This window comes from Patiria miniata, unplaced genomic scaffold (genome assembly GCF_015706575.1).
Source record: "Patiria miniata isolate m_02_andy unplaced genomic scaffold, ASM1570657v1 HiC_scaffold_7, whole genome shotgun sequence".
NCBI lineage: Eukaryota > Metazoa > Echinodermata > Asteroidea > Valvatida > Asterinidae > Patiria > Patiria miniata.
The window spans coordinates 39,679,063-39,751,151 of NW_024037074.1; the positions used below are offsets into that span (position 1 = coordinate 39,679,063).

A 72,089-nucleotide genomic window follows, 5' to 3' on the forward strand; every position below is an offset into this window, starting at 1 on the left:
ATATTTTCCCGAAAGGACAGTCAGTGAATCAACGTAAAATATCAACCGAGATGTCATTAAAAAGCATTAGTTCGGAATCGAACCCCACTCAAATGTTATTCAATACGAGTATCAAAATACAGAAGGAATATACTTACAGACGTTTACAGAATCAGAAACTCGGTTGAAACTTGCTAGTTTCGTTCAGCCATCAAACGACGTGTGTACGCCGCCATTGTTTTGATAACGCTAAAGACTGGCCCCTAGTAACTTAATTTCATAAGAAAGTGACAGGGGCCACATTAAGTCCAGGTACCAGACTCTATAAGTCACTTCGTGGAAAACTGACAGCGTTGTTTACGCGTTTCACGAAGTGACCTATCTCGATGCGTCAGTTCGTGAAATGATAATTTAGCATTTTGTAGCGATAGGTCAACATTTTTAATTAGCTGAATCAGCTTAATTAGCTAATTAGGCCACTTATGAATTTGAAATTTTCAGAAAATAAAGATTTCATCATGCATAACCAGAATATGCTAAAAACCCAAATTCGTCAAAAATTAAGATAGGTCAGATCGTGGTACGATCGACGAATTGTAGATACATTTTGTGTATAATGTTTATGGCAATGTCCGTTTCAGAATTAATTTGCAACTTGTCTCACACGTTAACTCTCGTTTCTTTTACTTTCCAGTAACAATGCGATGGTCAACACGTTCCGCTCTGGCAGGCCTGGCCGCTGGCTTCGTGCTTGGACTAATCCCATCCCTGTACTTGAGCGATTTGGGGAAAGTTCGTCTTGAAAATAATCAGCTACTGGAGAAGTTGGAAAGGGCGCAGTCCAAAGATCTATCCCGGGCCGTCACTCGCGTGAGTGGGTGAGTGTTCCTCGCTTTAAGGGACATGAGACGAATCTAAAACAATTTTTGCTTTAAAGAGGCCCATGCAATGTAATTTGTTTTAATGCAATTAAATCCTTGAAACTGAACCTTTGTGTCCCATTTAACCTTTTTTTCAATTATCGTTTTGCCATTTTCAAGGGCATTTTGTGCCTTTTTGGTTTTTTTTATGAAGTGAATTTCCATATTCATAAGCAAAAGTGTGATGTCATTTCAGGCAGAAACCTCATTGTTACAGCATCACAACTTGCCAAAATATTGTACGTTTTGCTGCGGTAAATTTTATTTTCTTTGGCGATTCGTTGTTAAGTCGGTACATGGCAGTCTCACAAACTAGTCTCACAAATGTACTCAATGAGCAAAATGTTTGGGTTCACAATTTGAACAGAAAACCCCTGAACTGAATACAGTGTTCATGAAATGACATCACAGCAACAGCACCCTCAGTTGTCCGGAAAAGTATGGAAATTGTTTTTAGTGTTTTAAAAAGTGCAATTTTCAACAAAATTAACCAAAAAGGGATGTCATATAGTGTTCTGACTTTTAAGAGGAGTAGAAAGTTGCAAAAAGTGTTCCTAAGAAATATTCATGTCATGGATCCTTGAAATATTTGGTAAAGGGCATAAAAAAACTCTTGAGGGCGCTGTTACTAGTAGAAACGAGCTAAAGTCAGGAAACGTAATGACCACATAAGTTAAGTTAACATTAATTCCCTAGCTAGGCAAGACTTAAGGGTTAGTGCATAAAGATTGTTCATCATCTGGCTTTCTTAAGCAAAGAAAATGTGCAACAAAACGTAGAAAATAGACCACACAAACAATAAACCAAATATTCTTACAAATGTTTTTACTCTAACCCCGTAGCTTGTATCGAAGATAGCACCACTCTTTGGCCATGAATATGGACATTTTTTATGGGCCTTTTAAAAATCTGAAGACCTCTTAAACCACTCCAATACAAGACCGACATTATGGTAATGACGCAAAGATGAATTCCATTATTCCATAACAAATATAAGTTTGCTAATAGGTCTTTTTAAACCTATGGCAAAATTCCTCTGGGATATTGCACGAGTAAATCGACGGTGACCAGCCATCTCCGGCCACCCTCAAGTTCCGCCTGTTATATCAGTTTCATGTGATAGTGTGAGCTGTTTTCATTTCTCCAAAAAAGAGTTGCTTTGGATCTAGATGTCGATGACTTCCGGCAAAACAAACCCCAGATAAAGAGAGAACCCACAAAACAACGGAAGATCTTTCTGGACTGCGGCGCTAACGTGGCATCCACCGTTCAACTCTTCCGCGAGACCTACCCCGGAGGACGAGATTTCACCATCCACTCGTTCGAAATCGACGAGCGGCTGTCGCCGTATTTTGAGCCGTACGACAAGCACCATCTACACTGTCCCGTTGGCGTAGCTGGCAAAGACGGTTAGCAGTTTTGTTGTCCGTTATTTTTGAAAGCTGCAGCATAGGCCTGTTTGTACATATTTCATCCGATCATGCGCTACGAGAAAAAAATCCTTTCGAAATTGTTGCATGTTATCTCTTGATGGCGCTCTAGGTTTATATTTCGAATTTGGAATTTTGTGATAGGGATATAAAGTTTAGTGGGTTTTATCCTTCACCGATGTAATTTTCAAAAGCACTGTGTACTCAGTGTTGTACGAGAGCATAATTACAAGAAAAAAATATTTGAAAGCTTACGCACGGTCTGTTGTCATGGGCAGGCTGTAGCGCCCTCTAATGTTTGTTAGCTGAGTCAATAGGCCTACCTAAGAACTTTCCACGTTTTGTTTTCGTTTACAGGTAACATGACAGCATATTCTGAGATGGTATGGGGACCAAATAAGGGTCTCAATGCCGGAGCCGACATGCAGTGGGGAGGCGGCACGCTATTCGCGTTCGAATCAGAAAAGAGAAATAATAAAACAGGTACATTTTCATAACCGAAGTATTAATTCGTACATCTGCCTAATAAAAACCTAGCATGATCCAACAAAACACAACCGAACCCAGCCCAGCCCAGCCCAGCCCAGCCCAGCCCAGCCCAGCCCAGCCCAGCCCAGCCCAGCCAAGCCCAGCCCAGCCCAGCCAAGCCCAACCCAGCCTAATAAAAACCTAGCATGATCCAACCAAACACAACCGAACCCAGCCCAGCCCAGCCCAGCCCAGCCCAGCCCAGCCCAGCCCAGCCCAGCCCAGCCCAGCCCAGCCCAGCCAAGCCCAGCCCAGCCCAGCCCAGCCCAGCCCAGCCCAGCCTGCAGCCCAGCCCAGCCCCAGCCCAGCCCAGCCCAGCCCAGCCCAGCCCAGCCCAGCCTGCAGCCCAGCCCAGCCCCAGCCCAGCCCAGCCTAGCCCAGCCCAGCCCAGCCCAGCCCCAGCCCAGCCCAGCCCAGCCCAGCCCCAACCCAGCCAAACCCAGCCCAGCCCACCCCAAAAGTACAACATACAGCATAGCCAACATACCCCAATCCAATTCACTAAACCATCTTTGATTTTTTTCCCTCAAAAATTTAATAAAATATTTCCTTAGAACTTTCCATTGCATCGATCATCTGCCTTGCCTGATCTTTATTAACCCTCTAGGATTTAATGTGCAGCATACCCTGTGTGGTTATTTTTTGTGTGTCTCCGATAGGTGGCGGCCGTAAACTTTCCGTACGGAAAACTATTCCAGTCATTGACCTCTCCAAGTGGATTGCGGACACATTCTCCCCTGATGATTACATCATCTTCAAACTGGACGTAGAGGGCGCTGAATACGACATACTGCGGAATATGCTGGACAACAACGTGTTTGCAACATACGTAGACAAGTAATTCATTCAAGAAAAAAAAAAAAGAAACTGCGAAACCATCACATTTTGAAAGAACTAAATATATCCAAAAATAGCCCCAAGTCTTAATTTTTTTCCTTTAAAGTGTGCTGTATATGCAAAAAAAAAAAAGCATGGAAGCCAATCGTTGTATTTTATCGTCATTCTATAAAATATACAATTGGAGAACATCTTACAACTTTCGAAAAAAATCCAGGCAACTGTAACTGGTTTTTTTCCGTGTTTATATCACACACAAACACCTTTTGAAAACCCCATTGACATATACAGGCTAGATTAAAACTCGAATTAAAAGCTTCGGACGTTCGAATGACCACTAGTTCCAAAAAATCATTGGCAGTTGTTGGGGTACCTATAAAATTGCTCCCTTCCTGTATTACCCAACGTAAAACTTGACATTTCCTGAACTGATACCGTCCCTTTCACTTACCCACACATCATACCCAATCATATAATTCCTGCTTTTACTCCAACGTTATTTACTTTATCCTAACGCAAATCCATTCTATCCATGAGTGTCCCAAGAGGAGCACGCAAAGCCCGGCCGAAAAGAACGCCCCTTTTTATTTCTTGAGAAGCTTCTTCTTACTGATTTGCACCCCCTGGAGCGACACATCTGCTTGCACTCCACTCTCTTCATAAACCAACTCATTCAAAACTCACCAGGGCATATTTTCAGATTCCTAAATTTGTTCTACCTGAACAGGTACTACGGCGAATACCATGACTACCAACCATCCGGCTGGGCACAGAAGGACAAAGATAAGATTCGCGATGACATTGAGAAATTGGACATGCATATGATATCTTGGGAGGGAGAAAGAAGAACGTACGGCGACATCGAGGATTTGAACCCTGTCAAGGTCAGGACTCTTTCCAGAGATGTAGCACTGGACATGCATTAACATTCTGGACGTGTTAATTTAGGGTATTCAAATTTGAGCAAATTTGAAATCTAAATAAAGACCTTTGGCAACCAGTACATGCTGTTTATTCTTATAATGTTTGAATGATTTCGAATACTTTAATACAGGTCCCTTTTAACGCTCCTGGCAGGAGTGGCTTGATCTACTCAAGTTGCGCCAGCGGCTCGGTAGCCGTGGTTGTTGCCGTTGGCATGAACTACAAGCGAGCACATGCGGTGGTGTCGACCCTGGCCGCCCACAAGCCCCTGGTCCCCACTACGCTCTTCGTCTACGGGGACTTCGCTCAGCTGTACCCAGAGGCAGTCAGGTCCTGGGCCCAGCATTTCAACATCGGGATCCGGGAGGACGGGCCTCAGCCCCCAGGCCACCTGGAGCAGATGCCCTCGGAGTGGGTCCGGCTAGGGCTGATGAGCACCATCTTGCGTCTCGAGGAGATCGGCATCGTGTCGTCTTACTACCTGCCATCGACGGAGGACAAAATTAGCCCGAGAATGATCAGGCAGATTGCCAACAGGGGATTGAGGATTGTGCAACCAGCAGTACAATTCCCGGGAAAGAAAGGTACTAACTTAATGGTTGTCGCACTGTCTTGTGTTTCATGCGAGTCAATCACGAATCTATAAGACAATACAACGACTGTTCGTAATTACACTACTTCAAGACTGAATTTGGTATTCACCACGTGGTATTTTCAAAAGGGTGGGATTGATTCGGTTTTGGTTGTATTCGTGTTTACATGGCTGAACCGATCGAGCCGATTGGCGCTGAGCATCGCATAGTTTAAACCGAACCGACCCGAACACGCTGTATTTACCAAACCGAACCGAAGTCGGTTTAGGGCGTGTCGCTTTTGGTTTCAGGTCAAGTATGCCTAACTGTATTCTTGGCTAAACGGTCCGGGATTAAGATTGGCCTCTTCTATCAGCTGATGCCTAATCAGCAATGGGTGTAGCTATGGTATACGCCTACGTAAATAGACCATAATTTGTGGTGGACAATAGAGTTGTAAACATAATTTGGAAGGCTTTTTCTGATTACAAAACTCAAAACTCAACAATGAATTAGACTCAGTCTCATTATTTGAGTCAAGTCAAAGCCAGCCAGCACGGGTCTTTCCCCCCAACTAATATCTGCTTTTGTAATGTTAAGGTAACTCTGGTGGTATTGTCTATTGTATAGTCCATTGGTTTTGTGTTGTCCTGTCTGATTGTTGTCTGTTTTTGAGTATTCCAGAAAATGATTCGTGCTGATGTACTGGTTAATTTTGAAGTTTTATGCTCAATCTGTTGGGTTTGTATGTTTTAATGTTGCATATTGAAATTAAAAAAAAAGAAAAACAAAATTGGCCTATAATTTGTGGTGGGTGTGAGCACAAACAAGTGGATCACATGTTATTGGCTTAATCTCGCATGTTGTTGTTTACAATTTCAAATTGAGCTATAATTGAAGCGTTGAATTTCTGATGCCTGTACCCAAACATTTCGTCAGATATAATTATAGCGCCACCATTCACTCAAAAATATGGCTTTTGCTTGTCAATGTCATCAGCATTTGCCAATACATGCACGGCTGGCTCAGCTGTAACTGCTGAAGAAACAGACTTGCAGAAGCCCCAGGCAAAAACGGACGCAGTTTAGTCCTACTTTATTGATAAAAGTCTTTGCAATTTGACAGGGTCACCGGAGGAACTGACGTTTGATAACTACTACCGCCACCGTGACGTGGATCGCGTCCCCAAAGCACTGCGCCTCATCCACGATGCGCTCTTCAACAACAAAGGGGGCGTGCTTTGCTTGGAAACCGATCTATCGGACACCTACATGAACTCGGTGTTCCTGATGGATTATCTGGTAGAGACGTCGGGTTTCAAGCTGGTAGATTTGGAGGAGTGCATTGCAAAAACATCAATTCCTTAATGGGGTTTGCCGGATGCTAGTTGTAGCTCAGTATACAGCGTGAGTAAAAAAAACGAAACCCAAATGTTTTGACTATTGTTTTAGTGAAGTTCTGCATGGAGCACTTTTAAAATCTAGAATAATTATGATAGCCCAATTCATAAGCTTTCTTTTAGTACAAGAATCATACAAATCACTTATGAATATTTTTAGTTACAGAATGCTAAACACAACCACCGTTTTAAGGTTCTGTCCACGGATCACAAAAAAGTTCAGCGTTCTTTCAGCAAAACAAAAACAAGTCACGTAGGCCTAATAATGTGTGTGAACTGTTTTCGTTTTGCTGAAAGAACGCACACCTTTTTGGTAATCCGTGGACAGAACCTTAAAACGGTGGTTGTGTTTACAATTCCGTAACTTTAAAAATGCATAATTAATTTGAATGATTCTTGCACTAAAAGAAAGCTTATGAATTGGGCTATTATGTCCTAGCTTTTCAAAGTGCTCCATGCGGAAATTCACTAAAACAATGGTCCCAACATTTGGGTTTCGGTGGTTTTTTTTACTCACCCCGTATGGCAGGTGCACTCTAATTTTCGTCCGGGTCAGATTGACCAGAAATCCAGGTTTTATTTGGCTCAGTCCTCGTCGGGTTCAACAAGTGCAAGTGCACACTAAGCTCTGGCCGACTTGCATGAAAGTCTTACATGAAACCAACGCAGTTTTACACAGACCCATATGATCAGCGACCTCTACAGCCACATTGGCGTGTAGCTTGGGAGTTCCCTTTCATAACCGGCACCACGAAATGACACTCACGGGCAAGTCGGGGAGTCAGGTTGGCGTAGCGGTACTTTCCTCGCCTTCCACCGCTGTGACCGGGGTTCGAATCCCGCCTGGGCCAATAAGTGAATTGGGTTTTCAGTCCCTGCCTGATTCCGTGGGTTTCCCCGGAATATTCTTCTGGGCTTTTCCTCCCACCTCTGAAACTGTAAATTTTTCTCATTGTCTTCTCTCCACAGGTTTCTTCAGGCTTGCGAGCTACAGTGCTTAGGGAACTTTTGAAGAATCCTTGGTTTAATTACCAGAAATGATTATTAATAATAATAATAATAATAAGTGGGTGTCAGTTCGTGAAAACCGCGTAATCACGATCTGACACCCGGTATTGCGCGCGCACATCAGACACTGACGCAACATAGGAGATGTTCGTTTTCACGAACTGACACCCAAGCATGCTGCGGCAATACAGAACGGAGAAAAACGGTTTGAAAGGTCTTACACGAATTCAATCCATCCGTATACTCGTGTGCTTACACAAATTTTTTATTAAATACCGTTTTAATTGGAGAAATTAAGGTCAGTGTCAGTTTGTGAAACCGAAAATGTACAGGGTGCGCCAAGGGCGGATCGGGTGTGAGCTTGTCTTACATACGCAGTGTGGACTTCCGAACAAAAGACGTCCACATAATGTAGGTAGCAGCGACGAAGTGTGGACTTGCCCACGTCCACACAGTGTTTCCCCATTTCTGGAAAACAGGTTTAGAGGCATTTTTGGGTTAGGTTTATCTGTAGCAGAATGAAGAGAAACACTAAAGGGAATCATTGAAAAAAAATTGGGTTGTAAGAGTTTTCACAGTTTGAGAAAAATGAGTTTTTCCACTGGTGTTCCTTAACTACACGAAAAGAAAGGAAAGTCCACACTAGGTATGTGAAACAAGTCTGTGTGTGTGTGTGTGTGTGTGACTATGTGTGCTTGTCTTACATACGCAGTGTGGACTTCCGAACAAAAGACGTCCACATAATGTAGGTAGCAGCGACGTTGTGTGGACTTGCCCACGTCCACACAGTGTTTCCCCATTTCTGGAAAACAGGTTTAGAGGCATTTTTGGGTTAGGTTTATCTGTAGCAGAATGAAGAGAAACACTAAAGGGAATCATTGAAAAAAAAATTGGGTTGTAAGAGTTTTCACAGTTTGAGAAAAATGAGTTTTTCCACTGGTGTTCCTTAACTACACGAAAAGAAAGGAAAGTCCACACTAGGTATGTGAAACAAGTCTGGGTGTGTGTGTGTGTGGGGGGGGGGGGGGGGGGCAACAGGGGCATCCCCCCAAAAAACACGAACCCAATTTTTTTATTTTTAAACGTTTAATGGAAAAATTTACCTTAAATTTACAAGTGTGCAGTGAAAATTGCTTGAAACATGCTTGCCACTTGAGTATCAACCCAACTCCTTTTAATTTCTCTGAATTATTCGTGAATTTACTTTTTACTTTAATTTACTTTATTCCGTCTCATGGTACATGTAAAGTTAAAAAGATAAACATAAAATTCTTCTAAATAAATTCGGTATGTTATAACGATTAACGGATAAAACAATTGATTAGTATTAATAGCAAGAGATGAAGGGGACCCCTTAAAAAGCAAAGCTTGTCGGGTGCGAGTCCGGCCCCCGAACAACAAAAACAATATCACAGTTAACAAGGTACATAAATAACAAACAAAAACCACTTTGTAGAAACATAAACATTACAAGAATGTAAATTACGGGGGAATTATTATGTAAAGGTAAGTATTAACAAATTTAATTTAATTTAATTTTATATAAACTAAGGTTAGGGGCTTTATTAAATAAAGATGATATTAAAGGAAATAGCGTTAAAGAAAATGGCGTTAAAGTAAAATTGTTAAACAAAATGGTTGGCAACGTCTATAGTTTTGGACCGAAAAGAGTTTTGTTGACCGAAAAGGTATTTATGAATGGGAATAAATATGTGTTTGCTTGGTATTAAACACTGTTTCAGACCAGTTGGAGTCTGCCGTGCTGTTAATTACCCATCCGGACTCCAACCGTTCTATAAACAGAGTGTTATAATACCTCCCAAACACACATTTTTTTCCCTGATCAAGAAGTTTATACCAACAAGGGATAATGGGGCTTCAAGAACATGAATATTTGTTGAAAATAGATTGTTTGATCTTAGCTTTGAATGTAGAAATGGATGTCGATTTCTTAATAGATTCGGCAAGGGAATTCCAGAGTTTAGGGACTTCAAATTTCACACTTTTCTTTGAAAAGGAGGTCCTTACTGATGTCCAATGAAAGTCATTGGCATGTGTATTTAAATGGGTATGCAAAGTTCTTTTTCTGTGAAACATCCATGAAATGGATTCTGGGAGATTATTTTGTGTGTGAGCTGAAACATACAAAAATACCAAGTTGATTGTAATATAACTTATTGTAGAAAAAGCGGGTCTGTATAGGCAAGGTAGCTAGTATGATTAATAATTCGTAGAACTTTATTTGTAGTAGCAATAAACGGTTAATTGATTTTTAGGAAGTGTTCCCCCACGCTAACATTCCATAATTGATGTAAGACAAAATTAGAATGCTGTACAGAGAAAAGAAACATATTGAGGGACATAGAACTTGATGCTATTGAGAACGCCGATATTTCTGGAAACAGTTTTACATAGATAATCAATGTGATTGTCCCAGGATAATTTATTATCAATATATAAACCTAGAAATTTAGTGCATTTTGTCACAGTAATCTTGTGTTTATCAATAAGAATAATCTCTGGTAATGATAATAAAGACTACTAAACAACATACAGTTTATCTTTTTGGTTATATTTAACGAAAGTTTGTTGGTTACGGCGTTAATCAATTCATTAATGTTTTATTGCTGTTTTTGCTGTTCACGTTTGTTTGTTTCTATGCGCCTTGAGCATGTAATCAAGATGGATTTGGTGCATTATAAATTATTATTATTCTTCTTATTATTATTAAAGAATAAATTTGAATCATCAGCAAATAAAATACACGAAAAACACTGTGAGACATTGACAAAGTTATTCATATAATTTAGATTGGAATATTTGAATATAATTTACCGATAAATAAAGCCCAAGTTAATTTGCAGAGATTGAAGACGCTCCAAAACGTCTTTTTCAACGGCCAAATTTTGTTTATTATGTCCCCTTCTCGGCCAGCGGAACTGCCAACGCCCACAGCCGGCTGCTGCTGCGGGTGCTGGACGGAGGATCGCTGACGCGGTAACGGTTCCACGCCACCAACAGCGACTCCCCAGGACTCGGTCTGTCCCGCACGGGGGAAGTTCCATTCCCCAGATGTCAGGCCCGGATTATCTAATAGGAACAGTAGGCACTGTGCCTACGGCCTACCAAAAAATCGGGGGCCTACGGAAATACCGCATGAATTTGTATCCTTGTGGAGACATCTCTCCCTTCAGTGTGATGTGCCATAAAACACTCACACACGTTTGTTAATGGTGTAAATCGAGGATTTTCTATTGTTCGTCTTTCTCGTTCCACACGCAGAGAAAAAAGTCAAAAAAGTTTTAGTGTCTCTCTCTCTCTCAGAATTTCCCATTTTTCCAACTGTGGCTCTACAGCATTGTGGCATACACAAAATAGGTCCTACGTAATATAAGATTAACCGTATAAAGTTTGTCGCTCTGAAGCATGGTGCCAACCATGGACGTCGATCGGTGGGGGACGGGGGCACATGTCGTCCCACCCGAGTATTTTCGAATAACAAATTGTTTTAGCCTAGGCCTATTGTGATTCTATAGCTCAGAATAGCTGATTCTGTTACTCCGAACTCGAAAATGATGTTTAAATTGGTGAACTTTTGCTAAAAACATAATTGGTTAAAGTTGTAAGAAATTGCCTCAGAGCGCACCACAGAGCATACAGAATCCATTCCCCCGGGCCTTACGCGGGTCCCGAACCCAACGCCGTTAGGCTTCGCACTTGCATTACTTCTGATCAAGTACGCCTATCACCCCCACTTTTGAGAAGCGATTGATGCCCCAACAAGCTTGAGAGCTAGGACCTATACCAGTTCATCCTGGCTAGATTTTGTACAGTGCTTTATACTGTAATAGCATCAACATGAATTTGGTGCCGATGCCTAGGGCGCAGTATAGGGCCTACGGAACACTGGTGCATAGGGCCTTCGAAAAACTTTATCCAGGCCTGCCAGATGTGACAGGGCCGGACCTCTCCAAACGTTTCATATCCAAGAAATAACTTCACAACAAGACGATGTTACAACTCTACTACTAATTCTTTAATCAAAATCTTCTCTTACGCGAAAAATGCAAGGAGAAAATGATGAAAATACAGAGCGTATTTTATGAACAACCTGCTCGACCTGCCGCTATTATAATTATAGAACAGAGGAAGAGAGCGGGGCACTATGGGTAGAACACGAGAGGGCGCTATTGTGTAAACTCTTAGCGGTAATACCTGCCGCTCTAGGGAAATATGCATAAGTAGATTACTCTCATTGCTCTACAGGTTAGTATTCGTTCGTAGACCCCATGCACACTTCTCAGTGTGTGTGCGTGTGGGGTAGGCATTACATTCACTGTGTGGACTTCCGAACAAAAGAGGTCCACATAAACCAGGTAGAGGCGACGTTGTGTGGACTTGGGCAAGTCCTCACAGTGTTTCCCCATTTCTGGAAAACAGGTTTAGAGGCATTTTGGGGTTAGGTTTATCTGTGGCAAAATGAAGAGAAACACTAAAGGGGATCACCAAAAAAAAAAAAAAATAGGGTTGAAAGAGTTTTCACAGTTTGGGAAATATGATTTTTTTTCACTGGTTTTTCTTAACTACACTAAACCAAGGGAATGTCCACACTTGGTATGTAACATAAACATGCGTGACTGCGTGCGTGTGTGCGATCTGATACACCGTGCCCTCTGGAGACGTGTGTACTTGTATACGTCTCCACAGGGCAATTTCTATAGATGAATTCGTCTCCACAAGATTTTCAAGAAATAGATATATGGATTTTACTCAAAAACTAGGAATTTCCAAGGTGGGTTGATTTGTCGCAAATGGAAGAGTTTTAGAAAAGGGATATTAAGTCCAAATTTCAGCCAAGGAAATTAATTCGGGTTTAAATAAGAGCATTTTGAAACTTCACTTTCAAACTCGAAAACTTTACTACACGAGCGTGTGTGTATGAGCTGATGATCCATGAGTACATGTATAGGGTCTATTCTTGAGTGGGTGTGAGATCGGGTTTTAGTGAGAATGAGTCATAATGCGAAATTAAAAAAAGGACAAATTATTCACTTTCCCCTGTATTGATTGAAATCTCAATAAACATGGACAGAAAGTGACATCTTGTTTCTGTTACTTCATTCACATTTCAATTGAAATCAGTTTTGCTGAAATTTCCTCGTGCATGCTCAATACAAATCAGCTTCAATGAGAACCAGTCGATTGTAATTAGCAATACACGTCGCAAGACTTTTTAGACCGATGATGCACATTGTATTTCGCCGAGCAACCCTTTTTAAGTTCAGGCAGGAGCCTCTACAAGTCGCTTGGTGGTCGGTCGGTCTGTCTTTATGTGTGTCTGTCTGTCCCCGAAAATGGACCGGGAAAAAACCTCAATTTCTTGGTAAATCTTAGTTTAACGAAAGTGATCGGAAAACGGTCTCTGTCTCGAGCGATGCGCATACGCGTGTATTTTGCATATGTCCGTCCCCGGAAATTGACCAAAAAGAGCCCCAGAAGTTTCCCATAAAAAATAACTACATACCAGATTTTAATTTAAAGAAAAAACAAACAAAAGAAACGAAATACTTAACAAAATAATTGTTTGTAACGATTCGTAGAGTTGTTTATGAAAATGTTTTAAATGGCGGCAAGATAATGTGCAGTAATGTTATACAATCACGTGGTATATATTATTGTGCACTCGCACTTGTTCTACGCAGCACGGCTCTTCTCGTCCAAGGTTTTGCAGCTCTTTTAAGTGGCCCGAGTCCCAACAACAAAGTTTTCGTGTTTATAATATAAGAAATCAAACCAACAACTTAATAAAAACAAACGTGCCTTCCGTGCAGTGTTTGTTTTGATTTCAAACCGATTGCCAAGTTGAGACAATTGATCCGGGATCGACGCATCAAACCCGGATCTAAAATTATGCAAAAAGCACTGTTTCCTGTTCTTATCGTCTTGAGCAAAGAAAACACTAAGGAGTACATGCATGTTCCTTGTACAGCATACTTGAAACAAGACAATTAATATAATTTTTTATTTACTACATGACCATGATGACATTGTATATAAAGATACACAAAGCTTGATAACCATTCCTGGTTCTTAGATACACTTTTAGTTCAATAATTGTCTTCAGAAATAATGATAAATATATATGAAATACATGTACATGGAGTGGTGACTGTACATTCTGCATTGTGAAAAACACATGGAACTACACATGGTTAAAGACATGTACATGTACGCAGAAAGCTTCATTTCGTACATCACGTGTCTGCAAAGTTTACACGAATACAACGATTCAAAGGACGCTAGAAAGCAGGAGGTCGTGGGTTCGAGTCCCACCCGAGTGATTTTTTCCAATTTTCACTCGGGAGGTAACACACTGAGAATACAGTGTTTAAAAACGTCGGTGAAGGCAAAACCTAATTTGATTTATATCACCCCGACGCAAAATTCCATCAGCGGTACCCGCTGCTATGTACATCAGATTCGAACCGGCCAACCGATCCCGTTAGCTCGGTGGTCGAGTGGTAAGACATCTGCACCAGAAAGCAGGAGGTCGTGGGATCGAGTCCCACCCGAGTGATTTTTTTCCCAACTTTCACTCGGGAGGTAAGGGCAAAACCTAATTTGATTTATATCACCCCGACGCAAAATTCCATCTTATGATAGTTTATGCGGTACCCGCTGCTATGTACATCAGATTCGAACCGGCCAACCGATCCCGTGAGCTCGGTGTCGGTAAAAGCAGGAGGTCGTGGGTTCGAGTCCCACCCGAGTGATTTTTTCCAACTTTCACTCGGGAGGTAACACACTGAGTATACAGTGTTTAAAAAGTCGGTGAAGGGCAAAACCTAATTTGATTTATATCACCCCGACGCAAAATTCCATCTTATAATACGCTGTAAGATTGTCTGATATGGATCTATATAATCCTTGCTTAATACATACTCTCTTCCTCGACCTAATTTAATCGCCAAAAATGCCACTAATCCGTCTTATTTCAGGATGCATGGTTGTCACCGTGACTGAGTTCCTGACATTGGCGTATTCTCATGCAAGTGTCCGAATTTCTCATCGTCCACTCTACGCAAAATTATTTCTCATTGAGGGAAAGTCCCTCCGCACGCAATAGCGGTGTCACAGAGAAAATTCACTCACGACAAACACACCATACACAACGGCGGTGTCATATCATATCGGGACTCCCACACTAACACACCCTACTTAAGGAGCAACATTCAACTCTCCTCAGACTCCTGACGATGACTAGAGCAGGCTAGTCGAAACGTTGAGACCAAAGACAAGTTCTTTTAGAACTTAAAGCAGGACTGTTCTAATTATCAGAACTAAAAGTACTAAGCGACAGTTGATAATAGGTAGGACAAGTTCTTTTCAGAGCTAAATATCCACTGAACAGTTTTTCCACATAGTGAACCGAAACAAGACCATGAATGTTGCGCGTCGGATTTGTCCTAAGAAGCCAATGTTGTTCAGCCGATTTTGACCACATTTTGCAGATTGTAAGATTATATGCTAATGCAAATAATCACGACGTGGTTTACTTATCTGATGATGTCTTTAAGACTGAATATCAGTGTCGAAGAAAAAAATGAATGTAGTTGCTGTCTTTGATTATCAGTTATCGACACTCTTGCACGGAGCAAACGCAACATTTTGCTGCAGCTTTATTGTATGAAAATCTACAACTGTCTGCATTGAGGGTCTCTCAATCAAAATTGACCTATCATGGTAGGATCGCGTTAGAATCGCGTCAACGCAGCTTGTCAAATATTGTCCAATTAAATGACATAAAATTGGACGCGGAACGCGCAACATCTGAGACAAACAAAACTTAGCGTAGACAAATTCCATAGGGTTGTTTAAGGGGCGTGGCTTACTCACCCCTTTTTATAATGGCGATCAGTTATAACGGTGCTCAGTTATTTTCGTATACAAACCAAATTAGATCGATATCAGCAGAACTTACTCATGACAAATTCATTCAATAGCTCTTTAACTCTTTCAGTAGCAACGCGTTGAAGTAACGTTTTTTATTCCTCTTGTAGTCTTGCCAAATCTTCAGAGATGGTCTGCGTATCCTGTTAATCAGGAAATATATTTATTTCTATATCCTTCAAACAGTCATAAAACAATCACAATGCCAGCTGGGCCAACAAGGAAACTGAGGGCATTTGGATATGATTCATGTCAATTAGGCCTACTTTCACCATCAGATATAGTTACAACAACATTGTTAAGTCAACTTGGACTTTGACTTAAATTTACCGAAACGTAGCATGCACGGGTCGTGACATCGACTATACGGAATGTATATAAAAGCTGTACTTAAAATTGCTTCCTCATTTTCCATCTTGCAAAGAGCAATGTTGGTACATGTTTTCAGTGAAAAAGACACAAGGAAAATGAGTCTGTGAGATATTGGTAAATAAATAAGTACATCAGCTACTTGTCAGGGACGCCATGTTCAACATACGGTCAGGGAAATCCTTCTCTGTGACGTTTGCCATCCTCGCTTTTCTAGCCTTCAGATGCAAGTTCCGAGTGGCAGCTTTAGGTAAGCGAAATACATGTTATCATCATTTTCCAAAAGACTGAAGATAGTAGTTCATTATTTTCTGCAAGAAGAAAGAATTAAAACTAATCAAATTCATGTTGTTTTACAAGACTCTGGTGCATTTACTCTGCAGTTGTACGGCACGTTTTGGCGAACGAAAGTGATGCATATTGCCGGGATCTTGGTACCAAAAGTGGATCGTTATTGTGCTTATCACTGTAGTCGTATCTCATATCGCATCGACATTTTGTTTCCAGTCTAAAAATGTAAGGTTTTTGTAAACACTTTCCGGCTTAGTACACTTGATGTTACTCTCCCATCACCACCACGTTTTTAAAAGTACGCAGCCGCTACTTCAAAGCAACACTTAATACTGCGGGTTTGTGGTTGAATTACTTTCACGTCCACTTTGAAAGTGCTTTCTAAAATCAGTTTGTGTCCTTTTTAACGAGTTCTTATATTTACTTAACAAAGAAGCAATAAGTTAAAATTTTAAAATGTTGATAAGGGTGCAGCCATGATTATTGCGAAATGAACAAAGAAACAAACGGACAAACAGATATCAGACATGCGGAATGTCCAACAGACGGACAAAGAATTAAAGACTTCTATCCGAGTTCAATATACACTGATTACAAATTATGTCTGTTTCAGTACCAGTGCGCCTTATAGACGGTAGTGTACCGTATGAGGGACAAGTGGAGGTGTTCTACCAAGGCCAGTGGGGTTCGATATGTTTCGACAATTGGGACCAAAATGACGCCAACGTGATTTGTCGCCAGCTTGGCTTCATGATTCCTTCACCTATATGGCATCTGCACTTTGGTGTAACACCAACTCCGATGATTCTAAACAATGTAGCTTGTACTGGTAGCGAAGCAAGTATTGATCAATGTGGTCACAGTGGATGGGGGAATGTTCGGTGTATTCATTGGAACAGCCCAATAGGTATAACGTGTCTCGAAGGTAGGAATACACATGTAAAAAATATAACCACTAAAAAACCCACTCCCATGCATATTGGGAACGCCAACCCAATCTGAACGTGATTTGGCCAGAAAAAAAAACGTGCCACCAATTAAGGCAGAGCAAGAGTTAAACGTCATGATCGTTTTCAAGTAACATTTTCGAAAGCAGAACGACAACCCTGGGGACTATTAAATGAGCCTATTTATATTGTTTATTAAAATTGGCTTAAAATCTTTTTATGTACCAGCTGCGTAGCCAGGGATGTACACGGGGGAGGGGGAGTGGAGAGGGAGGAATGGGGGGCGGGGGTTGGATGGTGGTGGCCAATTTCTGTTTGGACTATAGGAATAGGGGGCGATAATATCAGGGGAGGGGGCATGCGCCGCCAGCCCCCCCCCCGGCTTTGCCGCAAGGATATGGGCTTATAGGCCTACATACAAAACGTAAAAGTCTTATTTTAGAGGCGTGACCTAAGCTGAAATAATAATAATAATAATAATAATAATAATAACGGAAATTTATACCGCGCCATTATCCGCCATAAATGACGCTCATGGCGAAAACAAAAATTATATCAAATCAGAAATAACAAAACAATTAAATTTAACTAAACAAGAATATTCTGAGTGGTCTGAAACAAATAGGTTTTTACGGCAACTTTAAATTCAGAAAGCGATGAGATGTTGCGAATGGCGAGGGGTAGTTTGTTCCAAATAAAATAAGACAAATGCCTAACATATTAATTGGGAATTGTCGTAATGTTTCTGTACAGACACGGAGATCCCTGTCATCACCTGCCCGGCCGATCGGACCATCGAGACAGATACAAACCGGAACTTCGCTACACTCAGCTTACCCGATGCAGCCTCCGCGTCTGACAACAGCGGGAAGTTCGAAATCACCATTGACGTGGATGGATCTACGCGCCGTGTAAATGATATACTCAGTTTCAGTCTTGCGCAGTCTGTGCACACATTGCAGTACACTGCCGAAGATGCTAGCAACAACGATGCAACGTGCCGCACGCAAATCACTGTCATAGGTAAGCAGTTATTTTCAGTTTTTACACCCGCAAACTTTAAACATCGAAAACATTGGGTTTTTTCAGGTTGTTTTTCGAAACCATACTCCAAAAATTGAGTAGCCATTGCGATTTATCGTCACATTATGATATCAAAGTTGACTTCCATGAGAACCTTAGAAATGAAAAGAGAAGCCCTCACGTTAACTATTTTTATGTACCGGCATTATCCAAAAGGGTAGAGTCTTTTTTTATTAAAGAGACGTGTTAGACCTCTTCAAATAAGTGATTATATTCATACACTAGTCCTTCTTCTCTTTTTCTGTTACCTACCAGATGTTCTGAGATAACCGAGTTTGGGTAAAATCTGAACAGTGGTACCAGTCCTGGTTTTGACGATCTTCGCTCATCGGTTGTTAAAATCTGCCATTTCTCTCATCTCTGCTTCTCTAGCTCATATTTTCAATTTATCTCTTTCTTGCGGTATCGTTCCCTTGAGTCTGAAAGTTGTAAAGGTCACTCCTGTCTTTAAACGTGGCGACCCTCATGATATCTGCAATTACTGTCCTATGTCTGTTCTGCCTATATTCTCTAAAATACTTGAAAGGATTGTGTATAATAGACTATTTAAAAAAAGTCCAACTTTATTATTCTCTCTAACCAACAATTAGGTTTCCGTCCAGGCTGTTCCACATACATGGCTCTCATTCACCTTACCGACTGCATATCTAGTTCTCTGCCCGATAAACTGTGTACTCCCGGTGTTTTCATTGACTTATCAAGGCTTTTAATAAGGGAATAACAGTGCGAGGAAAATTCGTCTCGGTCCATTAACAGCGGTCACTCCCAAACCCGGTCATTATCACGCAGTGAAGACTGGATCCTCACAGTCACACTGTTATTCCCATTAATAAATACCTTTTTAACGAAATAAACAGTCAAAATGCTCCAATTTTGTGACTTTCTTTCGGTTATATTTCCAGATTTATTGGTGTTCATGTTCATGGGCCATATTTTAACTTATGCGTGGTACCCTGTCTCTTCGATAAGCGTTGTTATATACACCACAGTCGGGCCCAGGCTGTGCTGGACATTGCTGGACAACGTCTTCATTGCGTACGCGTACGACGTCCAGGGCTTGGACTTCTGCTGCCGTAGGCGTAGCGAAACAAATTACAACAATGTTTTCATATTTTTACCTGATGGAGGAAGCTGAAATTTCGTTTACACACTCCTTGTGTCCAGAATTACAAAGATGCTTGTTTTAGGAAAGGTAAATATGTCGTTGGGCGAAGTGTTTAAAGAAAATAAATCGTAGATCTACGCTTTCGTCGTAAACATCCTCAGTATACTGCACTGCTGTATGTACGATGTCCAGTCGTTTTAAAACTTCCTTACGCGCGCGCGCTCCCTTAGCAACTGTGTTGCGTACGCGCGCGTCAGTCTCACGCGAAGGTGGTTGAGCGCATGTGCAGTGCTGTATTGTTACAAGCTGCCGTATGACTGTTGTAAATTTGGCCAATCATTGCCTTCCATGGGGCTGGATCAATGCTGGTTCAGGGGCCATTTTTTTCGCTTGTTCTTTGAAGCCGGTCATTATCACCGTTAATACACGGCCACGTGATCGAGTCTCGACCAATCAGAAACCATCAACTCTCCAAGGTATTTATTAATACCATATATCATGACATCCTCGTCTCCAAACTTTCCTTTGTTGCGTACGCGCGCGTCAGTCTCACGCGAAGGTGGTTGAGCGCATGTGCAGTGCTGTATTGTTACAAGCTGCCGTATGACTGTTGTAAATTTGGCCAATCATTGCCTTCCATGGGGCTGGATCAATGCTGGTTCAGGGGCCATTTTTTTCGCTTGTTCTTTGAAGCCGGTCATTATCACCGTTAATGCACGGCCACGTGATCGAGTCTCGACCAATCAGAAACCATCAACTCTCCAAGGTATTTATTAATACCATATATCATGACATCCTCGTCTCCAAACTTTCCTTTTATGGTGTCAAAGGATGCGCCTTTAAATGGTTCACGACACTATAAAACAGCTTGGTTGAAGATTGATTGAAATAACCAATGTATTGATTAAAACAACCAACTTATTGGAAGATATGTGTCCAACCAACGGGATTGTTTGGACACATATCTACCAATATTGGTTATTTCAACCAATCTGTTTAATTACCTGGCTGATATGCAACAACATAGGCCTACTGTTGCCAATAACCTCCCCTCAGCCCGGGGAGTTGTCACTCATGGTGTTCCCCACGGCTCCATACTTGATCTTCTTTTCTTGGTTACATTAATGATCTACAAAATTCTTCCTCTTTGTTATCCTTTCTCTTATTTGCCGATGATACCATCATTATTTATGCAGATTCTTATTTTCAGTCTCTCACTCAAACTCTCATGCGCCGCCAGCCCCCCCCCCCCGCTTCGCCGCATGGATATGGGCTTATAGGCCTACATACAAAAGGCAAAAGTCTTCTTATTATTTTTAGAGGCGTGACCTAAACTGAAATAAGACATATTTTTAACATATTATGTGGGAATTGTCGTAATGTTTCTGTACAGACACGGAGATCCCTGTCATCACCTGCCCGGCCGATCGGACCATCGAGACAGATACAAACCAGAACTTCGCTACACTCAGTTTACCCGATGCAGCCTCCGCGTCTGACAACAGCGGGAAGTTCGAAATCACCATTGACGTGGATGGATCTACGCGCCGTGTAAATGATATACTCAGTTTCAGTCTTGCGCAGTCTGTGCACACATTGCAGTACACTGCCGAAGATGCTAGCAACAACGATGCAACGTGCCGCACGCAAATCACTGTCATAGGTAAGCAGTTATTTTCAGTTTTTACACCCGCAAACTTTAAACATCGAAAACATTGGGTTTTTTTCAGGTTGTTTTTCGAAACCATACTCCAAAAATTGAGTAGCCATTGCGATTTATCGTCACATTATGGTATCAAAGTTGACTTCCATGAGAACCTTAGAAATGAAAAGAGAAGCCCTCACGTTAACTATTTTTATGTACCGGCATTATCCAAAAGGGTAGAGTCTTTTTATTAAAGAGACGTGTTAGACCTCTTCAAATAAGTGATTGTTCATACAATAATCCTTCTTTTCTTTTTCTGTTACCTACCAGTTGTTCTGAGATAACCGAGATTGGTTAAAATCTGAACGTGGTACCAGTCCTGGTTTCGACGATCTTCGCTCATCGGTTGTTAAAATCTGCCATTTCTCTCATCTCTGCTCCTCTAGCTCATATTTTCAATTTCTCTCTTTCTTGCGGTATCGTTCCCTTGAGTCTGAAAGTTGCTAAGGTCACTACTGTCTTTAAGAGTGGCGACCCTCATGATATCTGCAATGACTGTCCTATGTCTGTTCTGCCTATATTCTCTAAAATACTTGAAAGAATTGTGTATAATAGACTAAAAAAATCCAACTTTATTATTCTCTTTAACCATCAATTCGGTTTCCGTCCAGGCTGTTCCACATACATGGCTCTCATTCACCTTACCGACTGCATATCTAGTTCTCTGCCCGATAAACTGTGTTGAATTACCTGGCTGATATGCAACAATATAGGCCTACTGTTGCCAATAACCTTCCCTCAGCCCGGGGAGTTGTCACTCATGGTGTTCCCCACGGCTCCATACTTGATCCTCTTCTTTTCTTGGTTTACATTAATGATCTACAAAATTCTTCCTCTTTGTTATCCTTTCTCTTATTTGCCGATGATACCATCATTATTTATGCAGATTTTTATTTTCAGTCTCTCACTCAAACTCTCATGCGCCGCCAGCCCCCCCCCCCCCCCGGCTTCGCCGCATGGATATGGGCTTATAGGCCTACATACAAAAGGCAAAAGTCTTCTTATTATTTTTAGAGGCGTGACCTAAACTGAAATAAGACATATTTTTAACATATTATGTGGGAATTGTCGTAATGTTTCTGTACAGACACGGAGATCCCTGTCATCACCTGCCCGGCCGATCGGACCATCGAGACAGATACAAACCAGAACTTCGCTACACTCAGTTTACCCAATGCAGCCTCCGCGTCTGACAACAGCGGGAAGTTCGAAATCACCATTGACGTGGATGGATCTACGCGCCGTGTAAATGATATACTCAGTTTCAGTCTTGCGCAGTCTGTGCACACATTGCAGTACACTGCCGAAGATGCTAGCAACAACGATGCAACGTGCCGCACGCAAATCACTGTCATAGGTAAGCAGTTATTTTCAGTTTTTACACCCGCAAACTTTAAACATCGAAAACATTGGGTTTTTTTCAGGTTGTTTTTCGAAACCATACTCCAAAAATTGAGTAGCCATTGCGATTTATCGTCACATTATGGTATCAAAGTTGACTTCCATGAGAACCTTAGAAATGAAAAGAGAAGCCCTCACGTTAACTATTTTTATGTACCGGCATTATCCAAAAGGGTAGAGTCTTTTTATTAAAGAGACGTGTTAGACCTCTTCAAATAAGTGATTGTTCATACACTAATCCTTCTTTTCTTTTTCTGTTACCTACCAGTTGTTCTGAGATAACCGAGATTGGTTAAAATCTGAACGTGGTACCAGTCCTGGTTTTGACGACCTTCGCTCATCGGTTGTTAAAATCTGCCATTTCTCTCATCTCTGCTCCTCTAGCTCATATTTTCAATTTCTCTCTTTCTTGCGGTATCGTTCCCTTGAGTCTGAAAGTTGCTAAGGTCACTACTGTCTTTAAGAGTGGCGACCCTCATGATATCTGCAATGACTGTCCTATGTCTGTTCTGCCTATATTCTCTAAAATACTTGAAAGAATTGTGTATAATAGACTAAAAAAATCCAACTTTATTATTCTCTTTAACCATCAATTCGGTTTCCGTCCAGGCTGTTCCACATACATGGCTCTCATTCACCTTACCGACTGCATATCTAGTTCTCTGCCCGATAAACTGTGTTGAATTACCTGGCTGATATGCAACAATATAGGCCTACTGTTGCCAATAACCTCCCCTCAGCCCGGAGAGTTGTCACTCATGGTGTTCCCCACGGCTCCATACTTGATCCTCTTCTTCTTGGTTTACATTAATGATCTACAAAATTCTTCCTCTTTGTTATCCTTTCTCTTATTTGCCGATGATACCATCATTATTTATGCAGATTCTTATTTTCAGTCTCTAACTCAAACTCTCATGCGCCGCCAGCCCCCCCCCCCCCGGCTTCGCCGCATGGATATGGGCTTATAGGCCTAAATACAAAAGGTAAAAGTCTTCTTATTTTAGAGGCGTGACCTAAACTGAAATAAGACATATTTTTAACATATTATGTGGGAATTGTCGTAATGTTTCTGTACAGACACGGAGATCCCTGTCATCACCTGCCCGGCCGATCGGACCATCGAGACAGATACAAACCAGAACTTCGCTACACTCAGTTTACCCGATGCAGCCTCCGCGTCTGACAACAGCGGGAAGTTCGAAATCACCATTGACGTGGATGGATCTACGCGCCGTGTAAATGATATACTCAGTTTCAGTCTTGCGCAGCCTGTGCACACATTGCAGTACACTGCCGAAGATGCTAGCAACAACAATGCAACGTGCCGCTCGCAAATCACTGTCATAGGTAAGCAGTTATTTTCAGTTTTTACACCCGCAAACTTTAAACATCGAAAACATTGTTTTTTTCAGGTTGTTTTTCGAAACCATACTCCAAAAATTGAGCAGCCATTGCGATTTATCGTCACTTTATGGTATCAAAGTTACGGAAGCGTAGAAGGGCCAAAAGAAATGAAGAAAAAGTTAGCTCCTATCTCGCCGAGGCGAATTACTATTTTGTATCGGTGAGCGTCGGGCACAACAATGGCGATCCCTCCGGGTCCTATGGAACGCCAAAGAGGCATCGGCGTAGCCAGGGTTTTTATCCTAGGGGACTTGGAGGGGGGGGGGGGGGCTTGAGGTTACAATTGAGGGGCGCCCCAAAATTTCATCCGAGCTGAAAGGCCGTGAGACAGGGTTCCTTCACCGGATATCCGCCCAATACCCGCCCTAGTCTAGTGTCCCACATACCACTCGGCCGGGCCACTATAGATGCACTACATTAATCCGTGTTCCACTCGCGCTGGCGGGATAACTAACTACCACTATTCATATTATAAGATGGAATTTTGCGTCGGGGTGATATAAATTAAATTATAGGTTTTGCCCTTCACCGACGTTTAAACACTGTATACTCAGTGTGTTACCTCCCGAGTGAAAGATGGAAAATCACTTGGGTGGGACTCGAACCCACGACCTCCTGCTTTCTAGTGCAGATGTCTTACCACTTGACCACCGAGCTAACCGACCACCAAGCTAACTATCTACCCGCTGCTATGTACATCAGATTCGAACCAGCAGACCGATCCCGTTAGCTCGGTGGTCGAGTGGTAAGACATCTGCACTAGAAAGCAGGAGGTCGTGGGTTCGAGTCCCACCCGAGTGATTTTTCCATCTTTCACTCGGGAGGTAACACACTGAGTATACAGTGTTTAAACGTCGGTGAAGGGCAAAACCTATAATTTGGTACCACTATTCAATTTCCAAGGGACCGTAATAAACAGCCACTCGCGAAAAAAAATCGTAGAAAATCGCCGGAAAAATTGACTTAGGCCTATATTCTTCCAGGTAGTCATGGTAACTCATATTGAGGTGTTTTTCTACGGATGCCAAATTTTCAGGGGGGGGGGGCGACTGGGCGTGCGAACTTTTTATGGGGCGGGGCGTGATAGGCTTTTGAAATCGGTGTTGAAATATCGCAATCGGTCATGGATTTTCGCGATTGGTGATGAACTTTGCAATCGTTGACGATGCAGAAACGTCAATACTGGTCACCGATTCGGCTGACCTAAAAGGCGCACGTGGGGAAAATCGTTCTAAAGGTAATTCCCCAATCTTTTTTTCTAGGAATCCTCACAAGTTGTTATTTTACGAGTAGTTGAACACCAATAATATTCCGAATTTAAGCTTAATATGTTGCAGACGCTTGTGTTACATCTCCTATCACCGAGGTCAAGCTCGGATTTTGCCGAGCAAAGAAAGCATGGTCAGTGGCCGGTTTTGCCGCAACGTTGACGTATATATGACATGCGCGTTATTAGCATATTAATTAGCGTGACTCTGCGTGACTTCGCGTGGGCCTCTGTATAGACTGATTGGTAGAAAACTCGTGAAGGAGGGAGTCGTAAACTTTGTAACTGCATTCCATATGGATAGAACCTTATTAATATTCGTGACGCTTAAAAATATTGAAAAATGACGAACTCAAAGCCTATTTTTCTATTGTAATGAAAAATACTGAATAGTAGGATCATGATAGGGAAAGAAACTCCAAAAGTGCCTCTGAGATACGGCCTTCAAAACGGGAGAAATTGATGTTAACAGATTTTAGCCCACGAACATCAAAATGTCTGTGTAACGGTAATTTGAGCTTGTTTCATTCAAAATCGGTCGTAACAATCGCAAGGCGGAACATTACAGGCACGACGAATAGCGATACTCCTGGGTGATATGGAACGCCAAAGAGGCATTTAATGTGATCAACGAATCGGCGATGCACTTTATCGATAGGCAGTGGTTTTGCAATCGATTATTGACTGTCACAATCGGTGATGGATTTTTGCGAGTGGTGATGATTTTTGCGATCTTTGATCAACATTGGCAAAACTAACACCCTAATCACCCATACAGGGCTGTATTCTATAATAACTCTTCTAGTACGTCCGATAATTGAAATAATTTATGTAATAATAAAGTTGTCCTTTCTTGTTTGTTAAGAATAAATTAAGAAAGAAAACGAAGTTCAGTGGGCGGCAACAGGTGATTTATCCACTTGCAATGCCAGGTCCATTAGCGTACGGGATGAGGATGACCCAGCCAACTATTCAACATTATAATTGCATCTCTCAGAGGGCAGAAAAGTAATTACTGTAATGTTCCGCCTCGCGGGCTAAAATCTGTTAACATCAATTTCTCCCCTTTTGAAGGCCGCATCTCAGAAACACTTTTGGAGTTTCTTTCCCTATCATGATCCTACTATTCAGTTTTTTTCATTACAATAGAAAAATAGGCTTTGAGTTCGTCATTTTTCAATATTTTAAGCGTCACGAATATTAATAAGGTTCTATCCATATGGAATGCAGTTACAAAGTTTACGACTCCCTCCTTCACGAGTTCTCTACCAATGCAATATTAACTTTTTGGTTGGCTTACATTGGTCTATACAGAGGCCCACGCGAAGTCACGCAGAGTCACGCTAATTAATATGCTAATAACGCGCATGTCAAATATACGTCAACGTTGCGGCAAAACCGGCCACTGACCATGTTTTTTTTTGCTCGGCAAAATCCGAGCTTGACCTCGGTGATAGGAGATGTAACACAAGCGTCTGCAACATATTAAGCTTAAATTCGGAATATTATTGGTGTTCAACTACTCGTGAAATAACAACTTGTGAGGATTCCTAGAAAAAAAGATTGGGGAACCTTTAGAACGATTTTCCCCACGTGCGTCTTTTAGGTCAGCTTAATCGGTGACCAGTATTGACGTTTCTGCATCGTGAAAGTTCATCAACGATTGCAAAGTTCATCACCAATCGCGAAAATCCATGACCGATTGCGATATTTCAACACCGATTTCAAAAGCCTATCACGCCCCGCCCCATAAAAAGTTCGCACGCCCAGTCGCCCCCCCCCCCACTGAAAATTTGGCATCCGTAGAAAAACACCTCAATATGAGTTACCATGACTACCTGGAAGAATATAGGCCCAAGTCAATTTTTTCCAGCGATTTTCTGAGATTTTTTTTTCGCGAGTGGCTGTTTATTACGGTCCCTTGGAAATTGAATAGTGGTAGTTAGTTATCCCGCGAGCGCGAGTGGAACACGGATTAATGTAGTGCATCTATAGTGGCCCGGCCGAGTGGTATGTGGGACACTAGACCCCTAGGATAAAAACCCTGGCTACGCCGATGCCTCTTTGGTGTTCCATAGGACCCGGAGGGATCGCCATTGTTGAGCCCGACGCTCACCGATACAAAATAGTAACTCGCCGCGGCGACATAGTAACTCGCCGCGGCGAGATAGTAACTCGCCGCGGCGAGATAGTAATTCGCCGCGGCGAGATAGGAGCTAATTTTTTCTTAATTTCTTTTGGCCCTTCTACGCTTCCGTAGTACAAGAACGATTTCAGGTCATATAGCGGAAGTGCCGTTTCTTGGTTAGCCTTGACCAAGGCTATCAGCTTGTTCCCATACGAGCTTGTTCCCGCTACCGCACACCGCGCGCGCGGTATAGTACAACTAGTGATTGTGTCGCGGCGCGCGCGGTGTGCGGTAGCGGGAACAAGCTCGTATGGGAACAAACTGATAGCCTTGGTCAAGGCTATTTCTTGATCCATGGTTTCATAAAGGCCGCGCAGTCTATTTTAGTAACTTTTGGAAATTTTTAATTTTTTTTTGGTTTGACGACAGGTAGGTAAAAAAAAAAAAAATTTAAAAAAAAAACATTCCCCCCCCAAATTCCCCCCCCAAAAAACCTTACAAAAAAAAAATTCCAAAAAAAAAACATTCCACAAAAAAAACGCGCGGCCTTTATGAAACCATGGACCAAGAAACGGCACTTCCGCTATGGCCTGAAATCGTACTTGACATTATGGACATGAAGTACGGCAATGCCCGCGTACCAAACCTTCGTTTCGTGAAGTGTCAAAAAAAAAAAATCCCCCCCCCAAAAAAATAAAAAAAAAAAAATTCAAAAAAAAAAAAAAAATCCCCCCCCCCAAATTTCCACAAAATTAAAATAAAAAATTATCCGGCATTATCCAAAAGCGTAGAGTCTTTTTATTATAGAGACGTGTTAGACCTCTTCAAATAAGTGATTGTTCATACACTAATCCTTCTTCTCTTTTTTTGTTACCCACCAGTTGTTCTGAGATAACCGAGATTGGTTAAAATCTGAACAGTGGTACCAGTCCTTGTTTTGATGATCTTCGCTCATCGGTTGTTAAAATCTGCCATTTCTCTCATCTCTGCTCTTCTAGCTCATATTTTTAATTTATCTCTTTTTTGGCGGTATCGTTCCTTGAGTCTGAAAGGGGTAAAGGTCACTCCTGTCTTTAAAAGTGGCGACCCTCGTGATATCTGCAATGACTGTCCTATGTCTGTTCTGCCTATATTCGCTAAAATACTTGAAAGGATTGTGTATAATAGACTATTTAAAATAAATCCAACTTTATTATTCTGTCTAACCAACAATTTGGTTTACGTCCAGGCTGTTCCACATACATGGCTCTCATTCACCTTACCGACCGCATATCTAGTTCTCTGCCCGATAAACTGTGTACTCCCGGTGTTTTCATTGACTTATCAAAGGCTTTTAATACCATATATCATGACATCCTCGTCTCCAAACTTTCCTTTTATGGTGTCAGAGGATGCGCCTTTAAATGGTTCACGACACTCTAAAACAGCTTGGTTGAAGATTGATTGAAATAACCAATGTATTGATTAAAACAACCAACTTATTGGGAGATATGTGTCCAACCAACCGGATTGTTTGGACAGTCATATCTACCAATATTGGTTATTTCAACCAATCTGTTTAATTATCTGGCTGATATGCAACAACGTAGGCCTACTGTTGCCAATAACCTTCCCTCAGCCCGGGGAGTTGTCACTCATGGTGTTCCCCACGGCTCCATACTTGATCTTCTTTTCTTGGTTACATTAATGATCTACAAAATTCTTCCTCTTTGTTATCCTTTCTCTTATTTGCCGATGATACCATCATTATTTATGCAGATTCTTATTTTCAGTCTCTCACTCAAACTCTCATGCGCCGCCAGCCCCCCCCCCGGCTTCGCCGCATGGATATGGGCTTATATAGGCCTACATACAAAAGGCAAAAGTCTTCTTATTTTAGAGGCGTGACCTAAACTGAAATAAGACATATGCCTAACATATTATGTGGGAATTGTCGTAATGTTTCTGTACAGACACGGAGATCCCTGTCATCACCTGCCCGGCCGATCGGACCATCGAGACAGATACAAACCAGAACTTCGCTACACTCAGTTTACCCGATGCAGCCTCCGCGTCTGACAACAGCGGGAAGTTCGAAATCACCATTGACGTGGATGGATCTACGCGCCGTGTCAATGATATACTCAGTTTCAGTCTTGCGCAGTCTGTGCACACATTGCAGTACATTGCCGAAGATGCTAGCAACAACAATGCAACGTGCCGCACGCAAATCACTGTCATAGGTAAGCAGTTATTTTCAGTGTTTACACCCGCAAACTTTAAACATCGAAAACATTGGGGTTTTTTCAGGTTGTTTTTCGAAACCATACTCCAAAAATTGAGTAGCCATTGCGATTTATCGTCATATTATGGTATCAAAGTTGACTTCCATGAGAACCTTAGAAATGAAAAGGGAAGCCCTCACGTTAACTCTGTTTATGCACCGGCATTATCCAAAAGGGTAGAGTCTTTTTATTAAAGAGACGTGTTAGACCTCTTCAAATAAGTGATTATATTCATACACTAGTCCTTCTTCTCTTTTTCTGTTACCTACCAGTTGTTCTGAGATAACCGATATTGGTTAAAATTTGAACAGTGGTACTAGTCCTGGTTTTGACGATCTTCGCTCATCGGTTGATAAAATCTGCCATTTCTCTCATCTCTGTTCCTCTAGCTCATATTTTCAATTTATCTCTTTCTTGCGGTATCGTTCCCTTGAGTCTGAAAGTTGCTAAGTTCCCTCCTGTCTTTAAAAGTGGCGACCCTCGTGATGTCTGCAATTACTGTCCTATGTCTGTTCTGCCTATATTCTCTAATATACTTGAAAGGATTGTGTATAATAGACTTAAAAATCCAACTTTATTATTCTCTCTAACCAACAATTCGGTTTCCGTCCAGGCTGTTCCACCCACATGGCTCTCATTCACCTTACCGACTGCATATCTAGTTCTCTGCCCGATAAACTGTGTTAAATTACCTGGCTGATATGCAACAATATAGGCCTACTGTTGCCAATAACCTCCCCTCAGCCCGGGGAGTTGTCACTCATGGTGTTCCCCAAGGCTCCATACTTGATCCTCTTCTTTTCTTGGTATACATTAATGATCTACAAAATTCTTCCTCTTTGTTATTCTTTCTCTTTTGCCGAGGATACCATCATTATTTATGCAGATTCTTCTTTTCAGTCCCTCACTCAAACTCTCAACTCTGAGCTTATTAAAGTCTCCTCTTGGTTCAACTTCAATAAAATGTCTCTTAATCCTGAAAAATGCAAATCCCAATGCTCACACTTTCTGTATCAATATTGACAACACAGTACAGGGGGTAGAAGAAAGATGGAGGAGAGCCAAAATTATTTTTTTTGCTAGATCCGATATGCCGGCCCCTGTCCTCTGACAAACTCACTGACTGTGTCACCGAGTACAAATAATACCCTAAACTGACACTTTTGGGTCCAGCACGGCTATGCATATCATGTTACTTTCTGGAAGGATCTCAAGCCGTATAGCGTTGGGTGATGCAAGTAGGGGCTTAGGGACAGCCGGCCCTCTCATTTAAGCCTTGAATACGTAGTCAATATCCTCAATAGCCATGCAAAAATGGTCTGGGTCCAAATGAGCTATTTTGGATCATCGAGTAGTAGTACTCCTAACAGGTATGGCGAGTTAACTACTAATGTAAATGTGTATGAAGATTAATAGTATTTCCTTACAGAAAATAAGCCGCCCGTCATTACCTGTCCATCCGATCAAACCACCGAGGCGGATACAAACCAGAACTTTGCTACGGTCATCCTTCCTCATCCTGTCTCTGCATACGACAACAGCGGATGGTTGGAAGTCACCATTGATGTAGATGGTTCCATGCATCTTGTAAATGACAGCATCAGTTTGAGCGTTGCGCAGTCTGTACACACATTGCAGTACACTGCCAAAGATGCCATCAACAACGTTGCAAACTGCAGCATGCAAATCACTGTCATAGGTAGGCGGTCATTTCAAATGTTAACACCCGAACACTTTTCTGCGAAACCATACCCCAAAATGTTGCATTGCAGGACATCGATTAATCCAGCGGTTTTTAATCGTTTATAAGCCTATACTAGTCCTCTTCGTATCGTCTGCATGCGATGCGTACGTGTACCAAACTTAATCGTGTTTGATACATTTTTCTAGAAACCACGTCACGTTTTCGTCGACGATCAATTAAGTACAGTTGTGTCATACGGTCACGTGTCCACTTTCATTCTCTCCTAACTAATCTCTTTGCGTCACAGATCTGACTCCACCTACTTTCACCACCGGTTGCCCGGGCGACATTTATCGTCTAGTGGACCTCAACATAGAATCAGTCCCCGTGGCGTGGCCTAACGTGACAGCATCAGATCCAAACTCGCCGTTGCTATGGAACCCTAGCCATCACCCTGGTGACATGTTCCCCGTCGGTAATGTTACCATGGTAACCTACACAGTCGCAGACCAAGACGGGAACGTTGCGTCTTGTAAATTCACGGTGGCAGTAACAGGTCTGTACTTATATCTCCAAGACAAAAACACCTACATTTCTGTTTCTGTTTCATAAATTTACTGGGTTTTGTATGACTTCATAAGATACTTCATAAGAGATGCACATTATTAAACATGGGGTGTCATCGTTCTCACTTTCAAGGGCTTAAACTCCGCTGTCCAGCCAATATCACAGCTGCCACTGATCCCGGAAGTAACGCCACCTCTGTTTCATGGGCTCAGCCCAAAGTGATTTTCACCGGCTCACCTCAGGGGCAGAGCACCAGTGCGATACGTGTTCATCTTGATCACGTGTCACTAGGGGACCACTTGATTGGCTCTGATGATGATGACGTCGATGATGACGATGCAAGTGGTAGTGGTGATATATACTCCCGTGATGATGTAGGGACAACAATCCGCTTGCTGTCCGAGCACCACCCTGGAGAGTCCTTCAGTATCGGATCAACTCCTGTTTTCTACCGGGTAGGGGGAACGGAGATCGAATGCGATTTTCTCGTCATTGTCGAAGGTAAAATATGCTGTTTCGGTTACCAATTTGTTTTGTAGCTTTCCACTATTTCAGTGTGATGCATACCCCCCTCTTTTATAAAAGGTTTAAACTGAACATAACATACCAAACCGTAATAGGACACACCGGCCTGTAATTGGAGTTAATGTTGTTCCCTTTTAGATAATGAGCCTCCTAAACTTGACGACTGTCCAGCTGACGTCATCATCCCAGTCAGCTCATCGTCCAATCAGGTACATCACAGGTGGATTCCTCCAACGGCCTCTGACAACTCTGGTCGTGAAGTGGAGGTGACGTTCAGTTGCTCAGGAGCCACAGCCGGTGACTGCGACCAAGCTGGCAACGGAACCTTTTTAGTTGGAGATTCCACAATCACGTACCAAGCTGAAGATGCGTCTGGGAATGAGAATGTTTGCACGTTTACTGTGACGGTTACAGGTTAGTGTCAATTCAAACTTTAATATTAAATATTTTGATTTGGTTTGCTGTACAGATTTCATTGACTCCAATTACCTGTTTTTGTTCACTTTCATAGGCATGAGTAGAAACTTGTGCCCTCTAAGATTCTAACCGTCTATCTACGTGCATTGTTTGTGATGTGTTCCTCAATAAGAATTAAGATTTCTTCCTCAATTTCACAAACAGGATAGCTCTGCAGTTAGTTATAATTTTTTGGTCTTCTTTCTCAGTTGTGGAAATCGTTTGTCCAGCAAATGTTTCGGCATTAGCAAGTCCGGGTCTTAACAGTACAAGTGTGAACTGGTTGGAACCGGATCTAACTGGATGGAACGGACCAACAAACGTTACCTCAAGCAACAATTCTGGTGATGAATTGTTGATAGGAACTCACCGAGTAGACTATCAGCAATGGTTTGCGGCATACAACCTGCACTTCGAATGTTCATTCTCTGTTGTGGTACAAGGTGAGATATTCCGAGTATTTTAAGACTTAATTGGCAAAGATATAGTTCAAAGAGTTTGTTTGAACCCCTATCAAAACAATTCAAAATAACTGAGTGAGAGATTAGGAAACGCTTTGTCGTGCTTTCACAACAGGTCAGTGCCCAACCAACACAACCAATGACGGTCTGAGATGGCCTGTAGCAGTAGCTGGATCCACTGCCAAGTCTGTCCAACGATGTCCACTGACAACTGAAAATGGTTTGACTTTAGAATCCGTCACAGTCTTTGAAACATTCACCATAGTCCAAAATGTTCCTTGCTCTGCCTGTTGTATCCAATCTTTCTTGTAATATTCGCGACAGTCTCTCCGCCTCGATTTTTCCTTTTTTTTCGTTTGCTGTTTCTTGGCCGCAAGTCTCACTTATATCGCATGTATTCGCACAACTCAGTTTCTTCTGATAAAATGGTTTTGCTCATCTGAATTATTGCTTTTTGATCACCCTAAATGAAGCCGGTGAACCCGAAGCCGTCCGAAACTGTTTAAAGTTGGAGGCGCCTCTCTACTTCCGATGGGAGAAGCAGGAGACTCGTGGCTGCGGGGACAAGAAGGAAGTGTCTCTCAAAAACGTCGTCAAGGTAATTTGTTTTATCTCAGGACGTTAGGTAATCCAAATTAGATGATGGCTCAATTTTCAAAAAGGCATTCTAATATGGTGGCTCTTACAGAAAGGTCCTAGTTTATGAATCACACTGCATGTGTTTACTTGAGTAAATTGTGAAAAACTGGTGGCAGATGCGGTGTTTTAAAAAGCTTAGATATGCAGATGTGACCATGAACCATATTTGTTGACAGGTTGAGGTAAGCAGAGGCAATGCAGTCGAAGTGGCCGAGTTTCTGGCCAATCAGACGTCAGAGTCATCTAAGGAGGCAGAAGATGTTGCGGTGGTTGCCAGCATTTTGAAGAACATCGCAAAAGCAGGATCGGGGGACAAAGAGGTATGTTGAATTACCATTCCGGAGAGGGGACTTTTTACATGGTTAAAAAAAAAGCGATGTGAAACAGCGATATGGTTATGTAACTGAAGTTACTTTTAATCATGATTTCTTGAAGGTGACAGAACTAGTGCTGGAGACTGTCAGCAATGTCATTATGAGTGTTGGGCCTGAAACTCCTGACTCCGAGCCCACTCAGATCGAGGCTGGTACCTCCTCAGCCATCATTCAGTCCGTAGAGACTCAAATCTCCCTGACACTTCAGCAAGAGGGTAAGGTCAGTATACGTCAGGACTCCATTCACGTGGAGGCGGTCAGTCTTGAGCCAAACCAGACCAGGAACGGACTCAGCTTCATGTCCGTGAAACAGTCCAATGTGACGTATCCTGGACAAGGGTCACCGCAAGAGGGCACCCTTGCCGGTACCGAGGTCGAGACTTTGTACTCCAGTGTAATACCGGAGGATCTCGATGTCTTGGCATCGGCTCGGTTGCCTAGCAACATCATCAATTTGTTACCGTCCCCTAATGGTAAGTTCATCATGTGTGATCAAAGATTATGTGAATAATCGATATTTGATAAGATAAAAAAGAGGGTGGGGCTATGCGGTGCTTGCTAAAGTCTACTTTGCAAACAATGGTTAAAATCGTGCGTACGTGTGTCCTCAAGCAAGAGATTGACGCACTGCTGTTCCTTGTTGGAAGTGGAGTTAAACATCTTTCAGGGATGACATTATGAAATGTTGTTTGTTGATAAGAGTTTCGGGGGAAGTGCAAACCAAATATGAAAAACGTACCTCTTTAAACTATTTCTTCAAAATGTAGCTCAGCTGAAAGCCAGTTTCCTGATCTACGCTGATGACACGTTGTTCCAGTCTGCTTCGATCAGGGAGCATCGAGGGGAGGGTAACTCGACGCGTAAGGTCGCTGGATCTGTCGTCTCACTGACTGTGGAGAATGTTGAACTTGTCAACCTCACAGAACCAGTTGTGATTGAATTCAAGGTGATCATGAGAATATACCTGTTTATCCAGAGTAGAATAATGTCCATTAGGCTAATCATTTCAGATTTTACCCTCACTCAATTGTGTGTACCTTTTATCAAACTTCCAATTTTGAAACTTTATTAGGAGGAATCAAGCGAAGTCCAATGCGTGTCCTGGGACTTTGAGCTGGAAGATGGAGTCGGCGATTGGACAACAGATGGATGCGCGCTTGCTGAAGTGACCAATAAGACGATCGTGTGTAATTGCTCTCATGCCACCAACTTTGCAATCCTAGTGGTATGTATAGTTCAATCTTATTGTGATTTCAAACTACTTACATAAAGCTTTTTCCATTTAAAGGAAACATGCAGTCCAAAATTTTCATAACGTATTTTATTTTATATATACATTCATTTATGTGTATTAAATGTGAATTAAAAGCAGAACTGGTTCTGGTGTACGTTTAGTGTGGTAATTTGCCGTCCAAAATTGAACCCCCCCCCCTTTTTGATTTTCGCGGCAACTCCAAATGAGGGCGCTGTTCATGACATAAACAAAGGCAGAGAAATCCAGGGCCCGTAAATGACGTCTGGGTACGAGACGGATTAGCGAAGCTACTGTGCTGTGTGTATGTGCAGCCGCCGCGTACCCGTACGTGGCATTATATGCACACGTACGAATGTGTCTACATGGGATATGTACAGTACACGTGGACGTGCCACGGTGCCACCGTTGTCGAATGAACACAACGACGACCGTCATGACCGTAAAAGTTCCGAAGACCGTCCTCTTCTTTCCTTAGCGAATCCGATGAAAATGGTACAGATTCGTCCGATTCGAATCAGAGTTCTAATGATTCAGATACTGACTCGATGTTTTTTTTAGGGGCATGCCCAAGTTGCTGTACAGACCAGCATCAAAGCACGACGGCTCAAAGTGCAGCGCAGAGGGCCGCGAACTCACTGGGCCCGGACCACTTTGCTCTGGTATTTACCTTCACTTTGGCTCTCCAAATGCTCCGATATTTCGGATTTACTGGAAACAAATGAAGGCTTACTCCATCCTTGGTAGTTTTGCTACACCCAGCAGCCACACACCTTGTCGGCATGGCCGAAAATCGGGTGTTATTTCTCCTCGATTCCGAACGAAACACCAGAAAAACTTTCAGTGCCGCAATGTATATGTACATGTATTATGATGCACGCCGCAATGCCGGTGCCCCCGCAGCGCGGCAAGTCTCTGCCTTCGCTTGCGTCATACCCCTCGCGAAGTTTTATGTTAATGAAGCTTCCCTTTGTGGGGCGGAGTAGTTTGACCAAACATGTTCACAAATTATTTTCCCCCATTTATCTTAGAAAATAAACACCGCCATACACAAAAGATTGTTAAGAACATCATCCTTTATTGATTTAAGCAAAAAAAATGCAATCAAAATTTTATTTCATGTTCCCTTTAAGAATACGACAATTGCAGGCTCAGAATAAACTCCCGCAAGTTGTACCAAGCTTAGACCATGGAGCACATCACAAAGCAAAAGAGCACCTCTTTCAGTTCAAAGAAAGAGTGACACTACTTTAAGCCATACGAAAAGGGAAGGTCGGTTAAGTCAGGAAAAGAAGGACATTTATCGGGAAAAATACATTGGTCTATAGAATTTACATGATTTCCCTGTTATAACATTTATGAAATGCCTACGTTCAAGGCCAACAAGACACTTTATCTTCATTCGCTGAATGTATCTCCACAGTTGTAATTAGGAGATCATTTTATTTTGTTGGATACATAGATGCCATATCAGGAATATTGTCTGGATTGGTAACTGGTTTGTCGTTCATTTCAGGATGTGAAGGGCCAAGCACCTGATGATAAAGATGAAACTCCTGCTAAGCGAGCGCTTGATGTCATCAGCCAGGTTGGCGCTGCACTTTCAATCATAGCTCTGGCTATCACGCTGATTATATACTTAGCTATCAGGTAAGATCATTTTAATGAAACGATCAAAAAAATTAAACCCAACCATGTTTCTCTACAGCTTATTACTCATACGTTCCATGTGTTGTCTTGTCGCTGTCGTGTTAAAATTTCAACAACAAAATCTTTACCCTTTCGTAGGAAACTGCGAAGTGGCAAATCTCGTCAGATCTTCATCAATTTCTGCTTCTCGTTGTTCATGTTGTACATCGTCTTTGTTGCCGGCGTCGACAATGCTAAGGTAAGCAATGTTACATAACGCAGGAAACTTTTCAGTTTAATTTAAGGGGCGATAGATGTGTGGAGCCACCAAGAAGTCAAAAGTGGCCAGGGCCGGTCGGTAAAGTCAGTTTCCATATCTTGAAAAGCACTCATTGTAACGTCCTTTGTAAATAGCATCTTGATTTTAAATTATAAAGATTATATCTACTTCAATTTAAAAGGGCTCCGGAGGTGGTTGTGTGTTCGTGGCTGCTTTACTCCACTACTTGACTCTGTCCACTATGATGTGGATGGCCGTTGAAGCCAGGAACATGTACGTCAGTACGGTGAAGGTGTTCCCAGAAGACGCGCCTCGATACATGCTCAAAGCTTGCCTCATCGCTTGGGGTAAGTTTTCTGTCTAAAGTCAAACGTTTTTCTTTTTCAAATGGAAACCAAGCAAAATCATTATCATCAGTTCAATCAAGATTTGAATCAAGTTGAATCAAGAATACGATTTTAATCTCCCCCTTTTTAGGTTCACCATTGATTGTGTTGATAATCACATTGGCTGCAGCATCACATCACTATGCCAACGAACATTAGTAAGTAAATGATCATGCTAGCTTGTAGATTCATCCAATTACTCACTATCCTCTCTTTACCTAATTATTATTCTTATAGAGAAGTTCCCGAAACGTCGGCTTTGTCCCAAACTCCTGCTTACTTCACTGTATGCTGGGAATTTACGGACCTTCTGCAATCTAAACTACTCTAAATTTTATTCTCTTACGAATATGATTTTTACTCCTCAGGCAGACCTTGGACCCATAATGAACCGAATTCTCCAGAGTCAAGTCAGAGGTCTTCAATTTCTTAACACAAGCCGAATCTGGAAACAAAGACAAAGTCCCGAAAATGTCCAAAGATTTATACAAATGCGACTTTGAAACATTATGCAGGTTATATAGCACTGTATTAAAAATGGTATTACCTATACCTAGCCTAATATTCATCAAAATGATCATGAATACTCCTTCGTTTGCAGCTGCTTCCTTGAGCCCGGTCTTGTTCTGTACCTCGGCCTCCTTGCTCCAATTGGTCTCATCCTCCTCCACAACATCATCACCTTCGTTTTGGTCATGCGCAGTCTCCTGAAGGTCAAAGAGGCATCTCGCTCCCAGCAGATCTCCAAACGCCTCCAGAATGCCGCGGGAATCTCCGCCCTCATGGGCTTGACCTGGTGTTTTGGGTTCCTGGCGATCAATGAGGCAGCTTTTGCATTTCAGCTCATCTTCTGTCTGGCCAACTCCTTGCAGGTGGGTTTTTCATTCCATGGCACCTCATTTGAGGGCAGTACAACCACACTTACCACACTTTTACCAACTTTGTAGATCACTCTCTTGAGACGTGACTCTGTCGAGTTTAACTACCGGGACAGGGTCTTGTGGCTTCCCTTGAGCTCTGTTGCCCCAAAGAGTTTGTTTTACAGGTACATGTACAATCATTAGATGTAATCAAGTAGACTCTCGTTCCTCCATGGCGTATCGTATCTTCATTCTTCCTAACACCGCTTGTGGGCTAAGGGTTATGGCGAATGAGGTATAGTTTTAACGGCCTCATGCACTGTGTAGTTCCATACCAAGAACTATATTTCCTATAGAAGCGTGAATTTATATTGGGTTCTTGTCCTCCAAGTTTCGCCAAACGCAGGCAAAAGGGGCACTCACACAGGATAACTCCAGAGACACTCGAATTTATTCAGCAAAACTCTGCGGTGAAATTGCCGCACCGCTACCAGAACATGAACTGCTGATTCGCAGCATAGAAAAACACAGGCAGACACAACTTCGCGCTACTTGTAACAAAGGAACTAGGTCAGCGCAGTGTTAACGACGCACCTTCGGAGCCCTCCGTCGGCGGCTATAGTGAGCAAAAAAGAAAAAAAAAAGCTATACAAACTGTCCGTAACACTCCATTTCTCTCTTGCTTTTTTCATTTTGTAGGTGTAGACCCTTGCTTTGTGGCTTGTTTAAAAAAAATCATGTAAAGTAGGGGCGGGAACTACGTACCAACATCAATTTTGTGAACGTACGGAGTCTCTTTGAAGTCGTAATTATTTGCTCCCATTGTAGGGCGTGGTTGTGTTCATCATGTTCTGCGCTCGACGCGAGGAGGTCCGCACCGCCCTGGCCCCTTACATGAAGCGCATCTGCTGCGGCCGGGAATGCCGTCTGCCCACGCTGCATCCTGAAAAGTCCAACGAGTCAGAATTGGTGTCAGCGACGGCTCACACTTCTCCGTCAGCCGGGCAGACTGCAGATATGGAGATCTCTGTGTCAACACCGCAATAGGAAGGTTTTGTTGCAATTTCAAAGAAAGCCTTACCGTCAAGGTTGAACCATTCTTGTGTCGTACATTTGCTAAGTTATAGTTGAGGTACCATTATAACAGGTAACGTAAAGCAGATATGGACGCCCTCCAAGCCCTAAAACGTCATGTTCTATGTTTGATAATCAATACCTTTTGGTGTCTCATTTCATAAAATGTTTAGCATATTTCATAAACTGCTTAGCATGTTTTAAGCTGTGTTTAAATTATAATACTGCAAGGAATTTGGTAAATAGTAATGAAACGCAGAGCTTTTTTCATAATTAGTTGATTATTCTCAAATGTATAACATTTGAACAATTTATTTCGACATGAAATCTGATGAAATCAACCTGAGTCAAGATGCAAACAAGAGGTTGATTCGCGTGTATATTTCCTATGGCAAATAATTGTAATCGGAAACCGCTTCGTTATTTTACGATCAAAATACAGCATTTTATGGCGTATCGATTAAAAATATCGAGTCTCAAATATTTAGCATAATTGATATTCTGCAGCCTGTTAATGATTGCTACAGTTTACATACATTAAAACACTGTATATTGATATTTCTAGCGATATTTTCTTCTTTTTTACCACTGGATGCCCAACTTGAAAGCCATGAGGCATACCCAATGCTGAGCAGATACGAATCCCTCAACCCATGAAGAAACTTAAATATGTGACCTACTGAGGCAAAATGAGGAATGTCCCCCAAAATCTTGTTTTGAGTAATCGACGCCTGAAGTCGGATATATACTAGAAAAATCATGTCAAAAATTAATCGATATTGATTGTTTTGTATTTTTGAGTAGCCTAGGTATTCAGGATTCAAACTATTCATTTTTGTTGGGGAAAAATACCAACAAAAGTGGAAAAAGTGAAGAACGTTTTTCACTGCCTTTGGTGGTGTAATGTGTGTCCTTTTTTTCAAAGCCATTTTTTTTTTCGAAATGAGGTTAGCGAAACTTGGCAGGACACTGTTGAAGTTCCTGCGTCATATCTTTGGAATAAATTAAGCTACAGAAATAAATTTGGTATCATTGGAAGCCAATGATTTGTGCTTGAACATGATATGTACACATCGTGAAAAGTCAAAGGTGGGGGTTATTCCTCATTATGCTATGGGAGGTCAGATATGCATAATTATATTGACTAAATTCGCTGCTTCGGCAGGTTGCATAATAGTTATAACACATTGGTACAATATAACGAATTGTAAGTATTACTCAGCATTAGAATACGGTTTGCATGTAATACAAATCCAAATTCGAAGAGGCTTAAGATTTTAAATTTTAAATCGGCAAAGCATGTGGAGGACTTAAACAAGTTTATTCATCAGGGAATTAATGGTGATAGTTGTTAAATCGAAAGTAGGTCTGTACTACAAAAAAATGTCATTAGGCCACTTAAGGTAAGCCTGTGTGTAAACTTGTTCTTTACACGTAGGATGTACAGCACCAATTTCCTTGTAGATGACCATTTTGTTGGTTGTTATTTGTGCGTTTCTCTGGATTTCGAAGCTATAGCCTATACTTCGCCCGGTGCATTTCAATTCACACTATTTCCGCATACCATTCCGGACTCCATTTTGAATAAAAAAAGTATTAAAGGAACCATCCCCATTCTGCACTATTTTCTGTACTGACTGGAGGTAAACCCCCTGGGACTATTCAACTTTTTTACACACAAATTCTTGATCGAATTCCTTCCACATACGGTCTGCATAACCATCCGCCACAAACTGCAAGACAGAATAAACAATAAAGACTAGTCAAGAGAAAGTAGAAAAAAATGTGTGTTATTTATAAGAACAAAGGGGCTTTTATTTGCATTATGGCGCTATGTCCCTAAAGTAAGCTCAGTAGCCCGTTCGTGCCGTACTCCATGTACTGTATATCAAAGTTGGAAACTTCCATAAAATATCGTTTGATTTCCGCATTCCCAAACCTCTTCCCAGTTTTCCTATGATATTGTCATGCATGTGGTGTATACGATGGGCCGGACTTAACCCATTTGTTGCTGCCCGAGGTAATCCTATACAAAAGCACTACCTTGCTGCAGTTGACAGTGAGTCAGAGACACACAGGATAAATTTAAAGTCTTGCACCAGGAACTAGTGGGATGTAAACACGCATTTTGGAATGTGTATCCTTGTGGAGTCATTTTTTTTTTCGAGTACTAAAGTTCTCGAGTTTAAAAGTGTACTTTCAAAATGCTCTTATTTTAACCAGAAGTAACTTCCTGGGCCGACATTCAGGCTTTATATCCCTTACATAAAATACTTCGATTTGCGGCTGATCAACACACCTTAGGGAATTCCTAGTGTTTGAGTAAACTCCATGATATCTATTTCGTGAGAACCTCGTGGAGACGTATTCACCTATATAAATAGCTCTGTGGAGACGTATACAATCTTTTGTTCCCTATTGTGCACATGTCCTCACAGGGTACCGTGTACCAGATCACATAAACAGCCGAACTTGCACCCAGCTGACCCTAGCTGTGGGCGCATGTCTGACTGTTTTCTGGTGTTTTTTTTTTCAAAGCAGACGGGGTCCTAAAAAACAGTCTGTGTTGTAACCATTTACAACTCTGGTAGGGCTGACCCTGAACGCAAGTCCAATGTCACGTTACCAGCTTTAACTGGTTTGGAAAAACAACAAAGAAAATTGTTGACAAAGGTCGCTGCCAAGTCTTTGGCGCTCACTTTAATTTGTTGCTGGAGCATAAAAAAATATGTAATTATGGGATGAATTTTCTTTTCATCGGGATGATGATTGACGTGTCCAATGCTGTAAAAAAAAAGGTGTCATTTTTATCGGTAATTGAAGCGTGAATTTCCGGGACCCATTTTATATATTGGCAAAACCAGTCCCAATTATGGCTTTTGTTCACTTGACGAAAGGACCCGCACACTTATTATTGTTTCGATTTCATGTGAAAGACCATTTATTTTCAACTGCCAAGTACAAGTACAAACAGCCAGGGTGCGGACAGTTCTATTTCCTGTTCGCGACGAAGACTGTCCAGACGTTTTCTCTTCGAGTAGCCGTCTGTCCGGACTGCGCACGAACCATAGCGTTGATTGGGGCTGAGAAAGTTACATTCTGATAAACGTGACTGAAGAAAAGTCCGTTACATTGTTCGCCGTCTGGTTTAGCTTGTTTCGACATCTAGAATGGATGCTGGAAAGGGAGTGAACACATACCTGTTGATGGTGTTTGCCTTTCTGTTGGTTTCGATTGCCAAGTTTCCAGTCAAAGCTGAAACTAAAGGTAAGCCTCTTTTCGTTAAATAGTGTAAAACACACCAGCATTATATTGTCGAATTCGATGAATTGGCCAGCGCAAGCCCCTTTAATGGGGGTCTCAGTATGGATAACTGTTGATATCCGTGCCACGTTTTTAGACTGTAGCTTTATCGACAATTGGGATTTCCGACTGAAATATTTTGGCGGGAACTATACTTTTGAAGAGTTAAATAAGACTTAACCCTAAAGGGCCGGGGCGGAATGATACCAAAAACACAAAAATTTCCGGCGCTACGCGCCGTGAAAACTGAATTTTCCCATATACGTAGTGTACATGTACACGGAGCAGAATTACCATTCGTGCATGTAAATAATTAATTAACCATAATTCCAAAACCCTTCGACCTATAGTCATGAAATTTCTTGGGTATTTTCATGATAAGTTGCTCTATGAATGTATCCAGTTTCAAAATTGTTCGTCTCTCGATGACCGAGATCTTAGGTGGCGGAATCCGCCCCCCCCCCTCCGGCTGAGAGATGGTCAAAATAACCCGGCCCTTTTAGGGTTAAGGGTTTGCATGGTGATGAGTTGTGTGGTTCTGAGAAGAACCAGTTGATTATTTAACTCTTCGTTTCGAACAGTATGCTCTGTTCGCCATTCCCCAGCAGGCTGGTGGAGTAGTTTAAGTAATGGATGCTACGTTCAGTAGTCCGTTGAGGCGGGAGATTATGAAACACGATGCTAAGTTCGGTGGACCGTTAATAAGGGACTTAAGGCGGGAGAACATTTCGAAGAGGAGAGAACTTAACTAAGAAGTTTTGAAGCATTTTAATCGATGCCAGAGTGTTAGGGGATTTACACAAGAGAACAAAGGCGACTTTTTTGCGAAGGGATGGATATATTAGGCCTATAGACGTACAGGAAAATAGGCGAGGATCTTGAGCGCAACAAGCTGTAGCAGGTTGGGTCTGGACTTGATAATTGATTTCTTGTTATATACACACGGGGGAATTTCCAAATTGATAACCAAAGGTTTCAGTATCTGTAGATTATTTAACTATCGGCTTCCGTAAACATTTCATTTCTTGAAGTATGAACATTTCATTGTTTGAAGTGTTCATTTCATTGAGAAACTTTATTATTTTGTTTCCGCATAAATATCGCACTGTGTACCGGTAGTACGCTTTGTACCTCAAGGAACAGAGATAAGTTAATGATCCACCATGATTTCCTTGAATTGAAGAATACTGCCCACAGTTATTTGTATCGAAAAACAAAACGAAAGCCTGAGAAAACAACGCAGGGAAGAAAACTAGAGCCAAAAATACAGCAAAAAAATGCACGAAATCAAACCTTCAAAAGACACTAAATGTCGAAAGAATCAAGACTGTTGCATCTTTATCGTAGTTACCTGTTTTTCAAAGAAAAAATCCTTCTCCTCCCCCCCCCCCGAAAATGTTGTTCTGAATCTATTTACTTTTAGTTTTTTGGGCAATAGATCTAAGCTTGAACTTCCCTATACTGAGTCACAGAAATTTCTTTTGGTTTTGATAGTTCGTTTGGTAGGCGGTTCGGACTCCATGGAAGGTCGAGTGGAGGTGTTCTGGAACGGTGCTTGGGGGACGGTCTGTGATGACTTGTGGGACCTACGAGACGCAACCGTTATCTGCCGGGAACTGGGTTTTGGAGAAGCTTATGCGGCTCCCCGTGGAGCTGCATTTGGTGAGGGAACCGGAGACATACTGTTTGATGATGTTCGTTGCACGGGTAACGAGGAGACGGTGTTTGATTGCCTGAGGGGATCGGGACACAACTGCGGGCATCACGAGGATGCCGGGGTTCGATGTAGTAAGTTGTTGATAACAGACTGAGTTTTTTTTACGAGATCGAAAATACATTTATATGAACGGGTTTTGTACTATTTAACACACATTCACTGCCTTTAACGCTTTCAGAACGAGACAGATCCAAACCAGAACTTCGCAACATTTACCCTCCGCAGCCTCTGCATCCGACAACGGCGGCTATTTCCAAATCGCCATTGATGTAGATGGATCTACACACCATGTTAATGGCATAGTCAGTTTGAGTATTTTTTGTAAACTCTCCACACGCTTTACAATACACTGCAAGGGATGCTGGTGGCTATACTCGCAACTAGCCCCATAAATGTGGCCAATTTACTGGACTATCTCCGTAAATAGGGGCCACACTTGGAACATGTACCCAAAAATGTAGAACTTTGTCAAATTTTGAATTTCACATTTAGACTTTATTTGTAGTTTATTTACGCTTTAGAAGCGTACTCACCCTCTTTAAAGCGATAGAAAAAAAGTCCCACCTTTCCCAGGCGTCTTTTTACGTGTAATTTCCAGGGTCGTTTGCACACGTCGTCACCGTCACCACGAAGTAACTTTAACCCCCGCACTGTTCCGAGATAAAAGCCATTAAAGTTGACGATGATTTGAAACGGTTATCTGAATCTTGTTTTAGCCTCAAAATTCATATTTTGTTGCATTGTCTGGAAGCTGGGATCTTGAATGACACGTTAATGTATGATTTGTATTGAACAAAATAACTATTAATGAGTTATCAAACTAATTAACCATAATCACACTTCGTGAAAACTCAAAAATCAGATAACGTTGTTTCCACAAAGTGACGCTAACCATGTGTATTAGCTATGGGCTCAGCGCTACTTCGTGAAAACGCCAGAAGTGAGTCGCGCATATCACGTGACATTTGTGTTTCTTTGTGAAAACGCAAAACCCGTTTTTGACGCGTAGAGTGCAGTCACTTTACACGCGAAAGAATGGTATAGTACACTTCGTGAAAACGCATTTTCCGGTTTTGACCCATTAAGTTGCAAATGTTCATTAATGTTAATTAATATTTTGACAAAACTAATTAACTCTGTGTATAGTAACTTCTTGAGGTGATAGATTATGTGTAATTAATCACAAATTAGGAGAAAAAAAATGAAATCACAAAATATCGATTTTTCGAGTGTCACTTCGTGGTGACAGTGACGACGTCTGCGTCGAAAAGATTCGTGATCAGCATTCCCCTATGACTAACTCGTTGACTTGTGTCACTGAGTACAAATAATACTCTAAACTGACAATTTTGGGTCAAGCTTGACTATACTTATCATGTTAGTTTCTGGAAGAATCTTGAAAGGCGTTGGATGATACAAGAGAGGGATTAGTCAGAAGGACCTCTCATTAAGCCCTGACTACGTATAGTTAACATCCACAATACCCATGGCAAAAAAGATCTGGAACACTGACTTCAAGATGATTGAGTATTGTTACTGTCTCATCTAAAGCCCGGTTCATACTTGGCGCAATGCGCGAAAGCAAACGCGACTTTGTGTCGTCAGGGCGTGTTTTCGCGATGCGAATTCGCACAAGTTGAACACATTTCGCCTCAGGCGAATTTCGCATTGAATGCTCCCCTGACGTCAAATTCGTTTCGCATTCGCCTGTCAAGTCTGATATTTGGGTCCTGCCCCGAATGAGATGGAGGAGGCTCCGGGTCTATCTACATTCGGCATCAACATGGGCCTACATGTAGCGTATTCCTCCTATGGGGTGAAGATATGGCGGGAAACCTATTTAATATAAATTGATGTGAAGATTAATCATATTTTCTTTCAGATCCTGATCAACCGCCAGAGATTACCTGCCCACCCAATCGGACGATTCATACAGATCTTAACCAGAACTTCGCAACATTTACCCTCCCCGAAGCAGCCTCTGCATCCGACGACAGCGGACATTTCGAAATCGCAATTGACTTGGATGGTTCTACACACCGTATCAATGACGTAGTCAGTTTGAGTCTTGCAAACTCCCCAAACGTACTGCAATACACTGCGAGTGATGCAAACAACAACGTTGCAACGTGCCACACGCAAATCACCGTTCTTGGTAGGCGATTATCGTATCACATTGTATCACAAAATATAACTCATGTTATAAGATTATCTTTAAATGTATTCTTTCTAATTTTTGCTGGACCCGAAGTGCCGGCCTTCCGTCCTCTGACTAACTCACTGGCTGTGTCACTGCAGTACAAAATGATACCCCAAACTGACACGTTTGGGTCCAGCACGGCTATGCATATCAGGAAGGATCTGGAAGGATCTCAAGCCGTAGCATTGGATTATGCAAGAGGGGGCTAAGGGGCAGAAGGCCCTCTCATTTAAGCCTTGAATACATAGTCAACAATCCCCAATAGCCATGTAAAAATGGTCTGAAATGCTGACTTAAAGAATGATTGGAAATTGTTAATGTCTCATCTAACTAACTTAGTTCGTCAAGTCTGATTTCTGCATCCGGCCCCCGAAAGGAAGAGGTCACGGCTCTCGGGATCAGCATGGGCTTATCTAGCTTATTCCTCCTAAAAGGTGAGTATAATTTCGGGTAACCTACAAATATATATTGGTGTCAATATAAATAATTTTTCCTTTCAGATACTCAGCCGCCAGAGATAACCTGCTCACCCGATAAGACCATCGAGACAGATACAAACCAGAACTTCGCAACATTTACCCTCCCCGGCGCAGCCTCTGCGTTCGACAACAGTGGACATTTCGAAATAACCATTGACGTTGATGGTTCTACGCACTGTGTTAATGACACGGTCAGATTGAGTATGGCAAACTCCTCATATGCACTGCAATATACAGCGAGTGATGCAAACAACTATGCAACGTGCCGCACGCAAATCACCGTTATTGGTAAGCCTTTTCTGTGTTATATTAAAAAAATATACCACAAAATATAGCAATATGCTACATGCATTACGATTCACTTAGAATGTATTCTTTTTTATATTTGCTGTCACCGAGTACAAATAATACCCCGTAGCTACGCCGCTGGCTGTATGATGCAAGGGCTTGGAGGCTTAGGGACAGAAGGGTCATTTAAACCTTGATATAGTCAACATCATCCCAATGTAGCCATATACTGGTCTGGATTAATGATTTGAAGACGATTGAGAATTGTTACTGTTGTCATTTAACATTAAGTCGTCAATTCCGATGTCTGGATCCGACCCAAAAGGCGTGGGTAAGGGTCTAGGTCCAAATAAACTATTTTGAATCAGCGAGTAGTATTCCTCAGGATAACAGGTATGTACATTTTTATGAGGATTAATAGTATTTACTTTCAGAAAATAAGCCGCCAGTCATCACCTGTCCATCCGATCAAACCACCGAGACGGATACAAACCAGAACTTTGCTACGGTCATCCTTCCTCATCCTGTCTCTGCATACGACAACAGCGGATGGTTCGAAGTAACCATTGACGTAGATGGTTCCATGCATCTTGTAAATGACAGCATTAGATTGAGTCTTGCGCAGTCTGTGCACACATTGCAGTACACTGCCAAAGATGCCATCAACAACTTTGCAAACTGCAACATGCAAATCACAGTCATAGGTAGGCAGTCATTTCAAATGTTTACACCCGAACACTTTTATGCGAAACCATATACCTCCAAAATGTTGCATTTCTTTATAAGTGATGTTCAAAACATCGATTTTTTCAGGACATCGATTAATCCAGCTGTTTTTTAACGTTTATAAGCCTAAACTCCTTTTCGTATCGTCTGCATTTTATGCGCACGTGTACTAAACTTAATCGTGCTTGATAAATCTTGCTAGAAACCCCGTCACTTTTACGTCGACGATCAATTAACACAGTTGTCATGTGACCCGGTTACATGTCACTTTTATTCTCTCTTAACTAATCTTTTTGCGTCACAGATCTGACCCCACCTACTTTCACCACCGGTTGCCCGGGCGACATTTATCGTCTAGTGGACCTCAACTTAGAATCGGTCCCCGTGGCGTGGCCTAACGTGACAGCATCAGATCCAAACTCGCCGTTGCTATGGAACCCTAGCCATCACCCTGGTGACATGTTTCCCGTTGGTAATGTTACCATGGTGACCTACACAGTCGCAGACCAAGACGGGAACGTTGCGTCTTGTAACTTCACGGTGACAGTGACAGGTGTGTACCTTTCTGTAACTATCTCATTTTAAACTTCATCAACTTGACTTTGAAAAACATCGAGCAATGGGATCATAACATTTTCATTATAGCTTATGCGGTGCTTAGGCCTGTTGAGATAGTGGAAATGCCATCCCGTTTCGTTATATATATCACTTAATGAGTAGCCGTATTTGATTTTATTTCGCTTTATTTGATTCCATTTATTTGATTGCATCAACAGTTAACGTGTCTAACGACAATGAATTAATCATTCAATCAACTTATGTTCAATTGCTCAACTGAAACCTGCCTGCCGACCAGTGGCGTAGCCAGGAATTTTTCGGGGGGGGGGGGGCGCTGGGGGGGCTGGAACATTTCATGGGGGGGGGGGGCGTCATGTAGATCAATGATAATTTTTTTAGAAACTCAAAATCTCAGTAGGGGGCGACTGGGGGGGGGCGACAAGGTTTCATGGGGGGGGGCTCCCCACGCCCCCCGTGGCTATGCCACTGCTGCCGACGTATTTGACGGTTCCATTGATTTTGTGTTTGGTGAACACACAAGTCAGTTTGTCATCAGTTGTTGCGCCTCTCTTCTATGCAAGGATGGATCCAAGGGGTGGTTAACCACCCCCGACTGACCAATGTTAATTACATTCGTATTTACATACTGGAAAAAAGACCAACATTTCCTGAACTTCCTTGCATAGCAAAATCCCTCCATATTGCAAATCTTGATCTATTGCTGCCAGGTGTTTCGCATGTTTATGCGTTGACTGCAACTCCTCATTTCAGAATTCAGAATTCGCCACTGATATATCCTGGATGGATTAATGATGTCTTAAAGAGGTTGTGGAATGCTCGAAGACATTTCTGTCATTTTTCGGGTATATGTAGCCTAAGGTGTGATGAAATAAAAACGACTATTGTGTCTGTCATGAAATGAGTACTAAAGGTACATTTGATAGCTTTTTTCAGGTCATGTTTCGACCCGAACTTGCAATTTGTGTAAAAGTCGTCGTTGGGGGCAGCAAACAAAACATAGTAAATCGTGACGTAATAAAGAGGACTTGTTCATACTACGCTGCATCGGGAGTACCTTTTGTACTCATTTCATGACAGGCACAATAGTCGTTTTTATTTCATCACACGTGTGAACACCTAAGGCTACATATACCCGAAAAATGACGGAAATGTCTTCGAGCATTCCACAACCTCTTTACTACTGCCTGCTTTTGTTGATATCACCCAGAGTTGTAATGACTCGAGTCAATGATTCGACTCGAGTCCGACTCCAGTCACAATTTTTGATGAGTCGACTCTACTCGCGTCCCTAAGGGCAAATGACTCGACTCGATTCGAGTCACTGCGAGCAAATGACTCGACTCGACTCGAGTCCCTCATCAGAATGACTCCTGAGGAAGGCTAATAAGACTCGAGTCCCCAAAATAGAAGCAAACTTTGCGAAAAATATTTGCAATGGTTTACGCCGGTGCTGGTTTTTGTTCACGTCACGTTAGAATGGTCGCGAATAATATGTTCCCATTAGTTGAATGGGCCTTATTCACGAATCGGCCATATTGAATTGAAAGTTAGGTAAAATCTTAATTTTTGGAACTTGCGAAGAGGAATGAAAGCAAGTTAATGTATAATAAATTTCAGTCTGCTTCAATGAAGAATTTAACATGTGTAATTAAACATTCCCTAATGTTTAAAGCCATATTTAAAAACAAATGACAGTAAAATAAGGCTGCATTGTGCCCGCATAAAAAGTCTGGCGCCATCCCAGTCAACAGTTAACAATTAATGAAATACATTCAGGGAACTCGACAAAAAATGGCCAACTCGTGAATAAGGCCCATGGCGATCAGCTGGCACCCCTTTTTTATTTTCAATAAGAGTCAAATGTGGTGTCACCACATGTAGTAGCCCGAACGAAAACAAAAAACCATAAAAATGACTTTCTCTTCGAACATTTGTGACTCGAATTAACTCGAGCTACATACTTGACTCGACTCGACCACACACTGTGACTTGACTCGACTCGACTCGACCTTCTTGACCTAATGACTCGACTCAACTCGAGTCACTTCTCTCGGATTCCAGCCGTCTATCCACGTGCTTTCCTAAATAAGAATGAAGGTTTCTTCCTCAATTTCACAAACAGAATAGCTCTGCAGGTACTTAGTCATAACTTTTTGGTCTTCTTTCTCAGTTGTGAAACTCGTCTGCCCAGCCAATTTCTCGGCATTAGCAAGTCCTGGCTCGACCAGTACCAGTGTGAGCTGGTTGGAACCGGATCTAACTGGATGGGACGGACCTACAAACTTCACCTCAAGTTGCAATCCTGGTGTTGAATTGTTGATAGGAACTCACCGAGTAGACTATCAGCAATCGTTTGCAGCATACAATATGCACTTCGAATGTTCACTCTTTGTTGTGGTACAAGGTGAGAAATGAGTATTTGAAAACTTGGCAAAGATAGTTCAAAGAGTTTGTTTGGACCCCTATCAAAAGAATTTTAAAAATAACTGAGTGAGAGATTAGTAAAACGCTTTGTCGTGCTTTCACAACAGGTCAGTGCCCAACCAACACAACCAATGACGGTCTGAGATGGCCTGTAGCAGTAGCTGGATCCACTGCCAAGTCTGTCCAACGATGTCCACTGGCAACTGAAAATGGTTTGACTTTAGAATCTGTCACAGTCTTTGAAACCTTCACCATAGTCCAAAATGTTCCTTGCTCTGCCTGATGTATCCATTCTTTCTCTTAATCGTCTCTCCACCTCTTCTTTGTTCTTCCTCTTTTTCGTTCGCTGTTTCTTGGCCGCAAGACTCACTTATATCGCATTTATTAGAACGATTCAATTTCTTCTGATAAAATGGTTTTGTTCATCTGCATTACTACGTTTTAATGACCCTAAATGAAGCCGGTGAACCCGTAGCCGTCCGAAACTGCTCAAAGTTGGAGGCTCCTCTCTACTTCCGATGGGAGGAGCAGGAGACTCGTGGCTGCGGGGACAAGAAGGAAGTGTCTCTCGAAAACGTCGTCAAGGTAATTTGTTTTATCTTAGGACGTTAGTTGATCCAAATTAGATGATGGCTCAATTTTCAGAAAAGCATTCTACAATGGTGGCTCTTGCAGAGAGGTCCTAGTTTTTGAATCACACTGTGTTTACTTGAGCAAATTGTGAAAAACTGCTGGCAGATGCGGTGTTTTAAGAAGCTTAGATATGAAGATGTGACCATGAACCCTATTCGTTGACAGGTTGAGGTTAGCAAAGGCAATGCAGTCGAAGTAGCCGAGTTTCTAGCCAATCGGACGTCAGATTCATCTAAGGAGACAGCAGATGTTGCGATTGTTGCCAGCATTTTGGAGAACATCGTTAAAGCAGGATCGGGGGACAAAGAGGTATGGTGAATTACCATTCCGGAGAGGGGACTTTATACATGGTTCAAAGAAAAAAGGGCTGTGGAACATATGGTAGAAATATATGTAACTGAAGTTAATTTTAATCATGATTTCTTGAAGGTGACAGAACTAGTGCTGGAGACTGTCAGCAATGTCATCATGAGTGTTGGGCCTGAAACTCCTGACTCCGAACCCACTCAGATCGAGGCTGGTACCTCCTCAGCCATCGTTAAATCCGTGGAGACTCAAATCTCCCTGACACTTCAGCAAGAGGGTAAAGTCAGTATACGTCAGGACTCAATCCACGTGGAGGCGGTCAGTCTTGAACCAAACCTGACCGGGAACGGACTCAGCTTCGTGTCCGTGAAACAGTCAAATGTGACGTATCCTGGACAAGGGTCACCGCAAGAGGGCACCCTTGCCGGTACAGAGGTCGAGACTTTGAACTCTAGTGTGATACCGAGGGATCTCGATGTCTTGGCATCGGCTCGGTTGCCTGGCAACATCATCAATTTGTTACCGTCCCCTAATGGTAAGTTCATCATGTGTGATCAAAGATTATGTGAATAATCGATATTTGATAAGATAAAAAAGAGGGTGGGCCTATGCAGTGCTTGCTGAAGTCTACTATGAAAGCAATGGTTCAAATTGTGCGTACGTGTGTCCTCAAGCAAGAGACACACTGCTGTTCCTTATTGGAAGTGGAGTTATGAAAATATTGGCATAACCTAAGCCTCCGGAATTAGATTTTCATAGAATCTTAAAACATATTTCAAGGGATGACACTATGAAACGTTGTTTGTTGATAAGATTTTCGGGGGTAGTGCAAACAAATATGAGAAACGTACCTCTTTAAACTATTTCTTCAAAATGTAGCTCAGCTGAAAGCCAGTTTCCTGATCTACGCTGGTGACACGTTGTTCCAGTCTGCTTCGATCAGAGAGCATCGAGGGGAGGGTAACTCGACTCGTAAGGTTGCTGGATCTGTCGTCTCACTGACTGTGGAGAATGTTGAACTTGTCAACCTCACAGAACCAGTCGTGATTGAATTCAAGGTGATCATGAGAATATACCGGTTTATCCAGAGTAGAATACTTCAGTATTAATTAGGGCATATTTTTGCCAAATAACGTTAATGTCCATTAAGCTAATCATTTCAGATTTTGCCTTCATTCAATTTTGTGTACCTTTTATCAATCTTCCGATTTCGAAACTTAGGAGGAATCAAGCGAAGGCCAATGCGTGTCCTGGGACTTTGAGCTGGAAGATGGAGTCGGCGATTGGACAACAGATGGATGCGCGCTTGCTGAAGTGACCAATAAGACAATCGTGTGTAATTGTTTTCATGCCACCAACTTCGCAATCCTAGTGGTATGTATAGTTCAATCTTATTATGACTCCAAACTACTTACATAAAGCTTTTTCCATTTAAGAATGCGACAAGGTGATAGACTCCCGCAGGTTGTACCAAGCTTAGATTATGGAGCACATCACAAATCAATGAAAAGAGTACCTCTTTCAGTTCGAAGGAAGAGTTACACTACTTTAAGCCAAACGAAAAAGGAAGGTCCGTTAAGGCAGGAAAAGAAGGAATTTTATCAGAAAACAATACAATACATTGTTCTATAAAATCTACATGATTTCCCTGTTTGTACCTTTTTGAAATGCCTACGTTCAATGCCAACAAAAACACTTCATCTTCACTCACTGAATGTTTCTCCACGTTTGCAATTAGGAGATCATTTAACTTTTTAGATACATAGATGCTACTATGAATATTTTCTGGATTCGTAACTGGTTTGACTTTTCTCACAGGATGTAAAGGGCCAAGCACCTGACGATAAAGATGACACTCCTGCTAAGCGAGCGCTTGATGTTATCAGCCAGGTTGGCGCTGCACTGTCAATCATAGCTCTGGCTATCACGCTGATCATATACTTAGCTATCAGGTAAGATCATTGTAATGAAACGATCAGCAAAATTAAACCCAACCATGTTTCTCTGTGTGCTTATACGTTCCATGTGTTGTCTTGTCGCTGTAAGGCAGTGCTAAAAAAGTATATATATAAACATTTTAACGTTTTTTGTAGGAAACTGCGAAGAGGCAAATCTCGTCAGATCTTCATCAATTTCTGCTTCTCGTTGATCATGTTGTACATCGTGTTCGTTGCCGGCGTCGACAATGCTAAGGTGACCAATGTTACATAACGCAGGAAACTTTTCAGTTTAATCTAGGGGGCGATAGATATCTAGAGCCACGAAGAGGTCAAAAGTGGCCAGGACCGGTATAAAGTCAGTTTCCATATCATCATGAAAAGCACGGATTGTAACGTCCTTTGTAAATTGTATCTGATTTTAAATTATAACGGTTATATCTACTTTAATTTAAAAGGGCTCCGGAGGTGGTTGTGTGTTCGTGGCTGCTTTGCTGCACTACTTGACTCTGTCCACTATGATGTGGATGGCTGTTGAAGCCAGGAACATGTACGTCAGTACGGTGAAGGTGTTCCCAGAAGACGCGCCACGATACATGCTCAAGGCTTGCCTCATCGCTTGGGGTGAGTTTTTGTCTAAACTCAAACATTATTTTTAAATAGATACCAAGCAAAATCATTGCTATCATCAGTTAAATAAATATTTGAATCAAGTTGAATCAAGAATAAGATTTGTATCTCCCTTTTTAGGTTCACCATTGATTGTGTTGATAATCACATTGGCTGCAGCATCACATCACTTTGCCAACGAACATTAGTAAGTGAATGATCATGCTAGCTTATCTGAGGGCGCTGTTTAGATTCATCCAATTACTCAAAACCTATCTTTACCTAATTATTATCATATAGAGAAGTTTTCGAAACGTCTGCTTTGTCCCAAAATTCTGCTTACTTCACTGTATGCAGGGAATTTAAGAATCTTCTACAATCTAAACTACTCTAAATTTTATTCTCTTACAAATATGATTTTTTCTCCTCAAGCAGACCTTGGACCCATAATGAGCCGAATTCTCCAGAGTCAGTGCCTCTACAATCTTTTAACACATGCCGAATCTGGAAACAAAGACAAAGTTTCGAAAATGTCCAAAGACTTATACAGATGCGACTGTGATACATATGCAGGTTATTAAGTATTGTATTAAAGCTGGTGTTACCTACCTAAAATTCAAAAAAATGATGATCAATATATCTTCGTTTGCAGCTGCTTCCTTGAGCCCGGTCTTGTGCTGTACCTCGGCCTCCTTGCTCCCATTGGTCTCATCCTCCTCCACAACATCATCACCTTCATCTTGGTCATGCGCAGTCTCCTGAAGGTCAAAGAGGCATCTCGCTCCCAGCAGATCTCCAAACGTCTTCAGAATGCCGTGGCAATCTCCACCCTCATGGGCTTGACCTGGTGTTTTGGGTTCCTGGCCATCGAAGAAGCGACTTTTACCTTTCAACTCATCTTTTGTCTGGCTAACTCCTTGCAGGTAAATGGAGGGGGAGGCATTTTAACTGATTCAGGATGGCTATTACTACAATACCCAATGGGTCGGATATGGCCCATTTATTGGCCTAAAGGGATAGTCCTATACGACAGCACTGCCCAGTACACAAGGTACAGTCAGTCAATGAGTTAGTCAGTGAAACAGTTAGCTTGTAGTACAAAATGACACTATTGTAGTCTAGTCATCTCGATCTTGCAAAAACTGCCTGATTGTGAAGTCTACGGTTTTATAAAAGCTCGTTGAAGTTTACAGAGCACGATCTGGAGAGTCTTATCTCAGGCATTGTTTAATGTTCACCTTCTCCGCTTGTTTTCTTTTCAGGGCGTGGTTGTGTTCATCATGTTCTGCGCTCGACGCGAGGAGGTCCGCGACGCCTTTGCACCCTACATGAAGCGCATCTGCTGCGGTCGGGAATTGCACTTGCCAAAGCGATCATATGACGTGGCCTTGGTTTCAAGCACTGCTTCTCAATCCATCAGTTCCCCTTCTAGCAGTGTCGTCACCAAATTTGACGTGTCCGCTTCTGACTTCCAGGAGAGCGTGGTGGTCCTCAAGTATAAGACATATGACCAAGACATCTGAATGTTTTCCTTGGAAAATTGAGGGGACTGAAACACTTAAATTGAATTTCATTGTTGACAAAATGCAGGATTGAAGAACGCCATATCAACTATCCGGTTCGTTAGTAAAAACGTCACGCACGCGCGTGCACCACTGATTGCTAGCGCCCATTGGATAACCACTCCTAAAGTTGTACGGCGTTATCTCCCGGTTCCAATGGTTCCAATGCTACTTAATGGCAAGTGGGCGTGGTTTAAACTGAACTGACGAACGAACCGGATACATTTGACAATGGCATACAGCTGGTAAAGAATGACAAAACCTCCAAGTAGAAATTCAAATTGAGTTGTAACTTCGAGTCTCGACTGGCCGATTACCACGGCATTTTTCAGAGATATGAATGCGGCACACAATCATAACTTTTTCGCTCTATGAAATTTAATCAAGATCAGAAATGAAGGAAGTTTGTCCTCTATACAAGAATTTCTTTGATTGAAAAGGAAAAAGCTTACAAAATGCACCAGGTCTTGGAAAGGGATGGCAGGGAAAATTACAACAGATTATGGTATAATATTGTGTATGCTTCGATACAGTTAAACAAAAACACATATCTTATTCGATTATATATATCTATACTTTAAACGTTGCTGAGTGTACCTATTAAAGACAACCTCCTAGCATAAAATGCTAACATGAAATGTTTGTACATAAACTGTGAAAAGTTGGGCACGCTAATTGCTCTGTCAGGAATTTTGTCACCACTAGGCCTCCTTGCAAATTCGCAACAACCGCAATCAAATACCACGTATAAGTTAAAAAGCATGTACAAAATTCGCTGAATGTTTCATTATCATGTGATTACGAATTCTCTTGGGAACCGGGGATGCATGATCAAAACTCCTCCGACGAATTTTTTTTCTGCGGTACAATTGGGGAACCATATGCTTTTGTGTGGGTTGCCAGTTATATTACTGACTTAAATAAGGATACATGTATGTATAGGGCTAATTGCTATGTACACGCAGATTATTGTTGATGTTAGCATATACATGTATATATTATATATAGATTAGGCATACCCAAACTTCTTGTTTAACCATGCGAACAAAATGAAGATTAAATAGAATGAAATACATAGTAAAAAAGTAAAACCTATGTTTCCGTAAATGTACATGTACTATTAATGGTTATGCAGATAATACTTAACTGTAAAAAAAGATTTGATGTACGAAGCCTCCTTTTATTGAAATTTTAAGTAGTACCCAGAATGATTGAATAACGTTCTTATGTAGCCTTATTACTTAAGGTTTCAATGCACTGTACGCAGATGATTCGTCAATTTCATTGTTCATTTAATGATTATACAGATAATTATTAATTGTAAAGATTTGTTATACGAAGCCTGTTTTTATTGAAATTTTTAAAGGACCAATGTAATGTGATTTGTTAATGCAGTCCTTGTAAATTCAACTTCGTGTCCCATTTAACCTTATTTTCAATTTTCATTTTGCCATGTATAAGTGCATTTTGGTGTCTTTTTGGTGTTTATGCTAATTCGAATTTGCAGATTTATGAGCAAAAACAGTGATGTAATTTTGGGCAGAAAAATTGCCATAATTTTGGATGTTTTGCTGTGTGTGGTAAATTTCTTTTCGTTGGTGATTAGTTGTTGTTTCAGTACATGGCAGTGGGCTAATGAGCAAAGTTTTCTCAAAAAAAAAGTTTTTAATGAGCACATTTTGGGTTCACCGTTTAAACAGAAGCCCCCTAAACCGAACAGTGTCTTCCTGAAACGACATCACAGAAACAGCGCCCTCACTTGTCTGCGAAAGCATGGACATTCTTTTTTTAAATGTTTAAACGCAAAATGTTTACTTGCTACTCGAAATAAAATGACGTGTGGGAGTACCATTGTGCTGTCGTGTCCAAATATGCTATGTGTAGCATAGTGTGACTGGTGTGCGTGCAGTTCCTTGTCTCCGTGCGCCAACAAACGAGGGCGCCCTTTTTACCTAGTATGGGGAGGTCGGTGGCCGTCGGGGTCCCGGAAGTGGTGGGTTGGATACACGGTGGGCGATGTGTACTCCAGGGGGTTGATGAGAAGAGGGCACGCAGGTTCGGGGGGTCGGAGAGTAGGTGTAATGAGTCAATGGCCACACCATGCTGTGTTTCTGATGGTTTATTTGTCTGGGTCCAAGACCCGGCCTGTGAAAAGTGGGCAGGCACTCATTAGTTCCATAATACATGTACATGTAATTTAGAAGGAGACATAATGCTGACAAGATTTCCGAAGATAAACTAAATAAACATGATCCAGTACAAACTAAAGTTCAACCTACTAATGTATTGCCGTAGGCACAGTGTCTATATTGGGCATCAAGGAAGAAATACACATATCCAGGCCAACCCCGGCCGCTGGCTGACCAAAATTTACACACACACACACACTAACATACATCACATGCACTCAAATATGTCCCTAAATGCACAATACAACCCATGACCTACAGAGACATCCTAGTTTGACAAAAAGAAAACTAAGTTGACAACCCTCATTAACAATAATCCATTTCCATTTGAACTTGCAACTGTCATTAAGATATTAGGCAAAATAAAAAAACAAACATGTTTAGCGTCCTGCCTCTTTGACAAAAAGGAAGGAGGAGGCCCTTTTTTTTTTCTTCTTTTCAAAATGGCCGCCAGACACATTTTTCAAGACAACGCGGCCGGGCTATTTTTCAAGATGGTTACCAGCTTTTTTCAAAATGGCCGCCACTTGGACTCATTGACTATTTCCACAGCTTTATACACGGTATAAAAGTCTAAAAATATGATTTCTTTCGTCAGAGGTCGTTAAAATTTATCAATTTTTGTCTTTAAAAAAAAGAAAAAAAAGAAAAAAAAGGAGGCGGCCTCTAAAAAGGAAGCGGGCGGGGACGCTAAACATGTTTGTTTTTTTACTTCGCCCCTATAGAACTGTCTTCACTCCGCAATGTATCCTTCACTCGTGCACGCTAACTGCACGTGATCATGCTACACGTATGGATGTTATCGAAACAAAACGTGGGCCATACTAATCAGTGCGTACTTCGCCATAGTACCGTCTAAATCAGCCCACAAATATCACTTTTGAAAACTCTTGATCTGTTCCTTTCTACCATTAAACTAGTCTATAATCATAAGCGAATAAAATAAGGGAAGTAAGCATTTACAACTATTTCATTAAGTGGTGAAATAAAGCAATGTAAATCACAACAACAATTTGGAAGCCGTTACCTGTGAAAATTGGGCAGGCACTGCCGTGCAGCCCGCGTGGTCCAGAGGGGTATAACATAGAACATACAGTACATGTCTATCAAACAGTTCAAGCAAGTAAGCTAGGCTTGGGTCTACGACAATCGGAATGTAGCACAGCAAAATTAGAAAAACAATGAGTAATTTCAATAATAGAAAACCTTACTTGACATGTCCTACTTGAAATTTAATACCAACACAAACTACATGTACAAATTTGAGACCATCTTAAGTTCGTTTGTTGTGCATGGCCGCATGACCTCCACTAATTGGTTTGATTAACTCCAGCAGAGACGGCAGTACAGTAATAGGAGAGTACAATGTGTACATTTTGTAAACAGGAATAACGGGCAAGGATCAAAAAGGTTACAATACATGGAAAATCATGAAATTGACAATACCCATCGGTCTTTCAAAAGAGTGGCGGGCACGTAGAGCTTGCCGAGCCGCAGCAGCACGCTTAGTGTTTTCCATCGCCACTCCGCGGGCAACCCGCAAGGCCTTCTGATGTCTCCGCATGTACGCTGGGAGATCGTGCGACTTCCTCTGAGGGGCTTCCCCGCCTAAGTGTATACTTTGGGGAAAACGGCCGTTCCGACCAAACATCAGAAAGAAAGGGTCTACCCCAGTCGTAGAATGTTCGGTGTTGTTGTAGGTATACACAAGGGCCGGTAGGTACTCTGACCACCGCTGCCTCTTATACTCTGGGAGGGATGCCAGCATTCCATGGAGGGTGCGATTAAATCTTTCGCATTGGCCGTCTCCGGCTGGGTGGTACGGTGTGGTTCTGCTTTTCTGGATGCCGTACATCGTACACAGTTCCCTGATGACTTCAGATTCAAAATTTCTCCCACAATCAGAATGAAGACGGAGAGGACATCCATAGGGCAGGAAAACATGCTTAACCAATGCTTTGGCCACTGTGATAGCTCGTTGGTTCTTGGTGGGGACCGCCCAGGCATACTTCGTGAAGATATCAGTTACAATCAGGAGGTTCTCATATCCATCATGAGATGGCTCTAGCATTGTAAAGTCCATCGCCAAAGTCTCCTTAGGTGCAGTAGTACTCAGTTGAGAGAACTGGGGTTTTGTCTGACGGACCGGTGGTTTGCTTATACTGCAGCGCTTACATTTTGCACACCATTCCTTTATGTAGGCCTCCATGTTGTGCCAGTAGTACCGGTTCCACACCAAACGGAACGTACGCTTGGGACCAAAATGTCCTCCGTCATCATGGAACATGCGAAGAACTTGGTCCCACAGCTTCTCTGGTACCATAAGCTGTTGATGGATCTGATGGTCACCAGGGGAGACGACTTGGCGGTAGAGGAGACCATCAAGGATGGAGTACCTCTTCCAGTCACGAAGATGTGCAGTAACTTTACGTTCGAGTACTTCCCGCTCGGACCGATCGGGCTTCATCCCCTTCTTCACAAAGTCAACAACCTTTCCAAGCACTGGATCCTCAGTTTGGAGTGTTGCCAGTTCTTTCTCTGAAAAACCAGGGAAACACCGGGTCCCTCCCTCCTGGAATGCTCTGATACAGTGAGACACAACCAATGGAAACTCAGTGCCTGGAGAGTGGACATCGATACTCACTGCAATGGTTGATGAGCTTACAGTACACGGAGCAAGCAGCACATCAATGCTCTCACCATCTTGGTCTTTGGTGGTCGCCCGACGGGACAAGGCATCTGGGGCTTGGTTGTTACGGCCCGGCCTGTATTGGAGCTCGAAGTCGTATGAACTCAGCTGTTGCACCCAGCGCATCTCCGTGCATCCCAGGTTTGCCTTCTGGATAAAGAGTAGAGGATGATGGTCCGTCAAGATCATGCATCTAGTGCCGAGGAGATAGTCCTTGAAGACTTCTGTTCCGCCCACTTTATGGCGAGTAGCTCCAATTTAAACGCACTATACCGATCACTGCGTTCAGCTGGCCGAAGTGCCCGTGAGGCATATGCAATAACATGCTGTTTACCATCGACACCCTGCTGTGACAGTATTGCTCCGAGACCTGTTGAACAAGCATCAGTGTGTATCTCAAATGGCTTGGAAAAGTCTGCGTAGGACAGAATGGGTGCTGTTGTAAGACACTGTATGAGCGACCTGACAGCAGACCTAGCTTCATCATCCAATGTCACGCTCTGATTTAAACTTGCTGTTTTACCCTTCCGGGTCTTACTACCCTGTAGATAACGGAAGAAGGGAGCAGCAACAGTAGCGTAGCCCTTGATGAACCGTCTGAAAAACCCAGTGAATCCCAGGAATGACCGTATCCCCCTCACAGACTTTGGCTCAGGCCACTGCTGAACGACTCGCACCTTCTCGGGGTCTACTGCTACTCCAGCACTAGAGACCCTGTGGCCAGGGTACTGAACTTCAGACTGTAGCAGATGGCACTTTGACGGCTTCAGTTTTAGGCCGTGCTCCTTCAGCTTCTGGAAGACTTCGTCAAGTTGGGTAAGGTGTGTGTCAAGATCAGGAGAAAATACTATAATGTCATCCAGGTACAGCAAAACGTAGTCGAAAAACTGCTCCCCCAGGCATCGTTGCATGAGGCGTTGGAATGTCGCAGGTGCATTCGACAGACCAAATGGTAGGCGGGTGTACTCAAATAACCCAAAGGGCACTGCAAACGCCGTCTTCTCTACATCATCGGGGTGCATTGCTACCTGATAATATCCGCTGGTAAGGTCTAAGACACTGAAAAAACTCGAACCTCCCAGTGCCTGTAAGGACTCTTCTATCCTTAGAAGCGGGAACGAGTCCCGTTGAGTCAGCTGGTTTAGGCACCTGTAATCCACGCAAAGGCGAATGTTGCCGTCCTTTTTGTGGACAACCACAACCGGTGACGCCCACGGACTTGAGCTCTCCCTAACAATACCCTCCTCTAGTAGACCGTGAATGTGGTCACGCACTGCCTTGTACTGAGTTGGCGGGAGAGGCCTATGACGCTGTCGTATGGAGTGGGCACTGCCTGTGTCTATTTGGTGTACCACTGTGTCCGTATAACCCAAATCACGCTCACTCTGGGAAAATGACCCTTTGTGTCTTTCGAGGAGAGACTTGACCTTCTTCAACTCATCGGTACTCAAGTGGCCACCAACATCTACCTGAGATAGTATGGAAGACCCGTGGTCATCTACAGTCATGTTGGACACTGCAACGCTTACGCCACCAAAATTGCCGCTGTCATCACAAACGACCGAACCCAAGTACAGTGTTCCCAATTCTGCAGATGCAGGTATTACAACGTCCACATCTGTCTCGTTGAACAACACAATGTCAAACTTCCCGCTCTCTACCTTCACCAAACTGGGAGGAACTGTCAGTTTTGAAGGAGACCCGATCCCGCTGGGCTCCAGCATTGCCTCATAGCTTCTGCCCTCCGGACCAGTACACCCCCGTCCACGAATAACAACTCCCTGTCGGGCCAAAACTGCGATGGGTGGCCCAGTCGTAAATGCCTTACCAACTCTGCCATCACCCTCTCCGAATCTCATTGTCTGCCCAACAACCTGTAGGGTCTTATGCCAAATTGTGTCTGGTGAAGGCCAAGGGATCTTTTCTAGGTGTCTCTCATTCATTAGCTTCTCCCAGCACTGTTGGAGGACATTCATCCCAAAAATACACTGCACACCCTCCTTTTTCCAAGCCTGCTGTGTCTTGCAGTCTTCCCGAAGAACAAGGACGACTCGTGCCTCCATAATTTGGCCTACGGCATGAACGTCAGTTTCAAAGAACCCGATGTATGGCATCTCGACTCCATTAGCTGAGACTATGGAGAAAGGTCCCGGAAGTGGTTGTAACTGAAATCCCTTCGGAAGCAACTCCCTTACAAAGTAACCTTCCCCCACTGTGGTGACCTGTGATCCAGGATCAAGTAGACTAGAGACTGGGGTCCCCGAGAATAGTACTATAGTCGAGAAACATTCACCCACTGCTCGCGAAAGAAAGTCACTATTTATCTTAACACTTAAGCCATTCAGGCCAACCTCTGCAGTATGGCCCACTACTGTAGAGGCAGCTCGTTTAACCCTTCCTGCTGATGCTGGTGCCGTGTGGCATTGCACATCGGTGGCCGCTGGCTCTCAGGAGCTGTCATGTGATTGGTGGGAACAGGCGCAGTTGGTGCCCCCCTTCTTGAAGGGCAGTCCCTCGCAAAGTGTCCAGGGAGGCCACATGCATAACACAAGCCGCGCCGATCTGACCAACTTGTGTCCTGTCGGCGAGCGCTTCGCTGCATGTTGTTCCCTGGTGGTCCAAAGAATGGCTGTGGTGGCCTCTGGTAAAAAGGTTGTGCATCAGGAGGGTACACGGGATGCCCCCACGGTCGCACAATACCCTCTAACGCCTTAAGGACGCCATCGGTCATACTTTTGATGGCTCCCAGGATCTCTCCATCATGGGTAAGCCTTTGGTCAAGACGAACAGTTGCCTGGTAAGCAGCATTTGTTCCCAGAGCTTTGCTTCGCGCCTCTTCTTGACCTTCACGAGCGTGAATCTTCTTGACCTGTGCGAGCGTAAATCGTGCGACATTGAAGTGGCATTGAGGCAGCCTATAGGCGCAAGGCAGTCGATGTAGTCTCCATGAGAAAGTAACTCGACTGCGATGAACTTGTAGAATAATTTTGAAACTGGACTGTGTATTGACCGTTTTGTCGTGGTATTTATACAGCGCAAGTGACGTCACATGAGCTTATTTTGGTCGAATAGAGAGCGCGACGCGAAATACTAGGACGTATCAACAGAGAGCAGAGCGTAGTGTGAACGCAGTGACAGCGACTAGATCGAGTAATTGATCTTGACAGGGGCGCATAGAGAGCGAGTTGAGCGCATCGTAAGCGCGGGAAGAGCACCGTATGGGCGTAGCTTGAGCTTCTTTGAGACAGAAAGTTGTCATTTTCTTGCGTCCTCGCTGCGATTGTTAAATTTATGAAATATTTTTGTCGCCGTAAGGTCTCCTATGAGATCGCATATAATGTGACAGGCCATTAAAGAAAGCCCAGTAGCCCGTTCGTGCCGTGCTTCATACAGTTTGACAACGTATGAAACTTCTACAAAATGTCCTTTGATTTCCGCATTCCCAATCGTCTCCCCAGTTTTCCTATAATATTGTCATGCATGTGGTGTATACCATGGCCGGATGTGGCACATTCAATGGCGCTGTGGACCGGTAATCCTACACAATAGCACTGCCCGGCTTACAATCGACAGTGAGTCAGAGACACACAGGATAGTTGTTAAGTCTTGCACCAGGAACTAGCGCGATGTACACTATGAAAGCACTCCAGTTAAATTTGACTAAACCACTTAAGTCTATGTAGTAACCATTTACAACTCTGTCAGGGCTGGCCCTGAAAGCAAGTCCAATATCACGTTATCAGCTTGAACTGGTTTAGCCTTTAGTCAAGTCCCACGCACTTACCCGGACACGTGACGCACAACGGATGCTGACACGTAAAAAGACTAGCACGAGCGGCAAAGCCGCGAGGGCCTTTACCATCTCGTGGAGAACGCTTATGTTTTTCTTTACATTTGTTTACCGATTTGGTAGACATGCATAATGCATTACCCGTTGTGAATTGACCAATGACAATGCAGAATTACTAACGTAAATCAGCCGTCGTCTGGCGCCAGACAGCACGCGCGCCATGGCGCGCTTGCTGTTGCTGGAAACCGCAACCCACCGTTAGATGATTGGTTTATATTGCTTGATGTATATTACGTGAATAAATGAATATAAGTAGTTCCACGAGCTAGTAAAGGCCCTCGCGGCTTCGCCGCTCGTGCTAGTCTTTTTACGTGCCAGCATCCGGGATGCGTAATTACGTGTCCGGATGGTCCGGGTATAGGCGCGTGGGACTTGACTAAAGGCTAGAACTGGTTTGGAAATACAACAAAGAAAATCGTTAGAGTTGACAAAGTTCGCTGCCACATCTTTGGCGCTCACTTGGTTGCTGGAGCATAAAAAATGTAATGATGGGATGAATTTTCTTTCCATCGAGGTATTGACGTGTCCAATGATGGAGCTGTAAAACAAATTGTCATTTTTATAGGTATTGAAGCGTGAATTTCCAGGACCCGTTTGAACCAGTCCCATGGTGGCTTTTGTTCACTTGATGAAAGGACCCGCACACTTATTATTGTTTCGATTTGACGTGACAGACCATTAATTTTCAACTGCCAAGTACATACAAACACTGAGCTAGGGTGCGGACTGTTCTATTTCCTGTTCGCGACGAAGACTGTCCAGACGTTTTCTCGTCGAGTATATAGCCGTCTGTCCGAACTGCGCACGAACCATATCGTTGATTGCATGGACTGAGAAAGTTACATTCTGATAAACGTGACTGAAGAAAAGTCCGTAAGATTGTTCGACGTCAGGTTTAACTTGTTCGACATCTAGAATGGATGCCGGAAAAGGAGTGAACACATACCTGTTGATGGTGTTCGCTTTTCTGTTGGTTTTGATGGCCAAGGTTCCAGTCAAAGCTCAAACTAAAGGTAAACCTCTTTTCGTTAAATAGTGTAAAACACACCAGCATTATATTGTCGAATACGATGAATTGGCCAGCGCCAGCCCCTTTAATGGGGGTCTCAGTATGGATAACTGTTTATATCCGTGCCACGTTTTTAGACTGTAGCTTTATCGACAAATGGGATTTTCGACCGAAATATTTTGGCGGGAACTATACTTTTGAAAAGTTAAATAAGACTTAACCCTAAAGGGGCCGGGGGGCGGAATGATACCACCGCCGTGAAAACTGAATTTTCCCATAACGTATAGTGTACACAGAGCAGAATTACCATTCGTGCATATAAATAGTTAATTAACCATAATTCCAAAACCCTTTGCCCTATATTCATGAAATTTCTTGGGTATGACCATGATAAGTTGCTCTATGAATGTATTTAGTTTCAAAATTGTTCGTGACTCGATGGCCGAGATCTAAGTGGGGGGGGGGGGGGCGGAATCCCCCCCCTACCGGCTGAGAGATGGTCAAAATTACCCGGCCCTTTTATAGGGTTAAGGGTTTGCATGGTGATGAGTTGTGTGGTTCTGAGAAGAACCAGTTGATTATTTAACTCGACGTTTCGAACAGTATGCTCTGTTCGCCATTCCCCAGCAGGCTGCCGGACTCTTGCTGGTGGAGTAGTTTAAGTAGTGGATGCTACGTTCAGTAGTCCGTTGAGGCGGGAGATTCTGAAACACGATGCTAAGTTCGGTTGACCGTTAAGGGAGAACATATCGAAGAGGAGAAAACTTAACTAAGAAGTTTTGAGGCATTTTAATCGATGCGAGAGTGTTAGGGGATTTACACAAGAGAACAAAGGCGACTTTTTTGGGAAGTGATGGATTTATTAGGCCTATAATTGTACAGGAAAATAGGCGAGGATCTTGAGCGCAACAAGCTTTAGCAGGTTGGGTCTGGACTTGATAATTGATTTCTTGTTATATACACACGGGGAATTTCCAAATTGATAACCAAAGGTATCGGTATCTGTAATTATTTTAACTGTCGGCTTCCATAAACGTTTCATTTCTTGAAGTATGAACATTTCATTGTTTGAAGTATTGTTTGAAGTGTTCATTTCATGAGAAACTTTATTTGTTTCCGCAATATCGCACTGTGTACCAGTAGTACGCTTTGTACCTCAAGGAACAGAGATAAGTTAATGATCCACCATGATTTCCTTGAATTCAAGGTAACTAAAATACTAAGTTAACAACATTTATTACTGAAACTTGTTAAGAATACTGCCCACAGTTATTTGTATCGAAAAACAAAAGGAAAGCCTGAGAAAACAACGCAGGCAAGAAAACTAGAGCCAAAAATACTAACAAAAATGCACGAAATCAAACCTTCAAAAGACACTAAATTAATGTCGAAAGAATTAAGACTGTGGGTGTGGCATCTTTATCGTAGTTACCTGTTTTTGGAAAAAAAACCTTCTCCTCCCCCCCCCCCCGAAAATGTGGTTCTGGATCTATTTTCTACTTTTAGTTTTTTGGGCACTAGATCTAGGCTTGAACTTCCCTACTGAGTCAAAGAAATTTCTTTTGGTTTTGATAGTTCGTTTGGTAGGCGGGTCGGACTCCATGGAAGGTCGAGTGGAGGTGTTCTGGAACGGTGCTTGGGGGACGGTCTGTGATGACTTGTGGGACCTACGAGACGCAACCGTTATCTGCCGGGAACTGGGTTTTGGAGAAGCGTATGCGGCTCCCCGTAAAGCTGCATTTGGTGAGGGAACCGGAGACATACTGTTGGATGATGTTCATTGCACGGGTAACGAGGAGACAGTGTTTGATTGCCAGGCAATAAAGGGATCGGGACACAACTGCGTGCATAGCGAGGATGCCGGGGTTCGATGTAGTAAGTTGTTGATAACAGACTGAGTTTTTTTACGAGATCGAAAATACATTTTATATGAAAGCTATCTCCAATTCGGGTTTTGTACTATTTAACACACATTCACTGCCTTTAACGCTTTCAGAACGAGACAGATCCAAACCAGAACTTCGCAACATTTCCCCTCCGCAGCCTCTGCATCCGACAACAGCGGACATTTCGACATCACCATTGATGCAGATGGTTCTACACACCATGTTAATGGCATAGTCAGTTTGAGTATTTTTTTTGTAAACTCTCCACACGCTTTACAATACACTGCAAGGGATGCTGGCGGCTATATACGCAACTAGCCCCATAAAAAATGTGGCCAATTTACTGGACCATCTCCGTAAATAAGGGCCACACTTGGAACATGTACCCGAAAATGTAGAACTTTGTCAAATTTTGAATTTCACATTTAGACTTTATTTGTAGTTTATTTACGCTTTAGAAGCGTACTCACCCTCTTTATAACGATAGAAAAGAAGTCCCGCCTTTCCCAGACGTCTTTTAAACGTGTAATTTCCAGGGTCCTTTGCGCACGTCGTTACCGTCACCACGAAGTAACTTTAACCCCCGCACAGTGCAAAATGTGTGTTTCGAGATAAAACCGATTTAAGTTGACGATGTTTTGAAACGGTTATCTGAATATTGTTTTAGCCTCAAAATTCATATTTTGATGCATTGTCTGAAAGCTGGGATCTTGAATGACACGTTAATGCATGTTTTTTATTGAACAAAATAACTATTAATGAGTTATCAAACTAATTAACCATAAGTACACTTCGTGAAAACTCAAAAATCAGATAACGCTGTTTTCACGAAGTGACGCAAACCATGTGTATTAGCTATGGGCTCAGCGCTACTTCGTGATAACGCCAGAAGTGAGTTGCGCATATCACGTGACATTTGTGTTACTTTGTGAAAACGCAAAACCCGTTTTTGACACGTAGTGTGCAGTCACTTTACACGCGAAAGAATGGTATAGTACACTTCGTGAAAACGAAGTTTCCGGTTTTGACCCATTAAGTTACAAACGTAAATTAATGTTAATTAATATTTTGACAAAACTAGTTAACTCTGTCTATAGTAACTTCCTGAGGTGATAGATTATGTGTAATTAATCACAAATTAGGAAAAAAATTGAAATCGCAAAATATTTTTCGATGTTAGTGTCACTTCGTTTCGTGGTGACAGTGACGACGTTTGCGTCGAAAAGATCACGCTCGTGCTCAGCATTCTCCCTATGACTAACTCGCTGACTTGTGTCACTGAGTACAAATAATACCCGAAACTGACAATTTTGGGTCAAGCTTGACTTTGCGTATCATGTTACATGGGCGTCGCCAGGATTTTTTTTAGAGGGGGGCAACATTTTTTTTTTTTGCCAAAAAATGCTTGTATTTCTCAACACATTCTCGATTTATCAGTTTTAGAGGGGGGCAGGGACATTTTGCCCTCCCCCCCCCCCGACTCATTAAATTTACACCACTTTGTCTTCGCGCCTCTTTTTCTTTTTTTTTGTTCTTTTTTTTCTTCCTTTTTTTTTTTTGGTTGCTTTTCCGGGGGGTGGGCATTTGTCCCCCTTGCCCCCCCCCCCTCGCGACGCCCATGTCATGTTAGTTTCTGGAAGATTCTTGAAAGGCGTTGGATGATACAAGAGGGGGATTAGTAAGAGGGACTACGTATAGTTAACAACCGCAATAGCCATGAAAAAAGGTCTTGAATACTGACTTCAAGATGATTGAGTATTGTCACTGTCTCATCTAAAGCCCGGTTCATACTTGGCGCGAAAGCGAACGCGACTTTGTGTCGTCAGGGCGATGCGAATTCGCACAAGTTGAACACATTTCGCCTCCGGCGAATTTCGCATTGAGTGCTCCCCTGACGTCAAATTCGCTTCGCATTCGCCTGTCAAGTCTGATATCTGGGTCCTACCCCGAATGAGATGGAGGAGGCTCCGGGTCTATCTATTTGGCATCAACATGGGCCTACATGTAGCGTATTCCTCTTATGGGGTGAAGATATGGCGGGAAACCTATTTAATATACATTGATGTGAAGATTAATCATATTTTCTTTCAGATCCTGATCAACCGCCAGAGATTACCTGCCCACCCAATCGGACGATTCATACAGATCTTAACCAGAACTTCGCAACATTTACCCTCCCCGAAGCAGCCTCTGCATCCGACGACAGCGGACATTTCGAAATCGCAATTGACTTGGATGGTTCTACACACCGTGTTAATGACGTAGTCAGTTTGAGTCTTGCCAACTCCCCATACGTACTGCAATACACTGCAAGTGATGCAAACAACAACGTTGCAACGTGCCGCACGCAAATCACCGTTCTTGGTAGGCGATTATCGTATTACATTATATCACAAAATATAACTCATGTAATAAGATTATCTTTAAATGTATTCTTTCTAATTTTTGCTGGATCCGAAGTACCGGCCTCCCGTCCTCTGACTAACTCATTGGCTGTGTCACTGCAGTACTGATCCAGCAAGGCTATGCATATCATGTTACTTTCTGGAAGGATCTCAAGCCGTAGCGTTGGATGATGCAAGAGGGGGCTAAGGGGCAGAAGGCCCTCTCATATAAACCTTGAATACGTAGTCAACAATCCCAATAGCCATACAAAAATGGTCTGAAATGCTGACTTAAAGAGTATTGACAATGGTTTACTATTTCATCTAACTAACTTAGTTCGTCAAGTCTGATTTCTGCATCCCGCGGCCCGCGAAAGGAAGAGGTCATGGCTCTGCGGATCAGGATCTCCTAAAAGGTGATTATATGTCGGGTAACCTACAAATATATATTGGTGTCAATATTAATAATTTTTCCTTTCAGATACTCAGCCGCCAGAGATAACCTGCCCACCCGATAAGACCATCGAGACAGATACAAACCAGAACTTCGCAACATTTACCCTCCCCGGCGCAGCCTCTGCGTTCGACAACAGTGGACATTTCGAAATAACCATTGACGTTGATGATTCTACGCACTGTGTTAATGACACGGTCAGATTGAGTATGGCAAACTCCTCATATGTACTGCAATATACAGCGAGTGATGCAAACAACTATGCAACGTGCCGCACGCAAATCACCGTTATTGGTAAGCCTTTACTGTGTTATATTAAAATAATATACCACAAAATATAGCAATATGCTACATGCATTACGATTCACTTAGAATGTATTCTTTTTTATATTTGCTGTCACCGAGTACAAATAATACCCCGTAGCTACGCCGCTGGTTGTATGATGCAAGGGCTTGGAGGCTTAGGGACAGAAGGGTCATTTAAACCTTGATATAGTCAACATCATCCCAATATAGCCATATACTGGTCTGGATTAATGATTTTAAGACGATTGAGAATTGTTACTGTTGTCATTTAACATTAAGTCGTCAATTCTGATGTCTGGATCCGACCCAAAAGGCGTGGGTAAGGGTCTAGGTCCAAATAAACTATTTTGAATCAGCGAGTAGCATTCCTCAGGATAACAGGTATGTACATTTTTATGAGGATTGATAGTATTTACTTTCAGAAAATAAGCCGCCAGTCATCACCTGTCCATCCGATCAAACCACCGAGACGGATACAAACCAGAACTTTGCTACGGTCATCCTTCCTCATCCTGTCTCTGCATACGACAACAGCGGATGGTTCGAAATCACCATTGACGTAGATGGTTCCATGCATCTTGTAAATGACAGCATCAGTTTGAGTCTTGCGCAGTCTGTGCACACATTGCAGTACACTGCCAAAGATGCCATCAACAACGTTGCAAACTGCAACATGCAAATCACAGTCATAGGTAGGCAGTCATTTCAAATGTTTACACCCGAACACTTTTCTGCGAAACCATACCCCAAAATGTTGCATTTCTTTATAAGTGATGTTCAAAACATCGATTTTTTCAGGATATCGATTAATCCAACTGTTTTTAAACGTTTATAAGCCTTTAAAACTCCTTTTCGTATCGT

General features: G+C 42.4%; 4 protein-coding genes across 4 annotated transcripts in view; all 4 read left to right on the forward strand.

Annotated features, from left to right (window-relative positions):
- The first annotated feature begins 678 nt into the window (after positions 1-678).
- On the forward strand, positions 679-6,557 carry LOC119745168. Its single transcript, XM_038221393.1, has 7 exons — positions 679-857; positions 2,052-2,308; positions 2,687-2,812; positions 3,517-3,694; positions 4,422-4,578; positions 4,749-5,202; positions 6,316-6,557. Exons 1-7 carry the CDS (start codon positions 679-681, stop codon positions 6,555-6,557), a joined length of 1,593 nt encoding a protein of 530 aa, XP_038077321.1.
- Positions 6,558-29,197: 22,640 nt separating this feature from the next.
- LOC119718789 (adhesion G-protein coupled receptor G6-like) lies at positions 29,198-41,371 on the forward strand. The gene is made up of 18 exons (XM_038188211.1): positions 29,198-29,469; positions 30,941-31,210; positions 31,503-31,751; positions 31,895-32,263; positions 32,426-32,701; positions 32,953-33,186; positions 33,320-33,424; positions 33,678-33,802; positions 34,020-34,163; positions 34,279-34,690; positions 34,985-35,163; positions 35,290-35,442; positions 36,986-37,119; positions 37,258-37,357; positions 37,560-37,725; positions 37,856-37,922; positions 38,366-38,636; positions 39,453-41,371. Exons 2-18 carry the CDS (start codon positions 31,090-31,092, stop codon positions 39,669-39,671), a joined length of 3,324 nt encoding a protein of 1,107 aa, XP_038044139.1. The 5' UTR covers positions 29,198-29,469; positions 30,941-31,089; the 3' UTR covers positions 39,672-41,371.
- A 10,487-nt stretch (positions 41,372-51,858) lies between these two features.
- On the forward strand, positions 51,859-56,422 carry LOC119745169 (adhesion G-protein coupled receptor G6-like). Its single transcript, XM_038221394.1, has 11 exons — positions 51,859-51,999; positions 52,213-52,356; positions 52,477-52,888; positions 53,233-53,411; positions 53,575-53,727; positions 54,172-54,305; positions 54,447-54,546; positions 54,749-54,914; positions 55,041-55,107; positions 55,552-55,822; positions 56,162-56,422. The coding sequence occupies exons 1-11, from the start codon at positions 51,859-51,861 to the stop codon at positions 56,420-56,422; spliced, it is 2,028 nt and encodes a 675-aa protein (XP_038077322.1).
- A 10,275-nt stretch (positions 56,423-66,697) lies between these two features.
- LOC119746406 overlaps positions 66,698-72,089 on the forward strand; it is a 14,662-nt gene continuing 9,270 nt past the window's right edge. The window contains exons 1-4 of the mRNA XM_038223326.1: positions 66,698-68,073; positions 70,176-70,448; positions 70,950-71,216; positions 71,651-71,920. Of these exons, the coding sequence (XP_038079254.1) occupies positions 67,674-68,073; positions 70,176-70,448; positions 70,950-71,216; positions 71,651-71,920 (1,210 nt within the window). The 5' untranslated portion in view covers positions 66,698-67,673. The remainder of the gene's footprint in view (positions 68,074-70,175; positions 70,449-70,949; positions 71,217-71,650; positions 71,921-72,089) is intronic.

What these genes read in the sequence shown, in the direction of transcription:
- LOC119745168 (XM_038221393.1), top strand. Translation starts at nt 679, where the DNA reads ATGCGATGGTCAACACGTTCCGCTCTGGCAGGCCTGGCCGCTGGCTTC. An exon ending in TGGCGTAGCTGGCAAAGACG is followed by an intron (nt 2,309 to 2,686) that starts GTTAGCAGTTTT and finishes TTTCGTTTACAG; the next exon opens with GTAACATGACAGCATATTCT. An exon ending in AGGATTTGAACCCTGTCAAG is followed by an intron (nt 4,579 to 4,748) that starts GTCAGGACTCTT and finishes ACTTTAATACAG; the next exon opens with GTCCCTTTTAACGCTCCTGG.
- LOC119718789 (XM_038188211.1), top strand. Translation starts at nt 31,090, where the DNA reads ATGCATCTTGTAAATGACAGCATCAGTTTGAGCGTTGCGCAGTCTGTA. An exon ending in ATTCACGGTGGCAGTAACAG is followed by an intron (nt 31,752 to 31,894) that starts GTCTGTACTTAT and finishes CTCACTTTCAAG; the next exon opens with GGCTTAAACTCCGCTGTCCA. An exon ending in GTTTACTGTGACGGTTACAG is followed by an intron (nt 32,702 to 32,952) that starts GTTAGTGTCAAT and finishes CTTCTTTCTCAG; the next exon opens with TTGTGGAAATCGTTTGTCCA.
- LOC119745169 (XM_038221394.1), top strand. Translation starts at nt 51,859, where the DNA reads ATGACCCTAAATGAAGCCGGTGAACCCGTAGCCGTCCGAAACTGCTCA. An exon ending in CCAACTTCGCAATCCTAGTG is followed by an intron (nt 53,728 to 54,171) that starts GTATGTATAGTT and finishes CTTTTCTCACAG; the next exon opens with GATGTAAAGGGCCAAGCACC. An exon ending in CCGGCGTCGACAATGCTAAG is followed by an intron (nt 54,547 to 54,748) that starts GTGACCAATGTT and finishes TTAATTTAAAAG; the next exon opens with GGCTCCGGAGGTGGTTGTGT.